Here is a 62,616-nt window from a genome sequence, read left to right on the forward strand (position 1 = left end):
AGAGAGGAGACGTGGAATAATGCTCATGTGCATCTACAAAGAGCAGTGCATCGCACCAGAGGACAGGCCAATCGTCATCGGCGAGCCAATCCCAACTACCAACCGGGGCAATGGGTTTGGTTGTCCACCCGTGACATACGGCTCCGGTTACCCTGCAAAAAGCTCAGTCCCAGGTACGTGGGTCCTTTCAAAATCATTAGACAAATCACTCCAGTTTCATTTAGATTAGCCTTACCTGACCATTACCGTATCTCACCCACCTTTCATGTCTCTTTGCTCAAACCCGCTGGTGGTCCGAGAGGAGAGGAGGTCCTAGATGGGGCTGGTGACCAGAGAGCTCCTCCCCTCATCATCGACGGTCAGGAGGCCTACCGGGTCCATGAAATCCTGGACACTCGACGTCGGGGCAGGTTCCTCCAGTACCTCGTGGACTGGGAGGGATACGGTCCAGAGGAAAGATCCTGGATCAATGCTAATGATGTTCTAGACCCTTCACTCACTACTGACTTCCACAGAGATCACCCGGACAAACCTGCTCCAAGATCTCGAGGAAGACCCCGGCGTCGTTTGCCTCCTCGCGTCAGGAGCCGCTCACAGGGGAGAGGCTCTGTCACGAATGCAGCCTCTGTGGCTCCCTCCGCTCACCACCAGAGGTCACCATCTCCTGAGTACTAATTCCTTGGACTTCATTTCCCATATACCCCGTACCTGTGGCTGATTTGACTCACAGGTGTTTCCCATTGACCTTCTCTATTTAAACTGTGCTCTCAGCTTCCTCCTTGCGAAGTCTTGTCTTGCCATGCAACCATTTCTGAGCGTTTATCCCGTGTGTGATTACCCGTGTATGACCTGGACTGTTTATTGGACTTTGATTCTTTGCCGCCTGCCTTTTCTGATTGTATCTGCCTTGTCATCTGATTACCCTGAGTGTTTGTCGCCAGCCCCGATCTTCAGCCTGAACCCTGACTCTGATTCTGCCTTGTCTGCATTGTACTCGAAGCCTGTGATTGAACTCTGCCTGTTTGACTTGCATACTGTTTTAATAAAGCTGCACATGGATCCTCACGCTACTGCCTCTTCGTTACAATACCGATGAACTTGGAGAAGTTCAGGAATCATCAGCATCAACGTGTCGATATTGATGACAAATCCAATGATCGACAAGCACCTGCAAAAGAAAAAAGTTGGATTACTCTGATCATGGCGAAATAAGAAACCCAAAGAAAGCACCAGTTTAACTATATAGTATACTTGTAGACAATGGAACAAAATCTTGGATAAAATGTAATTGCAGAACTGGGAGAACTTAAGAACAACACATTCAATACCTACCAATACCTACCATTTTGCCCTACCCTACATGTACTTGATGTTGTGTAATGCATACCATTTAGAAACATCTAGTACCTGAAACACACTAAATACAAGATAATTCCAACAGAAAGAAAACTGCAATAAAAAAAAAACATTTAAACAACAGAACATCATATCAACATACATCTATTCAAAATATAAAGAGAACAGTACATATTTCTAAACTTTATGCTCAATGAGTAAACATGCAAGTACTAATATTTACTTGACTTCCTTTCCATAGGTATGCTTTGAACTACAGCAAATTGCACAGAGCTTTACCACTCCGATGAATTATAAAAATAAAGTAAATATTAAAACATGTACTTGGTTCTATAATCACTAATTGTATTACCTCAATGAATTGTGCTGTTGCCTCACAGTCCTTAAACTGAGAGTACCCAAGATCCATCATTGTGCGGAGAGCCACTGACACGGAACGACTCAGTGTCTGTGCAGCCAGGGACACCCTCATCTTGTGGTTTTCAAAGTAGACGTGTTTGTCTGTAATTTTATTGGCAGCATGCAGTCCATCTTTTTTTTGCACATCATTGCGTTGATTGAAGTACCTCCAATTGATCTGTATGGTGGTCGTTGCAATTGGACTGTATGCCTGCAAAGTAAGAATCAGTCACTGCTCAAACAGCAAAATGTTGATCATCACGTCCAGCCATAACTGTGCAAATGGACAGACAACAATATTTAGATATAACGTTTAGCAGCAGAGGCATAACTTGTACAAATAGGTCTACAACGATCATTATTTACCTGCAACATATTACGTGCCAACTTGAGCATGTGACAAGCGTCCATCATTACAAATACTTTCTCGCCAGTCACCGGATGCGAGAAACTGGTTTGAAGCGGCTCTCGTGGGTCTGCCTTCAGGTCACACCCAAGTTGGTTGCACATGCTGACATTGGAGGCATGCCCATCCATTGTTACACATACCACCCTAATGCCCCGTGCATGCAGCTCCTCCAAAGCATGACTAAGAAGGACCCTTTGTGTTTCTGGAGAGAGAGTTGGTCAGGAAGTAAGCAATGGGAGCCTTACAATGTCCTTGTAGGCCAACCACCATGAACACAAGAGCCTCAGTAGCAACATCAGTCTCACTGATTCCATCACCCATGTCTACAAAAACATTGACTGTGTATGATGATTATATTGCACACGTTTTCTGATGGACAAGGCATCCAACATGAGTGAAACACATCCGTATTTAGCCTGGTCTCCCTGGCATCTTCTCTCCAGCATATCCAGCATCATTTTGTTCAGGCCAGGTTTGGAATCCACCGAACGCAGCCACCTGTAAAAAAATTGAGAAGAAGCTTTTCAACGTGTTTGCATCAGTAATTTCCAAAAATTAAATTCAGATAACATTAAGCCTACCTTTGTATTGTATGTGGATGTGGGAGGGGAAAATGTCGAGTCTCTCTGAGGTATGTGTATGCCTTTGGGCCATGAAGATGGAGTGTGAGCGCAAATTCTCAGTAGTCCTTTGTGTACTCGTGGCCTTGCTTTGCCACGAGGTCTAACTGAAGATCTGAAATGTTATGATTTAAAATGAATAAGTCCCCTTCAGATAATAACTAAGGAGTTTAATAAAGAGAGTAAGAAGAATAACATGTACACGAATTTCAAAGTGCTAATTTTTTCTTACCAGAGTAGAATTCAAGCTTCTCTTTGAGCTCTTCATTAATGAGGTTATTTTTCCTCAAATCCCCCAAAAGACTCTTCACTGTAGTTTTGGCATTCTCTCGCTCCAGACTTTCCACTCTTGCCAAGGCTTCACTGAGTCTGGTCTTAAGAGTGGTAGGAGAATCAGGCAAGGCATAGCCATGATCCTAGTAGAAAGAGGAATTAACATGGTTTGAGTAATGTTTCACTTCACTTCACTGCCAGCACTCTGTGTGTGTGTGTGTGTGTGTGTGCCAGCAATGCATGTTCAACGTGTCTTAAATTGTGTGTGTATGGGTTTATTTGTGAGCCTGTTTAATATGAGTGGCAGCAAACAAGTGAGATTTGAATATATCCAGGAAACATTATGATATGATGTTTAAAGTAGAAATATTCACATCATTAGGCTGAGGTTGTGGGCTGGAGGTTGCCGTTTCCTTGGAATCCTGAGAGTCCACGGGCAGACTTTCTTCAGCTCTTCTGGAGGTAGACGTATCCCTGCCCTTTTCCAACTAAAAGCAAGAAGCATAATACATAATGAAATTTTAATAAAGGGTTAAGTATCTTACCCTGCCCCGTGATTGATAATATAGGCTAATATTTACATTTATGAATGCTAACAGCCTCATGAGGATACACCTACTCTTTGGAGGTGAACCGGGAAGCTGAAGACGGAAGGAATAACATTATCTCGGAGTCTGACAATCTGACCTGTCCTATCAAAATCACCCTGCTTAAAATGTTGAGAGCAAAGCACGGATGAATCATTTGGATGGAACCCTTCTCTCCTCAAAGCCACTTCCCACTTCTTCCTCACAACTTTGTCCCTGGGAAACCTTCAAAATGAAAACGAAAGATTTTGGAGAGTCTACACAAAATCATTTCACAATGGAGGTCAAGCTTATTTTCTTCCTTCACATTTCTTAGAACCTTTCTTCAACAAAACTCCAATTTTTAAATAGAGTTAAGCTACTGAAAAGTTACTTGATTCAGTAAATAGTGAAGCTAACAACAAAATACTAAGTTACTAGCTAAGCTACAAGTAGTGACTGCCCAACACTGATAATACAGTCTATGACACTTGTGTAAAATTCACTGGCCAATGTTATTATAGCAATAATAATTGTTTTATTTCTACATAGAATTATGGGAGGGGGTAACTTAATTTGCGCATCGCCGTCATGCGTGTATTATATTGCTTCCTGATATCACGTGCGCAAAAAAAAAAAAAACTATGTATATATAATATATGTATTTATACAACAGGGCAGTTGAATGCTTGTACCTGATAACCGAGAAGCTCTTGTAATTATTACTTTACCCCACCTCAGCAGTAAACATAGCCTAGCTAACGTTAGCTGGCTACGATTTCAGTACAGTAATATCAAAGATCCTTGCTCCTTCTCAATTATCTGGTAATATTCCATTCACAAAATACAACCAATAGTACGGTAATGTTAAAACTTACGTGTGAAAAGTAATCCCTCGGGCCCTATTTGCGATGGTCCGCCGATTAGAACAGGAAAATGCTGCACAGTGCTTTGGCATCTTATCTGCTGCCACGCAACAAAACTAGGAGTGTGACCGGTTCAAGATGGCGGCCGTATTTCTCGGTGCTCAGCGGGCAATAGGGCATCTAGTCTCTATATGATGTCTATGGTTCTAATCACACTGGTGTCCAGGGACCAGCCAAGAGCGATCAAACCGGTGTGATCGTACGTGCGAAAGGGTAAACAGCCTAAAATAAACATGTTTTTCTTTTCCAAAAGAATGCATTTGGGCTACTGCTATAGGCAGCAAAGTCATACCATTAGTAGCAACAGGACTAGCGTAGCCAGGAATCACAATGTAGGTGGGCCCAGAGAAAATCAGGTGGTCAAAATAGTGATGTGTGATCAAAATAGGCCAACACAACCACACCTGCTTGAATACACCACAGTTTAATCAGAGCACAAGCATGTATGTCATCATAAGCAATGTTAAGAACATAACGATAAAAACAGCATTTCCACTGCGCGCGGCCACACTACACACACAGGCGCATCTGACAGATGCCAAACAACACCATCATCAAATCAGCAGGACAGTAGTGGACAGTGTGTAAAAACAATGCTTGGTCATAGTCTGGCTCAGCGGTCACATAAACCATGTTAAATAAACAACATTGACTAGGCAACTACATAGTAAACATAGATTGGCTTACTTTTGATGACTAGCTTATAACAGGGGACGACAGCAGAGTTGAACAAGCAATGATTTTGTTATAGTCCGTCGATTCAGTCAATTCTCTTTCAAATGAGAGCAAGTAAGTTGCTTAGTAAATTGCTCTTTTTCATTTTAGTTTATACTTAGCTAAACTTCAGTGTCCCTCTGTGAAATATGCTCGTCGTTGTGAAGGGGGGGTGGGCTGTTCGCAATCTGACTGGGAAATGCGCTACGCGGGCATTTCGTAATCACCATGACAACCAAACAAGAATCAAGAAACATTGAGATTTATTTTTATAGGTCAAGAATTGTGATAATCGCAACAGAATTCCCTCCGGCTACTTTGTGAGGCCACTGACTGGATGGGCCTGACTGACATGTGGGTGGGCCCAGGCCCATCCAGGCCCACCCGTAACTACGCGAATGAGCAACAGGGTGATATAAGGTGGTTTATTATTGTTGTTTCTCTACTCCTATATTAATAAACGTTGAACTCAAAAGAATGAAGTGCAGTGTTAAGCAATTTATTTATCACACACAACGCGCCTGCTCATAGGCAACTTTTTATCTTTTTTAAAGAGACCCCCACAAAGATGAAATCATAATTCAAACTGAGAAGATGACGCTCACGATCATTTGATGGGAAAGTGTTAAAGGTAAGCCATTAATTTTGCGGCATTGGTTAGGCACTTTTACGTTTTTTCGCTGGTTTCTCATGATTTGGATATCCAGAAAATGCACACTGACCCTAGCCTGGCTAACGTCAGACCTCGTCTCATTGAGACGTGGGTCTGGGAACCACATGTTAATTTTCTCGTATTTGAGGCGTGGTTTACGAATGCCCAGAGCCGTTTATTGGATTCTACAAATGTCTATCAAATGCGCCTGTACGTAGCTCATAGCCAATCGTTTCAATTATACCAGATGTAAGGACTGGGCGAGGGGTGAATCTGAATAACTAAATACATCCTAGCTAAAATCCTAAAGCCTTCAGGCCCAAAAAGCCTGGATGTAAATTAACATACACACACACACACACACACACACACACACATACACACACACAACCACATACGCATCCCCCACAAGTGAAGCCCGCTCAGGACAGAGCGTGGTGTCCAGTTACGAGACATTTTTATGACTGACTGGAATGTCCCAAAGAAGGTGATTCTAAAGAGAAAGAAACTTCTCTTTTTAGACATTTAACCAGATATATTCGATGTGTTTTTATGTGTGTCCATTTGCCCATGTCACATTGGAATGACTATGATTTTGTCGTAGCTTAAAGTGAATTATAAATACCTTCATTATGCATTTTAAATATAACTGTCTATTCCCATAACTTGTACACATAGTTCTGGACACCTCCAGAATGTTTTCGTTGTGATCAATCAGAATACGTACAGTAATATCCAGTAAAATATAGTTTACTATGTTTTCCATATTTGGAGTGAAAAGAGACCAAAACTAACATCACTGGTGTTCTTAGATAACAGCGTTTACGACCCAAAGGAATGTTCACAGACTAATGTTTAACCAAATCCATTTGTGGCAAGTTTGGTCGCGATAAACTCCAATCTTCATTCCCCATTTGTTAATTGACATTACATTTTGCTAAACTTTGTGACACATTAGTATTATAAGAATTGTGAAGATTCTTCTCTTAAACACCCAATTAAACTAGAGATTTAAATGCCTGGTTATAACACAAAGGGTCATAAAATCTCCCTCCAAAGGGACAGCTCCTGATTGGACCCTCTTCCAAAAGAAGGCGGAAACGTCAGGTCTTCAAAAGGACTGAATACCAGTTTATCCTTCTCTTACCCTCTTGTCCTCGTGTCATAATGTATCGTCTCGCCTCCGGGCGAGCTCTTCGCCTTTCTTTTATTTGTTTCTAGTCCAGTTTGTGTTTTTCAGTCTTAGATAAGTCTCCGTGTTTAATTCCAATCGACGTGTGAAAAGAACACCGCGTGACATATCTCTTCAGCAAATCCATCTACAAGGGACCTTTAAACGAGCGCGCTCTCGTTTTGAAGGAGAAACGCGCACGTGACCACGTGACGAGAGACGCACACGCGCTTCTTCACCAGCCATGCAAAGATGTAACATTAACTCCGCGTGATTTCCCCGTAGAGATCTTTATTTCTTTTCTTTGTTAGTCAAAGTTTTGTTTTCCGTAGTCGACTCTGTTCACTTCCACAAAGTGAAACGAACTTAGCCGAACTATTTTCCTTTGGTAATGTTACCCCAAAGACTTTGAACCTCCGTTCAACACGCGCGCCAAGCAGCACCCCGTGAAGCTTCCTAAAGGACTCCGCTCACGCACGCGGCCAGACAGGGCCGCGCAGGAATGCCGCGACACAGAGAGACCCAGAAACTTAAGTATATCTCTTTATAGAACTTCTAAGAAGCATTAAGATGATGTTTTCGTGTTGTTACAGACAGGGGACTGTCAGGGTGAATGTTGCCAATGCTCTCTCTCTCTCTCCCTCTCCCCCTCTCACACGTGTTTCCATTGTCCACACTCTATGCATTTCTCGTTCATCGATGCCTTATCGCGTTTTGTTTGTTTATTATGTTTGTAAATACATATATCCCATGTAACCGTAGTAAATACATAAGTAGTTCTGCCGTATTAAATTCATTATATTCATGTTGATTGTTTACTGGCTCTTTGCTCATTTTCAAGTCCCTTAAGTGAAAGACCTTTAGCTTACAAATTAAAGATACTTTAAAGAGTATTTGTTTATAGGGCAGGAAACCCAATTCTTGTGGCCAGAGAATTGCTTTTCCTGAAATCCTATAAAGTAGGATGATATTGTGGATCCCCACAAATATTATTCGGACAATTGAGCTAATTAATTTAGCCTGTTTCGTAGGACGTGGTCCGTGTAATTAATTACAATCAACTTGTGGTTAATTGCAAGGATACGCATGCATGCAGGTAAAATGACATATCATCCCTTATCAGGAGATTTATTAACATGTAAGACTGATCTAATCCAAACATGTATGAATAATTATTAATTACCAATTATTAATTATGAAGTGCAAATCCCCCACGGATTAGATCCGCCCCTGAGTCTTTACACAGATGACGTATGTAGAGCGACAGAAATTAGACGAGGAAGAAGACGATGAAGGCTGCATCCTTCGAAGGCTGCGGACATCGAAGGATGCAGCCTATTCGTCCTTCGAAGGACGCACCATGTAGCCTTCGCAGGATTTCCTAATTGGGCATCCAGGTGTTCCCTGATTACCCCTCCTGGCGCCAAGCAACGGTGCGAGAGTACAGCTGCCATCCTGATAATTAATTTTTTTATAATTGAGTAAACAGCTATGGAGCCAGAGTTGGCTATTGTCATTTTAGTTTTATATTTTACTGGAGGACATGGTGAGGATGTTTCACCCCCGGCGCCGCCGGGTCATGTATTTTTGGCTTAGCCAAGACCATGGCCAGAGCTGGTGCTGCGTCCCGATGTCAGAGACGTCGTCATCGTCTTGCTGCTCCCTCCCCGTTCTGTTATTGGTCCCCCCGCTGATGCGAAAATCTGGTCCATGGAATCCAGGCTGCCTAGCAGCGTGAATAAAATCACGCTGCGCGCAAGGCAGCATGGGGAAACCCAGGCTACACAGACCCATCTGTGTCATCTTCTCAGTTCTCACGCATGCGTTGTGGCTCTCTCCTGAACTCATGTCAGGAGGCCCACAGTTGAATAAAGTCGTTATTTTTGTTTGTTTTTTCGCACAAATAGTATTCTCTTTGCTTGAAAAACTGAAGGTTGAGCCACTGTAGTCACTTGGACTATTTTAATGATGTCTTTACTAACTTTTCTGGGTGGGCAGATGCAATTAGCAGCCCATGAAGGAGTGAGTCAGCTCTCAGATTTCATCGAAAATATAGTAAACCTTTTAATTTCTTTAAAGAGATTTAACCAGATTTATGGAGGACAAAAGGGTACATCACAACACAGGACTTTATGGAAAAATATCACTTTATTGACAATTTGATTTAGAAAAATATGATTATTATGTAAATAAGCATTTAAAGAAGTTTAACAAACAGTTACTCATTACGCCCCCACTAGGTCAAAAGGCGTTACACAAGTGAAACTCCAAAACGTCACTACACTGCACTCCAGTGGCCAACATGTGGCCAGCGCTCCTACATCCAGTCCCACTATTATCTAATTACACAGATACTGTCCGTCTGTCTGGACAAACCCTAATGGTCTCGAGCAACACAAAGCGTCCCCGTTTTCCCCCCGAGCTTGAAAGGCCAGTGAAGTCACGTTCACCACTGCCGAGCCTCCTTTCTCTCACCTCTCCACTCTTAAATATCCTCCTCTCCAGGTGAGATCAATTATCCCTGCCTTCGGTCCATGCAACGAAAACATGCTGCAGAAAGGTTCAGATGGGCGGGACCAAAGCCAAGCAAAAAAATAAATCTCCAGCGTTCATCACCATATCTTGTGTTCCGAAGATGAACGAAAATCTTACGGGGTTGGAAAAACATGAGGGTGAGACATTACTGACATAATTTTCAGTTTTGGGTGAGGTAACCCTTTAAACCGTTCATTCAACGAACATGTTCAAAAACGCTGATTCATTAAAAGATATATGTAATGAAACATGGTGTTAATTATTTTTTTTAACTTTGAGCTCCATTTTTCAAGGCTCATCTGATCAGCAGTGCGTCGCATGGGTAACGCTGAAGCGGATGCTCCACTTAATAGAGACCATGGCATTGATTCAATGCGTGATTCGCTGATCAGTTGACCAGCGCTATCGCTGACGCAAATCATGGAAAATTAAACGTTAAAAGGGTGATACGACAAATATTTCGCTTTCCTTGGACACGGCAACCAATTTCATGAATATATATGACTTTGCCTCAAAGACAGACGCAGGTAATCGCATGCGCTCAGTCGATCTCTCTCATTACTCTCTGTTTAGGCTTAAATGCAAATCTACGAAGCCTCTGCAAATCTACGAAGCCTTATCATTGTCAAATCACAATCTTGTTATCATTATTAACTTATTTAACATTAAATACACATGCACAAGTTCAAAACAAGAAGAGTAGCCTATAGCCTTATGAAAAAAAGAAAATGCTGCGGTTACTTGCATTCCTCTGTGGTGGCTTGTCAGTAGCGTGGTAATATTGCGGTTATCGCGACAGCCCTACGTCGCACTGCTTGGGCACTTCCTAATGCTACTTTATAGGATACAGGTCCTGTGATTTCCTAAATTACTTCCTGCACCCATTTTGGTCCATACCCAAAGTTCTTACACCGTATCTCCCACTTCAAAATGGCAATATTTTGCATGTTGTTAGTGTTGCTCTTTTTGAACTGGTTGTTTTGAAGGGGGTGGATTGGAATCCACTGCTGCTTCAATGTATAAGTAATGAGTGATTAATAATCAAGGATAAGCATTTATACATAAATCATTTCTGTATTCAATGAGTAATTTAAATATACTTTTAACCATATGTCACTGTCAGCATTTTTACCAGTTTCTTTCTAAGTGCCTTTCTAATGTCTGTGACTAATCTTTATGGCCCTGAATGAGGATCCTGAGAACCGGCTCTTTGTATCTGGGAAAACAGTTAATAAGATAATAGAAGAGGTTAAGTCTGAAGACCCTCATCAGATGACTATGTCTGTTTGCTGCTGACCAAGTTAAGGGTTCAGGGGTCATTCACTATGTGACCTGGTTCGCAGAATTGTACTTCTTTGTGTATTTCATTAATGAATAAAGGGAACATTATCTGTATTTCTTTCTGAGGAGGGAATGTTTTATAAGTATGTTTTGGGTAGTCTGTCCTGATAATGGTGAGCTCAGGACCTCTTTAACCTTGGAGGAGCTGCTATTCCCTTGTGCTTTGTGTGTGCGTTGTATGCTCTGTGCAGGTCTCGTGAGATGCCACAGGAGACCCCACAACAGACCCCGAGACGCCTTTCTGCGAAACTCAAGGGTCACATCTGGATTCAATTTCGGATTCTGATGACAGCTATGTTTATTAATGACTTACGCTCTTATTTATCTATATGTATGGAATTGTTTAGACTTTATGTTCTCTTAGCCAATCAGAAGTAGCCAACATGTATGTACTGATGTCATTTATGCCCTTGGTGAATGGTATAACTGTTGTGATCTTTGTAACTGTAAGGGGGGCGGCCTATGAACTCCTGTGTCTTTAACTGTAAATCCAGGGTGCGTTTTGTCTAGGGTGCATCACAATTTCCTCCCCAACATCATTTCTGCAGGTGACAGTCACGTGGTCGTCTGGGGTGTAATATGATAACTAAACAATGCTCTATGCAACTTGGTCTCCAAAGTTTCCCAGAACTTTTTTCATGAGGTCCTTAAAAGTTTGGACTGCCCGCTCAGCAAGACCATTGGATGATGGATGATACGGGGCGGAAGTGACATGCGTTATTCCATTCCTAGACATAAATTCTTTGCTCGCTTCACTTACAAAACACTGAGCGTTATAAGACACCATTATTTCAGGAATGCCATGGGTACTGAAACTCTTCTGAGGCACTCGAGTAGTCGCTGTTTCTGCTGAATTTACTGGATATGACTCAATCCACTTAGAATGGGCATTCATTTACAAACAGTGTCTGTCTAGGGGGTGTTGTAAACCTTTTCTTCTCAAGTGTAGGAGACTTAGAAGCGAAAAACCAGGAGACGTTGGGATATCTTTCAATGCAGAAGTTACTCTTTATTGAAGACTTTCCTGTTGCGATGCTGTAGTCACCAAGTCTAAAATCTTACCCAAGTCTGACTAAAATCAAATACAGACTTCTTTTTACATTTAGAGGGGGAGGAGTTTACATTGAGGGGGGAGAAACTCTGAAACAAAGCATGTAAATGAGCTGAGACATGAGAACAGAATGGGCAGGATTTCCCGCACCGAGACAGAAACTCAAAGACAAAAGGTGTAACTCAGAGCCTTGAGATGCTAATCCAATCAGCATGATTAGATCAACAAAGGCCCAGCTGAACTTTGAGACGTGACAAGAGGTTAATGTCCGACACCTTGGTTCCCTCAAAAAGGGAAAAAACAGTGTGCCACTTTCTCAGTTAAAACACTATAGTATTGGAAGCTCAATTATGGCATTTAATAAATTTGTAATCCTACAGGGGGTATATAATAGGGGGTACATGGGGCTGTGGTGTCTCTATACATGGTGAAAACTCTGATCTTCCTCCTCTTCTTGAAGATAATTTGCCCTCTTTTCTTGATTTCCTCTCCCCCATTTCAAAACTTTCCTGTCTTCATCAACACCAGTTTCTTGTGTTTTCATACATATTCTTTTCACATGTCCAATTTTACCCCAATTATTACACTTTTCATTCGCAAATCTACAGTCTTTTGGCCCATGATGGTTACCTCCACCACATCGATAACACATTCCTGTAACACTCAACTGACTTTTTTCTCCTGTGTCCATCTTGAAAACAGTGGTGCCCATTCAATTTCCTTTATCTTTATGCAAATCAGCCATATTTTTATTAGCAGCTTCAATAGCCTGAGCTTTCCTTAGCGCTGTCTCAAACGTCAGTCCATCCTTAGCCGGTAATCTCCGTTGTATGCTGTCATCATTAATACCCCACACTAATCTGTCCCTCAGCATAACTGTGAGCGTCTCTCCAAAATTACAATATTGTGCCAGCTTCCTCAGTTCGGCCACATATTCTACTATGCTTTCATCAAAGCGTCTGTTACGTGAATTTAATTTCCACCTTTGAACTATTTCACTGGGCTTCGGATTAAAGTGATTTTTCTGCAAACTCACCATCCTCATAACCTTTTGATCCAGGTGTTGTGCAGAATTTCGACCCCGCCAAATTATTACTGTAATAATTTGGCTGGGGGTCGAAATTCGGCACAACAACGGAACCCATGCATGCCACACATCGTTCTGTTCAGTCAGTACTTCAGGTGGTAGCTATTACCTTTCATCAGCCTGCTAACATAATTTAACACAAGCTAATTTATTCAAATTACATTAGAATGTTTTCCTCGACATCTCGCGATTTCGGGGCACATGAGTTCCCGAACATAATGCATGATGGGATCCGCTTAGCCTCGAATACCGCTTTGGAGCAGTATTCGAGATAGTGTGGGTTTAGTGTGCATTAAGGGCACTGCACTTTGGGATTTTTTAAGACATGGGACTGTCTTGCGCACTTACTTCCTGACGAGGGCACACGCTCTCAAAGGTCCAAGATCGCAAGTGTGGGTATTTGGACAAGTATAAGACCAATAAATACATACACGGTTTTTATTCAGAAAAACCGCAGCTCCCCCGTTTACTTGCATTTGTTTACAGCTCAGTCTTGCCCTGAGCAATATGGCGGACACGTTGACGTATCGCAGCAACGTTCCAAAGCGGCCAATGGGGTGTCTATGTATTTATTATGTCTATGGTTGAGTGTACATATGCCGTGTGCGCGTGTCAGTTAAGTCCATGAGACCGGAGTGTGTCCCATTTGTCATTTTAGGTTTCAGAAGGGGTGCCTGCGAGCGCCACCTTTGCAGTCGATATGCGCCCTCGATGCGCACCTTTGCTGAGCCCGCACTGATACGAGCTCCGCAGCAGACTTCTTCCCAAAAGTCAAAGCGGCATTACGTCCCGAAAGTGCGGATTCGTAGGAAGACCGCGAGTGCTTAGGGTTCCATTTGGGAAAGTGCCAAGGTTTCGGACACATCACTACAAGTGTCTGTCCCCTCAAATAGTGCCCTATTTAAGGGTAGGCTATAGGGGGCGACATAGCCACAGTTTTCTTGCTGTAAATCAGAGTTAGGTGACATCCTCACCTTCCACACTGAGATAACATCACAGTAGTGTTTCTCTTGTTTAAGTTTCATAGAAATTATAACAGAAAAGATAAAAAATAAAAATGGTTAAAGTCTTGAGCTTGAGCTCTGTCTTGGATTTAGAAGATGCTTTTAACCAAGTGACTTACAAATGGGGAATATCACAAGAAATTTGCCATGAATCAATGTTATTCACAATACACAATTTCAAATTAAAGTATAAACTTGCACAGAGCAGATGTAAAATGAAAGAAAGAAAAGTTTACTTTGTTTACTTTTTTTATCTGTTTACTCTGTTTACGTAAACATGCAATTTCACAAATCTACTTTTGGGATTTGTTATATCTTGTTTATATATATATATATATATATATATATATATATATATATATATATATATATATATATATATATAATTAATATGACGCTGAGGAATCCAAATCATAGTTGTGTGGTTTTGATGGTTCATAATATATTATTCAAACATGTGCTGGCTAGTTATCAATGGAAAAATGTAATCAGGCTGAAAGCTGCAGTGCATCCTTTTTTTCTTTTAATGAATGTATGTTGTATTAACCATCACAATAACAACGCGATGGGCATAGCATATCAATTTCCATTTCCTAGCATGAGAGAAACCAGGATGATGCACTCTATTGCAATGCCATATGAGGCTTGGTCTCATATACAGTAAATGCCTGGACAGTCATAATAGTTTCTTAACATAAATATTAGATGAGAGGCATGGGACTAAACAGTTCAACTTTATTGTTGTCTGGAAAGAGATAATGTTCAAAAACAAAACAAACATTACCTTAAACTTTCAGTTTTATTACTCCAGTTAAAAAATTTAATTAAACACTGAATAAAATGGCTTTACACAAGCTTTGGATGTTCAGTTGGTAATTGAATTGTTCATCTTTGCTTTCCATTTCTCTTCTATTTATAACTAAATATTGAGTTCTAAATGTAGACTTATTATATTGACATAATGTGCAACTTGAAATTAGGTTAAAAATGAAATGTTTACATTTAGATGCAATAAATTTCTTACAAACAGGCTAATTACATAACAATGATTGTTTAATGCTTGTTAGATTATATTGTTTATTTCACATATTAGAATGATCATAAAAATACTGAAATGTCACTGAAGCTGTAATCATGTTTTGCATTACTATTTTAAAATGTACATGATAATGTTTATCAGCTAAACAAAGATTAATATTAAGAAACATTAAACTGCATAAACATTTTCGGTTCAACTCTTGTTATAAGGATGTTGGTTGCTGCTTGCATGGTGTTAATATCATGTGTACTTCACTTAGCAATAGGTCATCTGGATTCATATTTCAAACTTCCTTCTGCAGGGTCCTGAAAATAATCAGAAAGAGTCAATAGAGAGTCTTCTCTGCTTATTAAGGAAAATTAAAATTATTTCTTACTGTATTTCTCACTCTGCAAGTTTGAGGTGTTTGTGTGTTGTGGACAAAGTACAAACACAAAATATTATATTGAAAAAGTATTAAATGGTTATGCTAACCTCTTTTTAAGAGCCTTCATGATGTATTTTTGAGTGAACTTAGATTCTGGATTTAAGCATTTCTGCTCTGTTCCATTTTTCAGAGTAACACTGCAAAAACACAAGACAATTTGCTACATGATTACGTCAGTCAACATATTTAAACAGAGGTGTACAATATTGAGAGATTTGGATTTGTAAATATTGATATACTTACACAATCTCCTGGTTTTCACAAGAGGGACTTGGTGGTATAATTTCAACCTTCTCAATCAGTTTTGGAGAAACCATGTTTACACCTTTGTCAGCACAAAAACACCTGCCCTTTGGAGCTCTAGCCTGGCCTGAAAGAGAAAAATCAAGGCATACCATAAACTACCATGCCATACAAAGATAGTTTCACAATATAAATGCAAAATATTAAAAGCTTGGACATTTGTATTTCGTAAATCTGCAAGATTCAGAGATAAGACTCACTTTTCACCTCTACAGCAAGCAGGCACCCTAGAACAACCATAGCTGTAAAAGTTTTCATAGTACTGATCTTTTGTCTTCACCACCCAAATGGCTAATTAATGAAGTTATGGATGATTGACTTCAGCTACTGTTTTTATAGGCTCTTAAAAGGGGTTACCCCCTGGGAATGTTTCAGTTTTTGTTTTTATAGTCCAGCCTGAACTGGTCTGATTTCTCAGAAACACTTTCTCTCATCAAATCTGATAGATTTGACCTTTCCAAGAATGAGGAAGGAATTATATAATTTCTTGTCAATCCTATAATTAATGTAATGAAAAACATTAGGCCATAAGATTTGTTTGCTTAGATGAGAATAATTTATGTGCTCAGATGACAGCTGAATGAATCACAAATGATTCACACGGTCAGACGGGTTTCTGACTAGTACTGTAGTTTACTACAAGTAAAAATGATCCTTAAAAAAAAAAAGAATCAGCATGATGACTGTTAAACACACTTTAAAAACTGTGCACTTTGCAATAATATCAAATTCAGGTTAAATCGACTGAAGCGATCCCCTGATCGAAGCACAGTGGCACGGCGGGTTACACAATACTCGTTCCCTACTCTCATCAATATCAATATCAATAATATAGGACCAACCTCCAAAAAGCCTTTTACACGTCTCCCAGTCCCCTTTTTAGTTCAGGCGGCTGGGAATGTCAATATTGCAGTAAACGAGTCTGTTTTGAAACATGTACACCTGCAAACAAACGCCGTTTTTACGGAAACCAAAATAAAGCATGAAAAGAGCAATTTTCTGTCTGTTCTTCCTCGGGCTCGCGCTGGACCCACTATAAAGTACGCACCCCTGCACATAAGCAGTATCAACTTTCCCTCCGGCTCACGCTGGAAGTGTAATAAATGTAGGTGTGTGCCCACTATGAAGTATGCACCCCTGCACATGAGTATCATAAACACCAAAGAACTGGGGGGCTGGGTCCCTATCACAAAGCGGCCCATCCCCAAACTTCATTCAACCCCTAGCTATGTGGGCCAAGGCCTGGGAAGCCATCCCCGGAATATCAGAATGGGTGTTAAACATAATAAAGCGAGGCTACTCGCTACAGTTTGCTCGCAGATCCCCTCGCTTTCTAGCTGTGGTCGAGACATAGGTGAGAAGCGACGTGGCTCAAGTCCTTCGCACCGAAGTGTCAAAACTGTTAGTGAAAGGGGTTATAGAGCCAGTCCCCTTATCACTAAGCAAGTCGGGTTTTTACAGTCACTATTTCCTCGTTCCAAAGAAAGATGGTGGCCTCAGGCCCGTCTTAGATCTCAGACACCTGAACAAAGGGTTTATGACACGCTCGTTCAGAATGCTGACAACCAAACAAATCCTTGCGCAGATTCGCCCAGGGGGGGTTTTCTCAGCGGATCTGAAAGATGCGTATTTTCACATTCAGATAACACCCCATCACAGGCCATTCTTGATATTCGCCTTTGAGGGCCAGGCTTATCAATACACAGTCCTACCATTCGGTTTATCCATAGCACCCCGTCCGTTTACGATGTGCATGGATGCAGCTCTCTCTCCCCTGAGACAACAGGGAGTGCAAGTGTTGAACTGCCTCGACGATTGGCTGGTTATAGCCCAATCGGAGGCGCAGTTAATAACTCACAGATCCTGTCTCCTCAGCCATCTAGAATGCCTAGGTCTCAGCATCATTGCTTCAAAAAGCGTACTGTTTCCCACCCAGAGTATATATTTTCTTGGAACAGTCATAAATTCTATACAGATGAGAGCGCAGCTGACATTAGAGTGCACGCTCACCATCCAGCGTCTAGCGACAACGTTCAGAGCGGGCGCTTGCGCTCCTCTCAAGAGATTTCAGAGGATGTTAGGCCTCATTGCCTCAGTATCATGAGTACTCCAGCTGGGTCTACTGTATATGTGTCCCCTCCAGCGCTGGTTGAAACCCCGTGTACCGGCTCACGCGTGGCAATCTGGCTACTTGCGCATCAAAGTGAACTACGGCTGTGTCAGAGCCCTGGCTCATTGGAAAGCAGCCGACTGGTATTAGTCCGTTGTGAGTATGGGCGTGATTTCAGAGAAGATAGTGATCTTGACAAATGCTTCCAACAGAGGTTGGGGGGCCCTATATGGGGGCAGGCTCATCTCCGGCCTTTGGTTGAGCCCAGAAAGGCGCCTACACATAAACTGTCTAGAGATGATAGCAGTCACTCTATCACTAAAAGCTTTCCTCCCATACATAAAAGGTCACCACGTCTTGGTCCGGTCGGACAACATGTCAGTAGTTTCCTATATAAATCGCCAAGGCGTGCTCAGGTTGAGCAACCTGCACACCATGGCCAAACACCTCTTGCTATGGGCTCAGCTCAACCTGCGCTCACTGAGAGTGGCGCACAGGCCAGGCAATTTGAACCAGGGTGCGGATATGCTATTCAGAGACAATGTTCCCCCGGGGGAATGGTCTCTTCACCCGCAAACAGTTCAGCTGATATGGAGCATCTTTGGCGAGGCAGAGGTCGACCTCCTCGCCTCAGAAGACAACGCTCATTGCCAAGCATTTTTCTCCAAAGACAGGGACGCGCTGGCCCAGAACTGGCCACGCCGCCCACTGTATGCATTCCCGCCAGTCACGATGCTACCTCAGGTCATCAAACGGCTCAGGGAGAGCAAGTGTGCAGTGCTCTTGATGGCCCAGCTCTGGAGGAACCAGCTATGGTTCTTCGAGTCGACTCAGCTGGTGGAATCAGCCCCATGGCTGAAAAATCTGAGGAGAGACCTCCTTACGCAGGCTAATGGGACGATCTGGCATCCCCGTCCCGACTTGTGGGCCCTCCATGTATGACCCCTCAACGGGTATCTGGGAACCTTCCGGATAGGGTGCTAAATACTATTACTGAAGCAAGAGCGCCTTCAACCAGGCATCTTTATGCTCTAAAATGGTCAGTGTTCTCCGGTTGGTGCACAGCACTGAACCTGGACCCCTACTCATGAGGAGTGACAAGGGTACTTTCCTTTCTACAAGAGCTTGTGGACGCAGGTTGCACCTCCACGCTTAAATCTCAGCTCTTCCCTCGTCAGAAGACGAAAGAGACGCGAATCTACTCTGCCCTGTGATGGCTCTCAGAGTCTATTTGGAGTGTTCTGCCCCCTTCAGGCAGTCAGAACAGCTCTTCGTATGCTTTGGCGGCCACACCAATGGTTTTGCGGTCACGAAGCAGAGACTGTCATGTTGGATAGTTGATTCTATCTAAAGCTCATTCCACAAGAGGCATGGCCTCGTCATGGTCGAGTGGAATACCCATTCAAGATATTTGTGCGGCGGCCGGCTAGGCATCACCGTCCACATTTATAAGGTTAAATAACATGGAAGTTCCCGCTTTACAAGCGGGAGTTCTTTCCATATGAATAAAGTGTTTAAGCACATTTTCCACAACTATAAGGCCCGACGTCTGTTTGGTCTTGGGTGAACATGAACTACAGTTCTATATACCATATAAGAAGGAGCCTGGCCCTTTATAAGGCCCATTCCTATATTTTCCCTATATGAGGTTCATTACTGATCTGGCCTATATAAGGACTCATAGCTTTACTCTTCTATGAGCATCGGGCGCTTGGCCCTAGGCTATAGTATGGGGCGAAGTTGTTAAGCACGCATGGTGTTTTGAAAGGGGTTCCCATAGCATTAGCTAACTTGCGTAATACGAGAGGGAACGTCTCGGTTACTAACATTACCTCGGTTCCCTGAGAGTAGGGAACGAGTATTGTGTAACCCGCCGTGCTACTGTGTTTAGATCAGGGGATCGCTTCAGTCGATTTAACCTGAATTCTATGGCGAAAATAGGGGCTTATATAGCTATAAGCCACGCTCATACTGGCGGGCTCGGACACACTCTGGCGCGAAGTGACCTCATTGGTTCGCACATCCTAGCTGACTCGCCATAGGTTTGTGCAGTTGCCGCAGCACAGCCAATGAGCGCGCTAGACGCTCAGCTATATGTCTACTGTGCAGCTGCACTGCATTTTAAAAAATTTGGCTTCAATATTCTCGAGAAAAGGAGTTTTCCCATAGTGTAAGCTATCTTATGCAATGCTCGTTCCCTACTCTCAGGGAACCAAGGTTACGTTAGTAGCTGAGATGTTTTTAACGTTTTGTTATTCTTTAAAGAAGTGCACTTATTTTGCGTTGACTAACGTACTGAAGCACACATAAAGTACTTGATTAGAATTTGAACTCTATTTTATTGTCAGGAATATGTTAGTTTCTTTGTATTTTGGTTTGGTTCTGTTCTGGTCCTGATCATTTTTTGTTTCTATGGTTACTGATAATGTTAAGCACCTGTGTCTAGTCCTTGTGTATTTAAGCCCTTGATTATCCTTAGTCCCTTGTTGAGTGTTAACGTCATATTATAACGTGTAGTGCTTTGTTTTCCTCAGTGCCGATCATCAAACTGAATTCACCCTAATGGAATTAAAACATCAAGGAACCAAATGGCAAATTATGAAAAACGTATATATATATATATATATATATATATATATATATATATATATATATATATATGTATATATATATATATATATATGTATATATTAGGGCTGGGAATCCCTGGGTACTTCACGATACGATACGATACGCGATTGTTCACAATACCGATAATATCACGATATGGAGATACTGCGATAATCGATATATTATCAGTAATAACTCGCAATATATCATGTTTTAAGAAATACAATTTTTTTTTTTATTAGGAAAATGAATCTCCATTTATTTTTTTGGATGAAACACAATAACAAAAACAACTTGTGTCTTATCAGTTATCAGTCTTATCAGACAAAACAGTCACAGACACTATTTTAGTGTAACATTGCTGCAATCTGTAGTAATACTATGTCTTCGACAAACGGTGACACCATTTGGGTGCAAAATAGCTGTAAGGCTGAGGACGGATTCAGTGTAAACAATACTATATGATTGTCCTTCATAAACATGAACAGTGACACTATTAAGTGCAAGAAACATAAACCTTTGGGCTACTGTTTACAAATAAAAAATAAATATATCAGGGATAAAGTACATCTAAAATTTACCCAACTTAAAGTGCATCCAAAAATAAACATTTTTCAGAACAAAATAGAAAACAGCTTCATGTGATGTGTTTTACCAACCACTGCTTTCTCACAGAGCTCCGGGTGATGCCGCGTGAGTTGGCTGTGCATGATCCTGTTTCCCGTGTAGCAGACTTTTGCAAAGCAGTTCTTGCATATTGCGTAGTCCTTTTCTAGCTTTGCCCCGTGCACAATGCGATAAAATCCAAAGTGAGCCCACACTTTGGATTTAAATGTTGCTGGAGCGTCCTTTAACTTCTTGCTCTCACTTCTACTTTCCTCGCGTGACTCCGCCATTTTCAAGCGTGTGTGTACGTCTTCTTACGCCCACAACAGCCAAACTCGCAACGCGCGCCCCCTATCTACTTCTGGAGAAGGGTCTCATCCAGGGATAATGAATAGGGCGTTTTATAAGATCGATACTTGGCTGGCAAGAGCGCATCGAGAATCGATCGCGGGAGTAAATATTGTGAGATATCGCCATATCGATATTTTGGCGCACACCTAGTATATATATGTAAGTAAAATTAAAGGGGTCATATGATGGTTCTAAAGAAACTTTATTTTGTGTATTTGGGTTTATGCACTGTTTACGCGGTTTTAGGTTAAAAAATTCATTATTTTACACATAACGTACATTATTGTTGCTCCTCTATGCCCCGCCTTTCTGAAACGTGTTCTGAAAAGCTTGTGTGCTCTGATTGGCCAGCGGTCCAGTGCATTGTTATTGGGCCGAATACCTTACGCGTGTGACGGAAATGTCACGCCCCTTACCATATTTGGAACCTCAGCTCCCCAAGCAATAATGACAGGTGACTGTTGGTACTACCTTATCAATTTGAGCAGGAAAATGCAGATGACCAAGCTGATCGATCAACTTTGCCACTTTTACGTATCTTGACGTAACTTTACATAATCTCAACTTTACGTATCAGATTGGTAAGGTTTTATTTCCTTGGGGACATAATTACTGATTATAATTACTTTTACACGTGCCGCGCTATGGGGGGGAGAACATGTAAACATAAAACCATGTCTGCATTTGTGATCGTAGAAACGACAAACAAGCGTTACTCTATACTGCTCAAAACTCGCGTCAGTAGCAAATTCTTAAAATATGAAAACATACTTGCTGTGTCTGTGAGAAGTGCCAGACTGTACAAGATGGAAGTGGCCCACTTTTTTGAAACAGCCTTTAGTGCACAGCCGGCCTTGTACTCTCGCAGGTTCTGGAAACAGTCCTCCGAAAAATGCGCAACACACAGTCTAATTTTGTTTGTACTGTTCTGGAACAGTGTTGTAAATTAAAGCTTATTTAGTATCCACGGCATTGTGGCGCCGGCGGCAACAATAATACAGAGAGAATAAAAGGTATGTCTTCTTTCTTTGCATATACATTTGGGTGGTGTTATGACACTCTACCCCGACACTCTGACTTAGATTTATGGGAGTGTGGCTGGGCCTTAAAGTAACACCAGGTAACTTTTGCTCTCGGGGTCCCCCTACAGTTGGGAAACAGTATTGTCCTCTACTACTGTCGTAAACTCTTTCATCCTTCATGCACGTTCATTTGTTGAACCATGATAGCCCTGAACTCTGTAGGAGGAGGTCACATGCAGGTGTTCTGCTTGCATCGCGTGTGAAATGTCTTCATCCCAGGTACAGTGGCATATATTTCAGCATGTCATATGAATATAATTTCATGGGTTTTATTTTTTTTCTAACGACAAATGATCGCGATGATCACGTTTACAAGCCAGCGTCATTATAGTAGCCTAGTCTATTGGTTACCGTTTCACTGAATCTATATGATACTTCATATGATGCAATCTTTGAGTTGTAGATAATATCCATATATCGTCAATATTATAATATCAAGGTACCATAAATGAATCTGCAAATTTTACAAATCGATTTGCATTATAGCTTGAGGCAAGAAAAATAAACAAATATCACAGACATGTTAGAGATCCTAAAATATGATTTTGTTCATCTTATATATTTACTTGCAAGAATGTAGCCCCTACCAAACTTGTACACGCCGTTTAGACATAGGCTTTCATTTGATTTTTTTCTTTGTACATGTTGAGTAGAGTACACTTTTCAACAGGTCAAACATTTGCTATTTGCATTTCATCGATTGCAAAGTTCAAATCAGAACGAGAATGCTAGGGATAGCTAACCATCAAAAACTAGAATATCGTTTACTAGCTGCCAGATTGATAATTTGCTACTCTACTATTATTACTTGATTCATGAAGATAAACAGAGGATAAGATAGCTTCCGTAACATAGTCAGGCAGACAAAAAAAGCAAAGAGATAGTATGCAAGCAATATACTTACTAGTCCAAAAGCATGACAGCCAAGTCCGCATCGGTCGGGCACCCCTCCTCCTCCTTCAGCTCACGACAGCGAGAAAACGCTGGCCCAATGTTGATCCTCGTTCTGCCTTTAACGCGATCACTTTCTCTTTTTCTCTTTTTGCTTTGCTCCGATAAAACCTTTGCTTTCTTGTTTTTCTGAGCTGCTTCGGCCATGACTATAACATTTGGCTCGCACGTCCGATTTTAAGGAAGTGGCGGTGGTGGTGGAAGTGACGTATATGCCGTAAAGCAGTAGAATTTTGTAGTTCTACGTCTGACGTTATCGACTGAAATGGGATTTCGCTAGAGAGCCTATCCTCTTCGAGTACTATTGAACGAGCCAATGTAATTGGCGTGCGTGATTCGCATCACACACTCCGCCCCCGCGGCGCGGGTATAAATACGGAAGTGGATGCACGCACTAGTTGCCTTTCGCTTCGGAGCCGATCGTTTGATGTCTCTGAGAGTGCTGTTGTCTACAACGAGCGAGTGTGTCGGTGTTCTTCAGGAAGACTCTCCCAGTGCTGGTGTTCTACAGCGCGAGTGCAGCGGTGATCGCGAGCTTTGAGCTCTCAACTGCTGTTTTAACAGCAACAAATTTCTAAATGTTTTTGTGTGTTGATGGCTGGTTAGAGGGCGGAAAAGTGAGTGCTTCACTGTTTCAGTTCTCTGTTCAGTGTTGCCGCGGTCATTCCCCTGTGTGCTCCGGCACTGGTGACGGTCCTATTTTCTGAAAGAGCAACACGGGTGCGTTTGCGTCTTTTTCAAGATGTCATTCCGCCCGTGCGTTTCTGGGTGCGGTCGTTCCCTGTCTCTCTCTGATGGTCACAACTGTTGTGTCACGTGTTTGGGCTTACAGCACGCTGAGACAGCTTTTGTGGACAGCTCATGTTTTCACTGTGGGAACATGACTGTTGCAGTGTTAAGGGTGAGACTCGCCTTCGTTCGCGGAGAGCGAGTCCCCATTACCATGCCCCACCCTCGGGTGCTGTGTGGGATGGGTGACCGGAGGATAGTGTTGGATGTCCCAACCGGTAACCATTCCCTGTGGGCTCCTCACTCCTCCCTTCCACTGCAACCACTGGAGCCTCCTGTGTTGTCTGCTGGTCCATCTGTAATGGGTGGGCCAGCGGTTTCACTCGGGGCTCCCCTGGAGGACAGGACGCCGATTGCAGCATCGGAGGGGAGCTTGTCTCCCTCCGGGAGTTCAATGTTGCCCGAGCCGGATCCAGAATTATCAGCTATGCTGAAACGGGCCGCCATGGCTGCCGGGCTCGAGTGGAACCTCCACCGTGTCCCGTTCAGTCTCGGTTGGAATCTGGAGTTTAGTATCTTGGGGCGGGCCGCGCTGGTTCTCAGATCGTCGCCCCAGTGCCTTTGTTTCCCGAAATGCATGGAGAGCTTATCAGGTGGTGAACAGCATCTTTCTCTGCCAGAAACTGCCTGAATAGCTTTTCCCCCTCATTACCCTTGATGGAGGAACGGTAAAGGGTTGCGAGGTGTCCCTCCATTGGAGTGGTCTGTCGACACAGGTGCACCTGTGTCCGGCGGCTGCTGCCTTTTGGGGGGATCCTCGTCTCCCCCCTAAGGCCTGTGAGTTTTCGTCCGTTCCGATGGGCAGAGCTTACAAAGCCTGTGGGCAAGCCGCTTCCTCTTGCGTGCCATGGCCGTTCCCCGGCCGCCGCTCCTGCTGGCCCTCCGCAGCAGCCTCCACCCAGGCCTCAGCATGGAGCCGGCCGCAGTAGAGACGCCCAGCCCGCTCCAGGCGCTGCCAAGCCAGATGGCAAGCGACAGCGGAAGCTTTCCGTAGCGGGCCGCCCAGGAATGGATGAGATGCTCTTGGAGTGGCACGATCACTCCCTCCCCCCGGGTGAGGGCCGGGTGGAGCCTTTGTTTGTGTGTGTGTCTGTTCCGCCGCTGGCTCCCTAAAAAAAAAAAAAAACGGAGCAAGCGGTACCCACATTTCAAAGAGAGAGCAATTTCATCTGTTCCTGGGTCCCAAGAGGGCCAGTCTGGCGGGTGTGACCCTGTATAGCCTTACACCCCTCAGCTCCCCCTTGGTCGCCAGCAGGCAGCTTGGTGCGTTCGAGGACCCGGTCATCCGCCTTCTCACGCGCCCCCTGCCGCTAGTGGAGACAGGTAAGTGTTGCACAGCCCACTAACACCACTCTCTCTACTTTGCTGCCCCACCTCAGGCTCGGCTACCCCGCTCAAGTCAGTGATAATCATCACATTAGGTGTTGAGCAGACGTGCTCCTGAAAATTCAGTGATATTCATCACACCGAGTGTTGAGCAGTGCTCCTGACTTGTGCGTGCTTATCTTATCCTGCTGGCGAAGGATTTGATATAGCCGCTCCTCCATCCGGTACGAAGGCCAGTTGTAAACTCGTTCTTCGTGCTACTAGGTGGTGGGTCGTGACCATCTTGGCCCAAGATTGGTCTGCAGCTCCGACCTGAAAGACATGTGCTTAAAAACAGATCTCTACCTTCCGCACCGCAGGCCATCCTGTGGGTTGCGTGTAAGGGTGGAGTATCAGTACATTGTCCTTCCCTTCGAGTGCTCCAGAGCCCGTTGGGTCTTCAGGTCAACTGGAAGAGATTAATCTCGCCCACGGGCTGAGTATCTCTTTTTCAGTTTTGGAGATGGACTCGGTCTAACACGTCTCTCCAATGAGAATGTGTTCAGCTGGTGCTTGAAGTGAGAAAGGGTTCCACTGAAAGAACTTTCAGAGGCTCCTGGGGTATATGGTAGTTGCAGCAATTGGCTTCCTCCATATGTGACCGCTTCACCGCTAGCTTCACGATCGAGTCCCGAGGTGACCGTGGCAGAGCAGCTCACCCTGTGTGACTATAGTTCATCCCGGTCTGCTGCCAAACCCTCTTCAACAGAGGGGCCATGTACAAAGGGTGTGTTTTAACGGGGGCCTGGGTGACCCTCGACTACACGGGCATTCGTGCCTCGAGTTGTTAGACATTGCGACCATTGTGCAAGCTTCCCTTGCATGTCACAACTCACCCGTCACCTCCTCCTTGTCAGTCAGAAGCTTCTGAGGACGCTTTGTTCCACTCTTCCCGCTCTACTCAATCGTGCCGCCATCGAGCCTCACGACAGTTATAGCCAGGGCAAGTGGAGACTCCATCCCCTGGGTCCAGCTGGGTCGTGACCATTCCGGGGCCGCTCAGTTGCCCCTCCGGTTTCGTCTTCCTGCCAGTGTTTGTACAAACCGAGCGGACTACCCTTGGACAAACACTGGCTCTCAGCTGCCCCAGGGGCCTGCAGAAATGCGTTTAACCCCAGTGAGCCTTCTAAAGGCGACTGCGACTCATGGTCGCCTTGCGCCTGCTCAAGTCAGTGAATTCGTCACACTTCAAGTTGAGCAGAAATGCTCCTGAAACTCAGTGAAGTTCATCGCACTCAGGTGTTGAGCAGCAATGCTCCTGTAGCTCAGTGAGTTCATCACACTCAGGTGTTGAGCAGAAATGCTCCTGTAGCTCAGTAAATTCATCACACGCAGTGCTGAGCAGAAATGCTCCTGGTGCTCAGTGAAGTTCTTCGCACTCAAGGTGTTGAGCAGGAATGCTCCTGAAGCTCAGTGAACTTATCACACTCAAGTACTGAGCAGAAAATGCTCCTGAAGCCCAGTGATCTTCACATGTTGTGTTGAGCAATGCTCCTGTCTTTTTGCGCCCGTCGCTTGCACCTAAGTGCAAGTCAGGAGAGGAACAGGTCTTCATAGTTTCCCCTTATTGGCCCAACTAGACCTGGTTCCCATCGACAGCCTTCCTGACTTCCCCTGAAAACTCTTTCAGGGACGGGGCACGATGGCACCCGCGTTCTTCCCCGGAGATTCCGGGCGGTCTTACATCTGAACGCGGAGGTTCAGGTGGCTATCACAGGGACATGTGATAGTTACCATCACTTCTGCGAGCACCCCCTAGAAATGGGTAGCGTGCTTACGCCTTTAGAAGTGGAACCTAGTCGTTGAGTGCGTCTTCTCTCCAGAGGAGATCCTGAAAGCTTTCGATCACTTCAGTGCTCTCTTTCCTGCAAAATGGGTTGGAGTAGGCTGTTTTCCTTCACCCTCAAAATGATGTTGCCTCGGTGTTTAAACGACGCTCATCGTGTTGCAGAAGTGTGCAGAAGCACGTTCTGATCGTCAGGTTCCTGAGGAGCAAGGTCTTGTAAATCCTTGCGTCCCTCTTTATCCTCTTGGGCCTTGTCCCTGGTGCGACTGCACTGCAGAGACCGCCCCTGAGCCACTGCAGGCAGTGAGTTAAAAATTCTGTTATATCAGTTCTCCTGCACGCATGGTCTCTACTAGAGGGTAGGGACTTGCTCGCTTTCGGTCAACGTATTGTGCCTGGAGCCTGGGCCGGCTAACTCTCACAAGCTGAGACCCCGGCTCGGATTTTGCCCAAGGTTCCTACCTCTCCCATAATAGGAGCAGGTGGTGAGCCTGCAAGCGCTGCCCTGGAGGAGGCAGATCCAGCCCTGGCTTCTGTGTCCGTTCGCTTGGACGTGTATAGAATGCAAGCCATAGACCTCAGACCAGCTCTACAAATATCTGTTGGAATTCAGCAGAGAAGGAAGGCTGTTTCCATGCAAAGTTGCACTTAGTGATTGCCTTCATTTCGGTAAAAAATCCGAGATGCAACATGTCCACTTAGGTGTTGAGCTCCTCTATGATGAGTGTAAAGTGCTCCGCCTGGGCGTTGACGATATGCTTTGCTAAACAGATTCTAGAGTTGGGGGCTGGACGACACCTAGTTGAACCGCTGCTTCCCGTGGGCTCCCTTCTCATGAAGCCAGTTTCACCGTGAGCCCGGTTCAAGTGTCGGCTTGCTGCGCCATTCCCCTCCTATGGACTGGATACGTGCGCCTTTCTACTCCAGTTGAGTTCCCTTAAAATTGAACCCTGTTGAGTTCCTCCACACCCCTCCGACGTCGGATGTGCGGAACGTCTGGTGTTAGGCCTACCACTCGTAAGCAGTGTGGAACCTGTGTTAGGCTGGGTCCATATGTTGCGGTCCCTACGGCGACCCCATATGTGTATTCTTCCACAGTACGGCTCCCTGCGGCGAGCCCGTGTCTTCCCTCGGCAGAGTCTCTCTGCCGTCACTGTCCGGTGTGTCTCCCCCGTCTTAGGCTGGAGCCACCCCAGTGACATTCCATATGTTAGACTGCCCGGTTTCCGCCCAGTTCATATGTGTATTCTCCACGTTACCTCCCTCTGGGTTGGATGTGGCTTCCGCAGCGTCCCTTCCTTCCAATGTACGGGGAACGCTTTCCCGGTGGTCCTGTAGGAACAGCAGTGACTTCCCTGGCCTAAGCCCTGTCCTTCCCGCCTTAAATTTGCGGGGGCATCAGGAGGCTTTGGTTTAGGCACTGGAAGGTGGCAGCGTTAGTGGCGTGTTCAAAGGGTGATCCCAATTCAGTCGACCGTCGACTACGTCTGACGTTATCGACTGAAAGGGAACGTCCTGGTTGCGTATGCAACCCACCGTTCCCTGAAGGAGGGAACGGAGGACGTAGTCCCCTTGCCACTACCGCTGGACCACCGCTGACCCCGGGTTACTCTCGGCTCCTCAGCGAAAAGCAACTAGTGCGTGCATCCACTTCCGTATTTATACCCGCGCCGCGGGGGCGGAGTGTGTGATGCGAATCACGCACGCCAATTACATTGGCTTGTTCAATAGTACTCGAAGAGGATAGGCTCTCTAGCGAGATCCCATTTCAGTCGACCGTCGACTACGTCCTCCGTTCCCTCCTTCAGGGAACGGTGGGTTGCATACGCAACCAGGACGCTCTCTTTGTTCGCAGGTTACTACCCGAAACCCGAAGTTTAAAAGTACGATTAAAAACGCTACAGACCCCGTCAGGCTATGGCAGACGTGTCATTCAACCTATTTTAAGTCGATGTACCATCACAAGAGACTTGGAAATATATTATGAAGGTTGAAAAGTTACCTAGTGTTACTTTAACTTTTACAAAGAATATATCTTTGGGTTTGAGACTTTGAGCTTTATAACTGTGCAGATCGTATGCATGCACGAAGAGCAACATAACACACTAAAGAAAAAGGAAAACAAGAAATCATATCATAAACAAAATTGTCCTTGACAGCTAAATACATTTTTAGTAGTTTTTTAATTAGTAATGCTCTTGCACCATCTAGCTTTCAGAAAAACTATAACACACAGCCGACTAGGCTTTCTAAATGTGCGATTTACTAACGAAATTAGAGCATGATAAATAAAAAAAGGCACTGTTGTTTCAACCAAAATTCGGGTCAAATATGAACATATCCCATTTTGACCCAAATCTGGGTTGAAACAACCCAGTCTTTTTCAGAGTGAACCTCCGTTGACATCGTGGAGGCATTTAGCATGAGGTCAAGAATCTCTACACGGAGCTACGAGCAAGAAATCAGGATGGCTGCTCAAGTCAATATGCAGCGTACCAGTCAACCACAGGCTGCTGGAAGACAGACACACAGAGAAAATGTACCTACTGATACTGTGAAGGACTACTATCATTTCAACATGGCTATAGCTTTCCTAGACCATGTCATCTTGGAGTTTGAATCCAGATTTAGTCCTCTATCTGTAACCACATCAAGGCCATCTGATTTTGGGTTTGGGGCAAGAGGTAGGTGGCATTTCTGAGCTTTGGGCGTTCCATGTGCTTCTTCAGCTTATCATGGTTTGCAAGTAGTTTCCTTAGGGCCAAGAAGTTTTCAGAGTTGCCAGTAGAATGCTGCTTCTTAGATGTACCTCTAAGTGCAATGCACTGGCGACCACATAGTACACTCTCTGCTACAGACTTGAGTATGTGCCTGTTTTGTTTGATAATGGGTTCCTGATATAGTGTTTAGAAGGCTTGTTGTGGTTCCTGAGTAAATGGTATTTCTGGCCATCATACATCTTATGCACACTCTCTAAGATTTCTTCAACTGATTTAGTGGCCTGAATGAAAAATCCTAGATCATTAAACATCTCCTTCTCCTGACCTTCCATGACATGGTGTGGGTCCTCCTGATCGACCCTGAGCTGTTGCATTTCACCTTGATCTTCCCTGAGCTGTTGCATTTCACCTTGATCTTCCCTGAGCTGTTGCATTTCACCTTGATCTTCCCTGAGCTGTTGCATTTCACCTTGATCTTCCCTGAGCTGTTGCATAACACCTTGATCTTCCCTGAGCTGTTGTGAATCATCTGTAAATATTCAGTGTATGCATTGGTCAGTGATGTAGTGGAGTGCATTCAACTGTTTCATTATCTGAAATACACTTGTATATTATTTGGCAAAACTCCCCCACAAGAAGTTCACCACAAATTCACATGACAGACCTTTTAAGCTAACATATTTTTTAAAAGTGTTTTTGTTTCATGTTGAGAAACTTAAAGTTTTGAAGAAGTCACTCAATTTAAATTAACATTTGTAGGATCATTAACTTATAATTTGTCAGCAAACTAAGCTTGTTTTAAAGGGCAAAAGTGCTTTTATTTTTTGGCCTGTACTGCGTGCTCACACACACACACACACACACACACGCACGCACGCACGCGCACGCACGCACGCACACACATACACACACACACACACACGTGAATGGAGCGCCGACATAGGGGTACACACATCACACATATCCAGGGTAAAAACTTTCTGAATCGGTCACTGTAGCTAGCTAGTTCCACTGGACGGATAATGGTCAGAATTTACTGTGTTCTTCCTTGACCCATACATCCCTTTTTAGGAAAAATCTCTTTTTGAGAAAATCTCTTGTCTTGAGAAAAGTCTTGGTAGTTTTTGCGTAATCCTGACAGACATAGACACACCCGAGTGAAAACATTAGCTACCTTCTGCTCCTGTAGGTTTCACGACTGTGGGGAATATCCTTTGCAAGGGTGTCGCCAGTGAGCTGCCTAACCTCTCGGTCATCCAAGTAGCAAAGTAGCAGAGTATATAAAGACTTTGCCAGTGCTGTAGCTCCTTCAGGCACCACTATCAGGATGTTGCATGAGGATTCTTTGGTGGATTCTGCCTTTGGTAAAGTTCAGTATGGAAGTGTGCTGTCATACCAGCAGCCAGCAGCAACAAGATGGAATATCAATCAAGATACCCCACCACTGCCACCTCTGTCACTAGTTGGTTACAGCCTTGACACATCTGTTTGCTTGTTTGTCCATAGCGAACATGGACAACAACCACACATGAGGTCATTGGCAGTAACATTGGATATGGCAGAGGCTCACAAGATAGAGCATGCCACCAAAGAACAGAGTGCATCACATGCTTGACACTCTGTCCGAAAACCCCGGTTAACAGCGCCACGTTTTCGGGAGGTTTGTCATGTGCGTGGACAGAGTACAGCTGAACACCTGGCTGGAAGAATTTACAAGGGAATTCGCCAGACAGCAGACATGAAGAGAGGCCTTGAAAAGGAATCTGCTGCAATTGTTTAATACTGTCTGCTGTGAGAAGTAAACTACCACACTTGTGGATTCTTAATTCACCCCGAAGCACCTTGGCTGGGTGCCTCTTCTGATGGGATTATTTTTGACCCTAAAGAGTACCATGTTTTTTGACTTTTGGAGATAAAATGTCCCAATGTCAAAAGTACTTAGACTGTCCTTACCTTAAATTTCACAATGGCACACCAGAACTGAAACAACAGCATGCATACTATTGGCAAGTTCAAGGACAAATGCTGATCTCAGGATTGGACTGGTGTGATTTTGTCGTTTATGCACAGGATGACATGATCATCCAGCGCATATACAAAGACATCAAAATGTTTCAAGTCAAGTCACCTTTATTTATATAGTGCTTTTTACAATACAGATTGTTTCAAAGCAGCTTCACAGAGATAACAGGAAAATAATGTTGTAATAATATTTTTAAATATAAAATTAAATGTTTCAGATCATTCGAGAGAAAGCTGACCATTTCTTTCTTTACTTTTACCTGCCAAGATGTCTACAGATGTAAAAAGACAACTAATCGTTTAATATTGTATCACAGTTTTTTGTATTTAAACAACATCACTGTACATATTGTTTAACACTGTATCAAAGTAATTTATATTTACAGTTCTGCAGTGCAAATGTACAAAGTTATTTATATTTACACGTTTACATCCCTGCAGTGCAAATGTACAAAGTTATTTATATTTACATGTTTACATTCCTGCAGTGCAAATGTACAAAAAATATAAATATAAAAGTTATTTATACACATTTATATTATTTATATTTGAACAAAAATAAATCCAAATTCATCAATCCCCAACCAATGTTATCTTCTCTTTAATCCTTTGCTCATGCTTTTACTAAGGGGCCATTCTCGTAATTTACAAGGATGCAAGCAACTGCGTACAGCTGGTTCATGCTCCCTGTGATGGAAAGAGGGTTGACTGGGTCAAACAGTTTGTGTTCTTTCACCCTGCAGATGAAACGCTCGACGTGGACCCTGTCTTCCTGGACTGTGTCTTCCTCACCTCATCAGCCGTCATCTATTTCCTTTTTGAGAGGAAAGCAGGTCTGTAGACTTTGCATGAAACACAGTCATCAACAAGAAAAACTTTGTTGACCATTATTGCCATTCCAGGTTTCAACAGACACAATCCCAGGCTTAAAAAGCTCCTTATCAATGACAGTTCCTGCATACAGGGATGATACAAAGGTGACCAAAGGTGACACGGAGGTGCAAGTGGGACTTCACTTTGAAGCAGGAAAGAGGATGGAGTTTGGCAATGCAGTTCCTTGCAGTTGATCACCAATTGTATGTCTGGGTAGTCCTAGAACTCATTGGGTAGATTAGGCTTGACTTCCTCCATAGACATGCGGACGGAGCCAAGAACGGTTAACAAAAAATTCCCCCAGGTTGTAATAATTCAGCTAACTGTAGACTGATGAATTTTGAATCTGTGGGCCAGATCACGCCGTGTTTGGCCAACTGAGAGGTGGATCATGAAGAGGAAGAACTCATCAATGGGGTGCAGGGACTGACCCTATAAAAATAACAAGGTTTGCAATTATGTACATATAATGTGTAGGCTAGGCTTTCACTGAAAATGTAAAATTAAGTTTTGTTTTTCTTTATTTATTTACCCATGCACTGCCTCTTGTTCCAGCTTCACTCCTCAATGTAGTTGCTCTTGTTCTGGTCACACTAATCATGTTGTGGGATGCAGGTTCATTGAGTTTCCAGAAAAGTCTTTAAATGCCTGTAAGTCATGAATCTAAATGAGATGCAAGACATGTTTATATAGACAAACACACATACGTACATATATACACAAACACAGACATTTTAAAACGTACCTAGTATAGAACCTCATATCATCGTCAGAAGCAACAAATTGCCCCAAACAAAATCTTTGACTTACTCCTCCACCTGTCTCATTAGTCAGTCCACCAGATCTTCGGTCTGATCCAGTGCATTACCAACTGCCGTGGGATTTAGAACTGAACAATAATCGATCAATGGAAACAGGGCAGCACAGTGGCTCAGTGGGTAGTACTATCACCTCACAGCAAGAAGGTCTCTGGTTTGATTCCAGGCTGAGCCAGGAGTTAGCAAGTTCTTTTTCATTTCCTCCAGGTGCAACAGTTTCCACCACAGTTCAAACATTGCAGCAAAGCTAAATTAGCGATACTCAAGTGTCTGTGTGTGAGCCAGGTAATGGATGGGCTTTCTGTTCAGGGTGATGTGAACGTCAAGAAAAACGTTCAGAAATAACGTTTTCATAACATTTCCAAAATTATAGAATGGAATGTTCCTGTAACGTTCACATTAACCAAGAAAAAAAACCCTCTTAATACATAAAAAAAAACAGGATGTTTTCAATGTTTAAAAAAAATTCAGAAATAACGTTTTCATAACCTAATGGGAATGTTAGCAAAACATTCTAAGAACATATTTTTGTTAGCTGGGTTGTCCTCGTCTTGTTCTATTCAGACTGGACTATTGTAATGCTCTCATGGCAGGCCTTCCAGTATGCACTGTCAAACCCCTGCAACTGATCCAGAATGCTACAGTAAGAGTGGTCTTTAACCAGCCGAAGAGCGTGCACGTCACACCTCTCTGCATCAATTGGCACTGCTTGCCAATTGCTGCTTGAATCAAATTCAAGACACTGATGTTTGCCTAGAGCAACCTATACCTTTGCTTTGCACCCCTATACCTAAACTCACTACTTCAAACTTATGTGCCCTCCGGAAGCTTGCATTGCTTGCTAGTTTATGGCGCCTTGTGGTGCCATCCCAGAAAGGCACAAAATCACTTTCACGGACATTCACCTGGACTGTTCCAAGCTGGTGGAATGACCTGCCTATCTCAACCCGAGCTGCCAAGTTTTAATCATTTTCAAGAAACTCCTGAAGACGCATCATTTTCGTCAACACTTGAGCCATCAATACTAACACATACTATTCTATTCTATTAAAATCTATTTCTCTATTTATTTCACGAGTTCACACTTACATCAAATTAAAGCAGAGTAAAGATTATGCGTATTTGGCGTGCTGTCCGGGAGGAGGGCTCAGAGCTCAGAATTTTTGCCCGAACCCAGAGTACTCACCTGAAAGCGAAGAGAGCAATGGACAGCCAAGAGACTAAAGACCCCTCAAAACACAGAGATTTGGCCAGCTGGCGTTTTGAAAATAAGCCTGGTTGCTTGACCAGGAGGGCCCATGTTACCTTAGACAGGAGCAGCTCACAGCTCCGGGCCCTGCTAGCCCACGAGCAGGGAGCAGCCGTAATTTGGAACAACCAGTCAGTAGGGCTCGCGGAGTTTCTTGGCTGGAACAGCTCACAGTGTCTGACGGTCAAGCCCTACCGGCCGAAGAATGAGGAGCAGTGTGATTTAAGCCATCTGACCGGGAGGGCCCATGTTGCCTCTGACGGGAGCAGCTCACAGCACCAGGCGGACGGGCCCTACTGGCTGATGAATGAGGCGCAGCAAGATTTGGAAATGCCCAATCGGTAGGGTTTACGCCGCTTCTTGACGGGAGCAGCTCACGGCATCAGACAGGTGAGCTTTGCCGACCGATGGGCTGGGAGCAGTGAGATCAAAGACGGCCGACCGAGAGGGCCCATATAGCCTCCGACGGGAGCAGCTAACGGCATCGGGGCGGTAAGCCTTACCAGCCAACTACGGATAGACACATTTTTGAAGTCCGGCCAGGAGAATTCTCACTGGGAGACCAATGCTCGCTGGACAGAGAAAGAGGAAACAAAGATGCATAGACTTTGCATAAACATAGACTTGGAGGCCCTTAACGCTGTTGAGATGGGAGATGAATGAGGTGATTTGAAAGGAGAGAAAATCAGGGAACTGCATGTTGTATGCAAAGTGGAATCTTTTGAAACATCTCCATGCTGTCACATTGGATTGGATGGTTCTGGGGGAAACAAGCGATGCGTCGAGTAGGGGTTTTAACGGGTGAGTTACGGGTATATTAATTCTGAATAGTGAGGTACTGGAGAGGAGACATCACTGCTGCGGCAGTGGAGAAAAAGAGCCTTTGCGTGAGCCAAGGTGACATTGAAGCAGAGAATTTTCCAAATAAACGTTTGCGGCAGTGAAGGCAAGGTTAGACAGAAACTGAGCTCCTGTGGGAGCGAAGGTCACAACACTGCTGCAGCAGTGGAGAAAAAACTAGCCAGAGAAACTGAGCTCCTGCAGGAGCGTGAGGGGACATCACTGCTGCGGAACTGAAGGCAAGGATAGCAAGAGAAACTGGACTCCTGTGGGAGCAGAATGGACTGCTGCGACAGTAAAGGTTAACAATTTATTTGCTGAATGTGCTCCACTTAAGTGACACAATTGACTAAATAAACACAGGTAAATTAATGTTTAACACAAATAAATTGTGTTTATTTAGCTTTGATTATCTGAATGTGCCGCATGTGTTTAGTTAGGTTTAATTATCTGAATGGGCTCTTCCCGAACTTTGTTAATAAAACATTATTTAAAAAATGTGCACTTTGGTAGACTAACTGGGTCTTGTCACAGCACTTAGCTACATACTGTTACTTTCTTGCTGATTTGATTGCTTTTATTGTTTTCATTTGTAAATGTAAAAAGCTTTCTACCAGCTAGGTCAATCATAAGCAGCTTATAACTGAGACAGGAACATTATTAAGTCATGTCAATTTAGTCTAAACTAGTCACTTAAAATGTATTTGTGAAACAATGTTTTCAATAGAAATAATCTTGAAAGCTTTATTGAGTTTTGTGATGTTTTAGTGATTCCTGTGGAACTATTGCTTATCATAAATGTAGCATCATATGCATTTTTATTCAGAATCTCAGAATGTAATAACTACTCTGAAAATAGTCAGAAGATGTAATTCATAGACAGAAAGCTTTATTTAACACTTCTTTGAGGACAATGAAAATAAAATTATACATCAAATTTAAAAAAGACTGTACATATGACACATTGTTCAGTGGTCTTATGAAAATATGTTTGTGAAAAAATAAAATAAAACATTAAGGCTTTTTACAATGCAGTGCTCACATCAAAATAATTTAATCAGCTTAGGCATTACTAAATATTTTACGTTTTTTTCTAAATTGAATACAAACTTATTTAGACAGTGTATGAATACATATGAAGGCTATGGAGTCATTTGAAGGATGTTGGTGCTGATGGTGTTGATGTCAGGATGTTCTTCAGTGGCACAGTGACAGATGTACTGTGTGGCACAGACTGCTGGTTCCTGCAAAATTAGAAAAAAGTTAATTTAATATAATTGTATTAATTAATTTAGTTAACTGCTATGTGTCTCCCTCTGCCAGATGAGTTTGTCTTTGTATTGAATATGTAAATGATAAGTAAATAAACAGATATTCTCACCTCTTTTCAAGAGCCTTTATTATGACATTTTTAGTGAATTTTGACTCAGGATTCATGCATTTCTGTCCTGCACCATTCTTCAGAGTGACACTGTGAAACGACAAAAGCAATGAGCTCAATCTTATGCAGGATAGTTTGTACAGTTGATGAACATTTAAATAAAAGAATGCATACAAATTTAGGCTATGCTTACATAATCTCATGTTTGCGACAAGATGGACTTGGAGGGATGATTTCAACCTTCTCGATGTTCTTCACTAAAACCATGTTTGCACCTTTATCTGCACAAAAGCACCTGCCCTTTGAAGACCTGTCCTGCCCTGGAAAAGAATTTAAATTATAGTCTATTAGCAGCAGACCATCACCATAATCAAAGATACAAGATATGCTAAAAGATTTTGATCTATAACTCTCAGAGATCAAACTCACCTTTCACTCCTACAGCAATCAGGCAGGCAAGAAGAACAAAAGCTGCAAAAGTCTTCATTGTCTTGTTCTCGGTGAACTGTGCTTGTCTGGGTCAGTGAGATTATGACCGAAGGCCTTCAGAGCTCATTTAAATACTCTAGGACCAGGGGTTTCCCCTTAGTTTTTGTTCTCGTTTTTTTTTTTTTTCCACTATCCAGCTTCCTCCAGCCTTTCTCTTTTTATTGTATTTTCTCGGAAACACCTCCTGAACCATCTTGGAAAAAAAAGAAAGCTTTGATTTGGGGGCGCTCTGAGCTTTCCATGAATGAGGAAGTAAATATTGCTTAATTTAGACTGAAATATTGATTTTAATTAATGTTGATGTTATTTTTATAATGGTGGGAGAGTACTATTAGACATTAGGCCGAAAAAATGAAAGTTAAGGCATGTCAAACATTGACTGATTTTGATGGCTTTTAATGGTTGTTTTTAAGCACATCACAATCTCTTATATTGTGTGCACAAATTAAGGTAGCAATACAGAGAAAGATAGAAAATGCACAATAAACCTACTTATCAACACAATCTTTTGCAATATACAGTAACTTTTAATGAAGCAAAACACTATAATGGAGCAGACTAATGGCCCATTGTTTGAAAGAATAAAGGTAAAACACACAGTGGTAGGCAAGAAGTAACCAACATTTTCTATAAATCTGACTGAATCCTGGTGATCTGGTTGCTAATACTCCTAGCTTTCTAAAATGAACAAATATTACCCTCGTAGTGATGAAAGTGCAATAAATAAATTAATCAAAAAGTGTGGTTAACACCCACTGGTTTTGCTGGTGTGCTTGTGGATGTTGGATATATTTTACAAAGGCATTAAGTAACCACAAAATAGGATGTGGGACAAAACGCATTTTCTGTGGAAGATGGTCAAACATTTTCACAACCTCTTTTTGAAAAGTCCTCACTGTAAACAATATTTGTCAGACATGATGGTGAAAAGTTGATGATGCTAGCATAAATATTGATGATAAATGTGTTGTTTGTCTGGTACAAGAGTGCTGATTCGTAACCTATTGCGAGGCTCTGAGCCTATTGATGGGATACAGAGGGTTTGCAGCCCAGTCTCTCTGCAGGGCCTGTAACATTCTGTGAGCAATGGGGCCAGTAGACAAAGGGGCATTGAGTCGGCCAAGGAGGCAGCTGGGTCACTTCGGTGACAGTGTCTGACTGTAGAAAGATCCGAAACACCCAATGATGACCCCAGGAAACATCACTGATGACATCAGTCCAGGTGCAACACATGGTAATGTTTGATAAAAGTGTCCAGTATAGGTTATTCTATGCACTCCTGGGTTATTCAAATGACACATGCTTGGTGAGCCAGATATGCTTCAGGATAACTGTACATAAACCAAACCTTCAGCATTTAAGTATAAAAATGTCTGGCTTATGCCATATACAGTTAAAAAATATATAGCAAATAATTTTTTTTTCCTTCAGATTTTTGATTAGTGATTAATCAGAGTTAAAATGTAGAAATACCCAACAGTTTGAGACATAAACAAAATCAGGGCATTACACAACATTTCTCATTTCACTGGAACATCATCAAGTGTTTTCACTACCTTTTTCTTTAGACATTGTGTTGAAGTCATGCTGATAAATGTCACAATCATGCTGATGAAAATGAAGGAGAAACTGAAAGTCTTCTGAAATCTGGAAATGCCACTTACTTATCTTTGTGAAAATAGAGTGTTTATGCATAGAGACATTTTTTTCATTATACGAGTTACTGTTTGCACCATAAATACATTCAATAAACTGTATGCAGTTTCTATTAACCAGACCAAGATTTTAAGTAACCAGATGTGGTCAATATTTTGTGTTGTTGTGGAGTTAGTTCTCCTCAAACTCAATAGATTAACACTTGTATTCCTATTTTACTGTTGGAATTGTGGATAGTATTGTCTGTTCAGAAAACAATTAGAATTTGACAAGACTCTCACACAATCAATTTAATTGTCAACCAAAGTTTGTGTTTTATTTATGATTTATCCGTGCGTTTCGTAATTTTCTTTTAAAATGAATGAACTCGTAATCTTTAATCAAAATAACTTCCCTCCCTCTTGCAGCGACATCTCTTCTCTTCTCTGATGATGTGTTTACTGGTGCGAGGCCGGGATCAACCTGTCACTCACATGAGATCACAGCAATAGCAAACCACAACCATACAGCCAATTTTTAATGGTCAAAATCAAGTCCTGAATCACCTTTTTCTTTGTTCAAGAAGCCGTTTCACTTGGATATATGTAACAATCTGCTTGTTAAGTCTGACGTCACATGTCACCAGTCCATTTCCATAGCCCAAACACTACCAGATACCAAAAGCAAACAATACATGGTGCTAATATTCACTCATGATGTGATGTAATGAAAGATCATAACCTTAATGTTTTTCTCCATACAAAAATCTCAGATAGCCAGACAGATATTCATCTTTTATAAATTGTACACAAACATCTTCGTTATTCTTCTTTGAGCAGAATCATTCAGTCTGAATTCGAATTATTTTGACACCCCTTTAGGCCATTAAAAAATATAGGCATTTTTATCATAGAATTATTATGTAATTCAGCGGTGTCTCTTTGATTGGGATAATGTTATTTGATTTGCCTGTCAATTATTCAACAACTGTTCAACTCATTCACTAGGAAAATGCCGCTCTGAGACGTGTCACATTTAATTCCGTGTGGCTTCATTTCGGACTATTTTTCTTAGCTGAGGAATAATGGACAAAAGGAACTGACAATATTGTGTCAAAAATGTACGTCACTCAATAATAACTCATTGTTTATTGAACTACAGTGTGCTGTTGGTTTAAGTATTGCTTGTGGCTTCATGCCAATAGCTAAATGTGATGTAAACCACAGACCACACAGACCAACCACTTCTTTTTCAATAGAAGTTGTTCACGGTCTCATTACCCCTTTACTTTACATTGCATGTTCTATTTGAAAAGTCTCTGTACCGATGAAAACAGTGATTTATTAAAATTTGGAAAGGCTAACATGCACAAATTACATCAATGTGGGGAAAACTGGTGTAAGACTGGTATAATTTTATTTTAGTAATATATAGAAATATTATAACAATATATAGCAATGCTGGTATGGGTCCTCAATGCCCGCTGTAATGATACACTGAAAAATAACAATGAACACATACTTTGTTGTTTATTTGTACAGTACTGACTGTTCACTCTTTTTCATCACATTCTGTATGATGAAATATGAACTGTCGTCAGAAATAAGCTATCAAAGAACTAATGATGATCTGTTTGCAGGATAGAGCGGATAACGAGTGACCACCATCTTTATACCTTTTTCAAGAGAGACTAATTGCTAATTTTTTTTCCATTAGTAATGAGGATTTGCAAAAAGCAGCTAACAACAGCCAGAGTGGAAGTTCCCATGTTTATGAGAGGAGCTTTTACAGCTTCCTTTGATCACTGTTGGAAGTAGCTTTATGTGTAGATTTGGTTTTAATTCTGAGTAAAATGGGAATGTGGCTTTTTCAGTTGATTTATCAAGTCAAGTCAAAATTATTTGTGATTGCCAAATAAAAATAGCATTTATAATGCTTCTTACATTGTTTCAAATCAGCTTTACAGAAAATCATGATGTTAATGTTTATAATATCTTAATACCTTCATGACTTATAGTCACAATTAGCAGATTAGAGCGAGTCGGAAATAAAGGTTAGTTTTTTTTGCAATTTTACAAGCTATCAAGCAGTTGAGAAAACACATGTATACTGTATGTATTAAAATAAAATTGGGCATGCTTATGTCCAACTTCATATAAAGAAAAAAATGAGGCAGTTGAGATTTGGTATATATACAGTATGTGTATACAGTATGTGTGATATATATATATATATATATATATATATATATATATATATATATATATATATATATATATATCACTTTACATATGTGTATGTGGTCTTGTAAACCCTACATTATAAAATTATACAAAAACCTTGTAAACCCTGTTAAATTATCTAAATTAATTTATTCATGTCAAACTTTTGTTTAATATGACTAAATCTACATTAGATTGCACTAACAAAAGTCTTTCTACCAAAAGCATCGTAAGCCTAAATTGATCGTTGAGACCATTGGAGGCAATTGTTCTACGATCAACTAGGCTCACAATGCTTTTGGGAAACACAGCCCTGATCAGTCATAAACAGCCGCTTATAACTGAGACAAGAACATTAAATGTATCAATTTAGCCTTAACTATTCACGTCAAATGTATTTGTGAAACAATGTTTTCAATAGTAATGTGACGGTCACCAGCTGGAGTGCCCTTGAGAGCAAGATGGCACTCCACACCAGACTATTGTCATTCCCTCACAAACCACATCTCCCATAACTCACTGCCCGACTCCTCATCCATTATCACATTCACCTGTGTCTCATTATCTTGTTTAGCTCATCCCATATAAGCATGGCTTTCTCATTCTTTATCTGCATGTTACAGTGCAATTCTGAGCATTCTCCCTGGTTTCATATCTCTTGGTTTTGGATTTCTTGCCTGTTCCGTGCATTACTCTTTTGCCTGTGTTCCCTGCCTTGTTGTGTGTGTATGGACTGCCTGCCTGTGTTTGACCTTGCCTGTACTTTGGATTATGTCTTTGGATTACCCTGTTCAATAAATACTGCATTTGGATCCTCAACGTTCTTGTCACGGAGCATTCGTGACATGTAATCTTGAAAGTTTTATTGAATTTTGTAATGTTTTAGTGATTCTTGTGGAACTATTACTTATCATAAATAGCATCATATGCATTTTTATTCAGAATCTCAGAATGCAATAACTACTCTGAAAATAGTCAGAAGATGTAATTCATAGATAGAAAGCTTTATTTAACACTTCTTTGAGGATAATGTGATTAAAATCATACATCAAATTAAAAAAGACTGTACATATGACACATTGTTCAGTGGTCTTATGAAAATATGTTTGTGAAAAAATAAAATAAAACATTAAGGCTTTTTACAATGCAGTGCTCACATCAAAATAATTTAATCAGCTTAGGCATTACTAAATATTTTACGTTTTTTTTTCTAAATTGAATACCAACTTATTTAGACAGTGTATGAATACATATGAAGGCTATGGAGTCATTTGAAGGATGTTGGTGCTGATGGTGTTGATGTCAGGATGTTCTTCAGTGGCACAGTGACAGATGTACTGTGTGGCACAGACTGCTGGTTCCTGCAAAATCAGAAAAAAGTTAATTTAATATAATTGTATTAATTAATTTAGTTAACTGCTATGTGTCTCCCTCTGCCAGATGAATTTGTCTTTGTATTGAATATGTAAATGATACGTAAATAAACTTAAAGCAGATATTCTCACCTCTTTTCAAGAGCCTTTATTATGACATTTTTAGTGAATTTTGACTCAGGATTCATGCATTTCTGTCCTGCACCATTCTTCAGAGTGACACTGTGAAACGACAAAAGCAATGAGCTCAATCTTATGCAGGATAGTTTGTACCGTTGATGAACATTTAAATAAAAGAATGCATACAAATTTAGGCTATGCTTACATAATCTCATGTTTGCGACAAGATGGACTTGGAGGGATGATTTCAACCTTCTCGATGTTCTTCACTAAAACCATGTTTGCACCTTTATCTGCACAAAAGCACCTGCCCTTTGAAGACCTGTCCTGCCCTGGAAAAGAATTTAAATTATAGTCTATTAGCAGCAGACCATCACCATAATCAAAGATACAAGATATGCTAAAAGATTTTGATCTATAACTCTCAGAGATCAAACTCACCTTTCACTACTACAGCAATCAGGCAGGCAAGAACAACAAAAGCTGCAAAAGTCTTCATTGTCTTGTTCTCGGTGAACTGTGCTTGTCTGGGTCAGTGAGATTATGACCGAAGGCCTTCAGAGCTCATTTAAATACTCTAGGACCAGGGGTTTCCACTCAGTTTTTGTTCTCGTTTTTTCCCCCACTACTCCAGCTTCCTCTCCTTTTCAGTTGTGATTTCTCAGAAGTGGCTCCTAAATCACCAGAAGCTGTGATAAATATTGCATAAGTAGACTGAAATATTCATGTTAATTATGTTTTGGTTGGAGTAATATTAGACGTTATACCAAAACACTGAAAGTTCGGGTATGTCAAACATGATAACTGATTGATTTTGATGGCTTTTATTAGCTGTTTTTAAGCACATCACAATCTCTTGTATATTTAGTGCACAAATTAAGGTATATCAATACAGTGAAAGATAGAAAATACACCAAACTATCAACACAATATCTTGAAATATAACTTTTAATGAATCAAAACTGTCATTACAGAGGGACAGAAAACAGGAATGCAGGTAAGTAAGTTGCTGCCAGGTAATATGGCAGACTTAAAGGGATAGTTCACCCAAAAATGAAAATTAGCCCATTACTCACCCTCAAGTCATAGGTGTATATGACATTCTTATTTCAGATGAATACAATCTGAGTATTAAAAAACCTGAACACCGTCCCAAATTTCAGCCAATCTCATCTGGTCACCCTAATCATAAACGAACTCCACACACCTCCGGGGGGTTAATAAAGGCCTTTTGAAGCAACGCGATGCGTTTGTGTAAGAAAAATATCCATATTTAAAAAGTAAAATAACTAGTAAAACATGTAAATCATGGGCTAATTTTCAGTTTTGGGTGAACTATCCCTTTAACTGAATAGAGCTCTTTATATTTCAGATGCTCGATACACTTTTAAGAAAAATGGTTCTAAACAGTACCAAATTAGGGTTCTTCGGCTTGTAACAATATCAGAACCCTTTTTGGTGCTAAATAGAACCCTTTTATAAGGTTCCATAAAGAACCATGCTTTGAAAGTGCTATATAGAACCTTAATGGTGTTATAAATAACCATTTCAACAATATTTATTTTCATTACTATTAGTATATTATCTTCATATTATTCATATAAATATTATTCATATAATTTTTTATGAATTATTTATTAATATATTGGGTATTTTTAGCCCTCTATCTGCCTGGTCTTATATCTTGTTGCCTCAATTTGGGTTTTACATTTTTAAAAAACAGCATGTTTTTCACTGCTAAAAATTATTTTGTGGTAAAGTAAATACGACAGAAAAAAACAATGTAATTAACATGAAAAAGTTAGTTCAGGCAAGAATAAAAAAAACTAAGTAAATTCTATATAAGTACTCAATTCAAGTGTGTAAAAATGAAAGCGTAAATATCAACGTTATAAAATTAAGTAAAATTACTCAACTTTTCAGAGACTGTTGTTCACATCATGCACTGGGCCTTGAATAGTTAATGTGCTTGATTTTTCACTGTTTTTGTTTCTTAGGATTAGTAACTTGCCATTTTGTCACATTTGGGGTTCATTTTCTACTCAAAATGACACATTTAAACACACAAATGAATTGTATAAGTGAAATGTATTGCAAAGGAAACTTCAACTTAATAGATATTACTCAACCTTTTACAAGACAAGTTAAATTACTTATTTTCTTTGTTGCTTTCACTTAACTTAGTTAAGTAGAGTTTACTTAATTCCATATGTGAAATTTACTTTAAAAATATACGTGTGAAAATTACTTTCAAGCTGCAGTCCGTAGTTTTTCCTCTTTGTCGCCATCTCTGTTCGAAATCTGCAATTGCAGTTATTCGCAGAATTATCAACTTTACGTGGGTTGTGCCTCGGCACGGCACAGCGCGGATGAATCCAATGTTTTGAGGAGACTGTGCGGCGGTCGTCACCGCGCCGGTGTGGACACTGTCATTCAGAATCACAGATTCTACTTTTTGAAAGTATGACCAACATAAGAATTTTCACCGGAAAATGTCATCTGAACAAATAACATCCACTTTTGTTCTGACCAACTAAGGGGAAAAAAACATTGCAGTAAATCGCACTGATTAACGATTGCTTATCATATCACGTCAAACCGTGCAAATTATACTTTGTTCTCAAATTGTTAATGTTAACAACATCAGCATTGCGTGACTACATTTAGTGCCCTTCAGATATTTATCCTTGTTTTGAGCCAGGTTGCTGTCTCTTTTTTTCTGTAGCCACTCTGAAGTCTGAAGTCTTTTGCATTTTACAACGGGTGAATCTCCAGTTGTCACTGGTGATTGTTGTTTGAACCTTTCTGGATCCGCCATCAAATTGATAAGTTTAATCATATCAAGTGCTGTGAGAAAAGGCTATAAATCTCCACCTTCAACATCCTCACACTCAATATAGCCTAGCCGAGACATCTTCTTTATGTGTACTACAGATGTGACGTAATGACGCAAAGACATGCTCAAATTTCCCGCGGAAATCCACCAGTACCACTGGTAAACATTATTACAAGCTTACCGTTTTAACCGAGCTACGGCAAGCAGATCGTTTTGAACACTAGCCGGTTATGTAGTTGCTCAAAAATTTATTTTGGATAATTTTTAACCCAAAAAAGCTGGATTAGACTGCAGCTTTAAAAAATATGCGTGCAAAAACTTGGCAAATAAAAAATTGATTAAATTTTACAAAATTAATTTTTTTCAGTGTTGTTCATGTTCTTTATTTTTTATTGACATGGCAGATTGTAGCAAAATGACAGTGCTCTAATAATAGTTGTTAGCTGAATACATTAATAAATAAGAATTGACATTGAACACAATGTAGTGTAGATGTAATGAAGACCAAGTTCCAGTGAAATATCTTTACAATCCCCTATGATGTCTTTACGTCCTTTATTGTGTGTGTATTCTGAGTGGCAGTTTCTCTCTGCAGATAATGAGGTTATGACAGCATCTGAAATACAAAATTGAGTTTAGATTTACATTGTTTCTCTTCCATTTATTATGTAAAAACAATTATGTTCATGAAGGCCAAGATTAGCAAAAATTTACAGAATGAGCCCTTTACCATGTTAAAAGGAAAAAGTGATATAAAGTCATGGTATAACTTTAATGTTTTTTTTGGGACTGGGTATGTTTAGGCATAAATCATCTGTTACTTACTTTGTGGAGAAGAGAAGATAAGTACATTTAACTGAACAGAGCTGCTCACACTACATGTTCTGTTAAACTAAAAGAGAAAAAGACATGATTGTTACAATTTTTAAAGTTATAATTTATAGACATTTTAAGAAAGAAATCATTTACCTGTTGAGAGTATGTTGACAGCCTGTGTAGTAACTGTAGTTGTATAACTGAGCTTCAGAAAATCAGTCATAAGGAGGCTTTGACAGTTACAGATTTGAAAAACATAAAGGCGAGAATAAAGAACCCTAAACTCTAACACAAAGAACCATTTCAGCATATAAAGGGTTCTTCAGAATGATACTGTACTAAATAGAACTGTTACTATATGTGTAAAGAACATAAAAAGGGCCATATTTTTTTTAGAGTGTGTATATAGTATATGGGTGAGTAGTCCTTAAAGGGATAGTTCATCCAAAAATGAAAATTAGCCCATGATTTACTCACCCTGAATCCATTCTAAGTGTATATGACATTCTTCATTCAGACGAATACAATCGGAGTTATATTAAAAATGTCCTGGCTCTTCCGATCCTCATAATGGGAGTAAATAGTTAAATGATTTTGGAAGTCTATCAGAGCGTATCCACTATCCATCCATGATAAAAGTGCTCAAAATGGCTCTAGGGGTTTAATAAAGGCCCTCTGAGGTGAAGTGATGCATTTGTGTTAGAAAAATGCCCATATTTAAAACTTTATCGATTAAAATAACTAGCTTCCGGCAGACGGCCGTACTTGTCGACTTAAACCAAAAGAGTAATACTTGACGATGTATGACGTATGAAGTAGCGTAAGCTTTGACGCCTCTCGCATATCAAACAGGGCTGGGCAACCGCGTTCATCATTACGTTAGTTTTAAATATGGATATTTTTCTTACTCTATATATCACTTCTCTTCAGAAGGCCTTTAATTGTTTTTCATTAAATGTGAGCTTCTCATTAAGAATCTATTTCAGATGCAGGGGAAGTGAAAACTGATGATTGATTCTGTTACTCTGAAAACAGAAGTTTAGTTCATTTCCTAGTTTGCTGTGATGTCACTAATTTTCATCATCACTGTATTGTTCATTTGATGATCCAAAATTTTAATAGTTTATTATCATTATTTCAAACATTTTAATAATTTGTGCAAATGGTTTTGAACACATTTTTAGGCAAATTTGAATGTTTACATTTGTTTGTACAAATTACATTATAGATGAATGTATTAAGGGTGGTTTAGTGCTTGTGCAGGAATGTATTACATTTGGTCTCTAAGTGTATGTTTGGCTGAAAGAATTCACATCAGCTATCAAAATTGTAGTAAAACAAACTTTTCCTTGTTAGCAAGAACAATCATGACCCTAAATGACAAGAGACCAGCACATATCCAAAGCTTTGAGCAAAGGCATTTCAAAGAAATGGGAAATCGAAACTGCTGTGCTTGTGAAAGTGAAACTGGGAACTGTGCCCGTGCTATAAACCCCTGATCCTCTACTGGCTATATAAGCAGCTAATCGTCTTCAGTAATAAGAGCCTTAGACAATCATCAAAACCTTAAACACAATGAAGACTGCTGCAGCTATTGTTTTTCTGGTCGGTCTGCTTGCTCCAGAAGTACACGGTGAGTGTTGCTTATTAAGACCGAATGTACTATTGATGCTGCAAGAGTATCTCTTCTAAATATTAGTTTGTTATTATGTTCTGCAGCTTAAACATCCTAAAAAAAAACTCTCTTCCAGGGCAGAACAAGATTCACAAAGGCAGGTGCTTCTGTGCTAACAAAGGAGTGGATGTGGTTTTAAGGAAGAACATTGAGAAGTTTGAAATCATGCCTCCAAGTCCGTCTTGTGGAAAACAAGAGATTATGTAAGAACAAAAACATTGATTTTACATGGATATTTACACATTAATGATCATACTGCTATCTTAACATTCTTGAACGCATTCAGCTCATCTTTCCTTTTTTAATTTCCAGTGTCACTTTGAAGAGTGCAGAGCGGAAATGCTTAAATCCAGATTCTAAATTCACCCAGAATTTAATCAGGAGGGTTCTTGAAAAGATGTAAGTGTAAATTTATTTGTAGTTTTGCTGTGTTCAACTAAAAATAGCACAATATTGCTACTATTGCTACATATTGCTACTAATTAAATTAATAAATTATATAAAAATGAATATAAACATTTCTAAAATAATATATGACAAACTGTTTCTGATCTTTTCAGGGCCCAGCGGTCAGAGACGCTCTTTTGAATCTGGATTAGCTGCTGTTTTATGCCACTGAAGAACATCCTGATGATACCCGTGAAATGCTGTATAACCTCTAGTTGACAGTTATTGCATTTGAGAACATAGAGAACATCTGTATAAACATTGTGAAGTATAAAGTAGTGTAAATATTTGCTTGTTAATTTATGCAACTGACTGTGTAGTAATTTACTAAAATGTTTTAATTCTTATCCAAGTTATTATTTTTTTATGTTCATGTTATGTTTATGTTCATCTTTTGTGCAGTGCTGTCATACAATCCACTTGTTTAATTATCTTATTTTCCCTCTGTTTTCACTGTTGCCAAATAAATTATACAAATCCTTAAATGATTGGGCTCTGTTAATTCAAAAACTGATTAACACACTGTGCAGGTCAATATAGGGTAAAATTATTTAGCACATTTGGCATACAGGACAATGATGCATTTTCCAATATATTATCAAGGCATAAAAGCATTCGCTAATTTAGTTTTAAAGCACAAATTTGGAGATATAAAGGAGATTATACTGCCCCATTAGGGTACGATGAACCTGGGTGGGCCAAGAAGCCTCCTGAGTGGAAGCCTCTGTCATTACTGTCCGTATTTATAGAATATGCAAGACGAAAATGATCATAAGTAACAAAAGTTTAAAGTAGGCTATAAGCTTTTAAAAACTCATAGTGTACAACTATAGTCTCCGGGCTCATGGTGTCCCAGGTACCAATATTTTAACAAATCATAAAAGATGAATATCTATCTGGCCATATGAGATTTCAGTATGGAAATAAACATTAGGATCCTGATCTTTCGGTAGTATTACATCACAGTATGAGTGAATATTAGTACCATTTACTGTTTGCTTTTGGCATCTGATAGAGTGTTTGGACCATGGTGACGTGACGTCAGACTAGCAAGCAGAAAGTAACGTATATACAAGTGAGACAGCTTCTTGAACAAAGAAAAAAAAAAAGGTTGTGCATTGTTTTTGTCCATGAGGAATTGGTTGGATGGTTTTGGTTTGCTATTGCTTTGACCTCATGAGACAGGTTGATCCCGTCCTCGTGCATCACCAGAGAAGAGAAGAGATTTCGCTGTAAGAGGAAGGGAAGTTAATTTGATTAAAGATTATGAGTGCACATGAATTTAAAAAAAATATTGATGTGCAGGGATAAATCATTATTAAAAAAAGAAATAGTCAACTTCAATTGTCAATTTTAAGACAACACGTGTGTGAATGTCAAAATCTGATTTTCTGTTTTCTGAAGAGTCAATACACTCCACAATTTCAACAGAGGAATATAGTGTGGCAAGGGGGGCGTGGTCTAGCGGGGCCTGTGACAGGAGAGAGGATTGGGAGACAGGTGCGGCGTAAGTGGGTCAAGTGCAAATAACGTACACCTGTGTCTTGTTTCAGTGATTGGTGTGGAGAGACAATAAAAGCCAAGTGGAAACAGTATGTGGGAGAGAGACCGGCGGAGATCTGTGTGTGTTGTCGCGTGACAAGCTGCAGACGGTGGGAGAGAGACCGGCAGAGAGCTCGGGGAACACATTGAGTGATTGCCAAACACTAGTGGACTGAGTTTTGAGTATACAGCGCTGTGTGCGCGACTTTTGTTTTGTTTATTTTACGTTGTTCCAATAAAGACCCACAGTCTCGGCAAGCCAACCCTGTCCTCTTCCTTCCCAGAACCCTTGAGACTGCTACACTGGTGCCGAAACCCGGGAAGGGAGATGGAAGCCGCCGCCAGCCAACCGACTTCGTCGACATCACCATCCCCACTTGCGGAGGTTATAACGTCCCTCGCGCCCCTCCACCACGAACATCATCAGGCCCTCGTGGGTATGAGGAGCGACCTGGAACGTCGGTTCGAGCTCCTCGTCCAGGGCCAGCAAGAGGACCGCGAGAGGTTCCGGAGCTGGAGCCACCTGGCCATGACTAAGATGGGGTCCCAGGATGATCCAGAGGTCTTCCTGGACCTTTTTGAAAAAGCAGCAGAGGCAGGTGGGTGGCCAAAGGAGCATTGGCCGGTGCGCCTCATCCCGCTGCTGTCTGGAGAGGCGCAGGCGGCTGCCCAACAGCTGCCGGTCCAGAACCTCTTGATTTTCGACGATCTCAAAAGGGCCATCCTCCAGCGGGTTGGTTGGAGCCCAGAGCAACATCGCCAGAGGTTTCGGTCGCTGGATCTTGGCGACAATGGCCGGCCCTTCGTGATGGCCCAACAGCTCCGGGACTCCTGCCGCAAGTGGCTGCTGGCCGAGGGAAGCGACTTTGAGAAGATCATCGATCGTGTGGTACTGGAGCAGTTCATCGCTCGGCTCCCGAAGAAGACGGCCGAGTGGGTCCAGTGCCACCGACCAACGTCGCTGGACTCGGCCATCCATCTGGCGGAGGATCAGCTGGTGGCGTGCTCCAGGGTCGGCGATACCCTCCCTAATGTGTCTCTCTCCTCTTCTTTTTCAGTTTCGTCCCCCTCTTCCCCCCCACAGCGAACTGTCCCACTCCCTAGGAGTCGTCCGCCGGGTCCGTTCAGAGGGCCACCCCGGGGCAGAATTGGGGTGGCGGTGGACCAGTCAGGGGACGCCCGCGGGCCGCCCCGGGGCGTCACCTCCGCCGGAGCGGAATCGTCTCCTCCGGGTTACATGCTCTCTCCGCGCCAATCCCTTGGCCCACTTCCCGCCACCAGGGTGGCGGGGAGGCCTGGGCCGGCCTGCTGGCGTTGTGGGGACCCGGATCATTTCATTGATAGATGTCCCATGATGGATATAGGGACAATGATCCGGGTCCCAGATGTCCAGCAGGCTGCCCACGATCAGGCTGGCCGGTACCAAATACCTGTGAGTATTGTAGGGGGGTACCTATCAGGCTCTGGTGGATTCAGGCTGTAACCAAACCTCGATCCACCAAAGCCTGATTCAACCCGAGGCATTGGATATGGGCCATATGGTTCGGGTAAGGTGTGTGCACGGGGATGTGGTGAATTATCCCTTAATGTCAGCTGTGATTCAATTCAGGGGACAAAAGCATAGGGTGGAGGTCGCAGTTAACCCGCACCTCAGGCATCCACTGATTTTGGGAACGAATTGGCCAGCTTTTAGCGAGTTAATTAGGGGCTTATGTGTGGATGCCTCTTGTGGAACGGAAACGCAGGGTAGTGAGCCGTCGGTGCGGTTGGGAGAGACGGAACCGGGACCCTCGGGACTAGTTTCAGGGGAACCGAGCGTAATCGAGAGACAGTTTCTCTCGGATCGCGATGATTTTCCCCTGGAGCAGTCTCAAGATGAGTCTCTTAAACACGCATTTGAACAGGTCCGTACCATTGACGGTCAGCCTCTCCAAACCGACCGTCCACTCACCTATCCTTATTTTGCGATTATGAAAGATAGGTTGTTTCGAGTGATACAAGACACTCAGTCAAAGCAGATTACAACCCAATTATTGGTACCAAAAAGCCGTCGGGAAATGCTTTTCCAGGCGGCTCATTCTAATCCCATGGCAGGACATTTGGGACAGATATCGACACTGAATCGTCTCATGGCTCGTTTCTTTTGGCCGGGCATTCACGAGAACGTACGCAGGTGGTGCGCGTCTTGTCGTGAATGTCAGCTGGTGAATCCGCCGGCCTCCCCAAAGGCGCCATTGCGCCCACTTCCCTTAATGCAGGTCCCCTTCGAAAGAATTGCGATGGACCTCATCGGGCCATTAGAACGTTCCGCACGAGGACATCGGTTTGCATTAGTGATAGTGGACTATGCAACCCGATATCCCGAGGCAGTGGCTCTCCGCACCATCTCAGCTAAGAGTGTTGCGGATGCACTGTTTCGTTTAATCTCCCGAGTGGGGATACCGAAAGAGATCCTCACTGACCAGGGCACGGCGTTCATGTCACGTACTTTACGCGAACTTTACGAGTTGTTGGGCGTTAAGTCGATTCGTACCAGCGTCTATCACCCACAAACAGACGGACTGGTCGAACGATTTAATCGCACGTTAAAGACCATGATTCGTAAATTCGTTCACGAAGACGCCAAAAATTGGGATAGGTGGTTGGAACCACTGTTGTTTGCTGTGCGCGAGGTCCCGCAAGCCTCCACAGGGTTTTCCCCCTTCGAGCTCCTTTACGGACGACAGCCCCGCGGGGTGCTGGACGTCCTAAAGGAGACTTGGGAGGAAGGACATTCGGAGAGTTGTAACGAAATCCAGTATGTCCTGGACCTGAGAACAAAACTCCACACTTTGGGGCGGCTCTCAATGGAGAATTTGTTACAGGCTCAGGGCAGACAGACCCAGTTGTACAACAGGGGAACCCGACTTAGAGAATTTTCACCGGGAGATAAAGTCCTTGTATTACTTCCTACGTCAAGTTCTAAATTACTTGCAAAGTGGCAAGGACCCTTTGAGGTCACACAGCGAGTGGGCGATCTCAATTATGAGGTACTTTCGAACGGATAGGTGTGGGGCACGTCAAATTTATCACCTCAACCTCCTTAAAAAATGGAATGAGGCGGAGTCAGTGATGCTGGCGACGGTGATTAGTGCGGAAGAGGATCTTGGACCAGAGGCGAATGTTAAACAGCAATCCCTCGCCCTGGCCCCGGGGGGAGATCATCTTTCACCGTCCCAGCTTGCTGACGTAGTTAGGTTGCAGACAGACTTTGCCGACGTGTTCTCGCCCCTACCCGATCGAACTAATCTTATTCAGCACCACGTTGAGACCGAGCCGGGCGTGGTCGTTCGAAGCCGGCCGTATAGGTTACCTGATCACAAAAAGAAAGTGGTTTAGTCTGAATTAGAGGCGATGCTTGAAATGGGGGTAATAGAAGAATCCCACAGTAACTGGGCGAGCCCGATAGTTTTAGTGCCTAAAACCGACGGCTCTGTTCGATTCTGTGTGGATTACCGCAAGGTTTACGCTGTGTCGAAGTTCGACGCCTATCCAATGCCGCGGATTGACGAACTGCTTGATCGGCTGGGCACTGCTCGCTTTTATTCGACACTGGACTTAACGAAAGGATACTGGCAGATCCCCTTATCACCTTTATCTAAAGAAAAAACAGCCTTTACCACGCCGTTCGGGTTACACCAATTTGTTACACTTCCGTTCGGGTTGTTCGGGGCTCCAGCCACGTTTCAGCGTCTCATGGACCGAATTCTCCAGCCCCATGCTGGAGATGCCGCTGCCTACTTGGATGACATCGTCATATACAGTAATGACTGGCAGCGGCATATGGAGCATGTGCGAGCTGTCCTGAGAGCGCTGAGACTGGCTGGACTCACGGCCAACCCGAAGAAATGTGCAGTTGGGCGAGTAGAGGTCAGATATCTGGGCTTCCACTTGGGTCACGGGCAGGTGCGGCCGCAAATTGACAAGACCGCAGCGATTGCAACTTGCCCGAGGCCCAAGACCAAAAAGGAGGTGAGACAGTTCCTGGGGCTGGCGGGATATTATAGGAGGTTTGTGCATAAGTATTCGGACCTCGCCAGCCCGCTGACTGATCTCACTAAAAAGGAAGCACCAGACCCGGTCCAGTGGACGGAGCAGTGTCAGCAGGCCTTCACCCAGGTAAAAGCTGCTCTGTGTGGCGGCCCACTATTACATTCTCCCAATTTCTCTCTCTCTTTCTTGTTGCAGACAGACGCGTCGGACAGGGGGCTGGGAGCAGTCCTGTCCCAGGAGATAGAGGGTGAGGAGCGGCCGGTGCTGTACATTAGTCGTAAGCTCTCAAAGAGAGAGACTAAGTACAGCACCATTGAGAAAGAATGTCTTGCCATCAGATGGGCCGTCCTCACCCTCCGCTATTATCTCCTGGGGCGGGAATTCACTCTCTGTTCGGACCACGCGCCCCTCCAATGGCTCCACCGCATGAAGGATACCAACGCGCGGATCACCCGCTGGGATCTGGCCTTACAGCCTTTTAAGTTCCAGGTGGTCCACAGGCCGGGTGCACAGATGGCTGTGGCTGACTTCCTCTCCAGGAGGGGGGGAGGCTGCAGGCCGGATGGCTCCCCGGCCTGAGTCGGGCGGTGGGGGTATTTGGCAAGGGGGGCGTGGTCTAGCGGGGCCTGTGACAGGAGAGAGGATTGGGAGACAGGTGCGGCGTAAGTGGGTCAAGTGCAAATAACGTACACCTGTGTCTTGTTTCAGTGATTGGTGTGGAGAGACAATAAAAGCCAAGTGGAAACAGTATGTGGGAGAGAGACCGGCGGAGATCTGTGTGTGTGGTCGCGTGACAAGCTGCAGACGGTGGGAGAGAGACCGGCAGAGAGCTCGGGGAACACATTGAGTGATTGCCAAACACTAGTGGACTGAGTTTTGAGTATACAGCGCTGTGTGCGCGACTTTTGTTTTGTTTATTTTACGTTGTTCCAATAAAGACCCACAGTCTCCGCAAGCCGACCCTGTCCTCTTCCTTCCCAGAACCCTTGAGACTGCTACATACAGGTTCTAATCTTGAGTTTAAGTAGAACTAAGTTCATAACAAAACAAAATTTGGACCACATCTTGTAACTTATAATCATGGTTTAATTGCATACAGTTCATTGAATGTGTCTATGGTTCAAACAGTAACTCATACAATGATAAAAAATGTCTCTATTAAAAACGTAACACTGTATATTATATTGTGCATGCACAATCACTCTATTTTCACAAAGATAAGTAGCAGTTAAAGTGGCATTTCCAGATTTCACACTTTCAGTTTCTCCTTCATTTTTATCAGTATGACTTCACCACAATGTCTGTTTAAGATCCTATATAAACAAAAGTGGTGGAAACATTTGATAAAACATTTCAACATTCAACATTTGATAAAACATTTGATAAGTGGTGAAAACATTTGAAAACACAGTTCCAGTGAAATGATAAGTTTTGTCTAGTGCCCTTATTTTGTTCAAACTATTTGGTATTTATTCATTTGAACTTATCTGGCTCATCAAGTAGGACACATGTGAAGAACACAACCCAGGAGTGCCTAGAATAAATAATAACCTACACTGGACAAACATGGTGTTGTAAGCGAGACACATAGCCAGCCTTCCTGCACTTTACCTGTTTGTACCCAACACAATGGAAGAAACCAGCTCAACCTAGAGATTATAGAATCTTGCGAAGGTCTTAGCCCACCTTAGGCCCAGCCCACAGCACTGCAATCATCTGCCATAGAGGCACCGCGTGCCAATGCCCAGGAGGAAGCAACCCTCATAGTGGTATGAGCCCTCAATATCCCCTCAATAGAAGGGGGCACGGCATGCCTTGGGATAGGTACCTCTTGATGGAGGTGAGTCCAGTCAGGAACACTGTCTTTAGAGAAAGGAAAATAAAAACACATAAAAACACTAGCCTATATTACAAATTGTATGTTAATTATTTACATCAATATAGTGCTTGGCTATTTAAGCTTCACAGTCAAGGCAAGGGACCTCTCTTCTCCTTGCACGATTTCCACAACTTACTCCAGCAGCTGAAAGGGAGCTCTCTTCAGTCCAGAGAGGACCACAGAGAGATCCCAGGAGGAAATGAGGTACGGTCTGGGAGTATTTAACCTTCTTGCGCCTCTCAGGAATCTGATGACTAGGTTGTGCTTTTCTAGTGATCTCCCTTAACTGCAATGTGATGTGCCACGATGGCAACACACACCTTCAAGGTGAAGGGGACAGCCTCTGCTCCTACCTCTTTTGCAGGAAGGAAAGCACAGAGCTAACCTGGCATCAGAGCCGGTCCGAGCCTTTTGGGGGCCCTAAGCAGAATTTGATTTGGGGGCCCCATCCCACTACACGGAGTCACCTGAGCTTGACGATTATTGACACAAATGTCACGCAATAATGATACATTATAAATGAATACAGTGAGGTTATGTATTAATACAAAATAAATACTTAATAAAAAATAGATGCCTACTTAAATAAAAGTTTTAACTTTTACTTTACTCTTTAACTAACTCTTTGAAACTTCTTAAAACAAACTGTCTCAAAACATATAAAATAAATTATTTGCTAAAATAATGACAAAACTGAGAAATCAGAAACATAATAAGAGCAAGGGTTCAACAATGACAATTCTTGTTGAAAACTGTAAAAATATTATTATTTCTCAATACAGTGTAACTGTCCTCAAAATCTTTTTTATTATTATTATTGTAAAAGACTTTGTTGGATTGTACATGACAGAATCCAACAAAGTCTGTTACTATAGTACTGGTAATGATGTACTGGCGCTCGTTGTCTGTGTGTATGCAATCTATTTTTCCCCGCGGGGCTTGCCGTAGATAGGAATGGCTCGTGCGCACTTGGTACTGGAGTGTCGCGGGTTTTTGGAGTTAGTGATCTGATGTGTGGTATAATAAAGCGGAGAAGAGTTCAAACTGCTATGTTTATTATTTATTCAAACTGCTACCCTTACACCTAGAAGGTTAAGTTCCCCTGCGGCTATTTTCTCTTTAACTTAAACCGATACGTGACTATGGGCAGTTGCGCACAAATTGTCTAAGCACTCGCGAGGTGTCTAGATTATGCGCATGACTTAAACGCTGGCAGACACAGCAGCAGTTGTTAGCAGGTATATTGATCATGAAATCAGAATTTTCTTGTCTTGAATTATTCATTCATTCATTCATATTCATATATTCATTCATTTATGTCACTTGCTTAAGTCATCTAAAAAAAATATATATATATATTTAAACTCGATTGGGAGCCGCTTAGTTCAATTATGCCTCGGGCCGGCCCTGCCTGGCATCTCCAGGGGTCCTTCCTGACCTTGCACAGTGTCTGTGCAAGCAGGCTCACTGGGAGAAACACATATTTGCATAGGCCCCTAGGCCAGCTGCATGCCAGCCCCGACCAGGATCCAAAGTCTGCTTGCCCATTGCACACCAGCCCATCCTGGAGGCATCTGTTGTAACAACAACGTGCCTGGACACTTATTCTAAGAGTACTCCTGCCTGTAGAAAGGCAAGGTCTGACCAAGGACTGATAGTTCGGCTACAGATCGGTGTGATGGTCACACAGTGTGTGCCACGCCCCCACACCCATGTCAGGACTCTGCTGTGTAGCCAGTGTTGTAGTGATCTCACATGCATCAATCCGAGCTGAGTGAATGCAACTGCGGATGCCATATGCCCCAGGAGCCTCTGAAATGGGTTCAGTGGAATTGATGTGTTCCCCTGAACATATTCAGGCAGTTCAGCACTGACTGTGCACACTCATTAGTGAGACGTGCAATCATATTGACCGAGTCCAACTCTATACTGAGAAAAGAGATGCTATGCACAGGGGAGAGCTTGCTCTTCTCTATGTTGACCCGAAGCCCCAGATGGCTGAGGTCCCTGAGCACCAGGTCCATGTGTTCGCAAAACAGATCTAGAGAGCTAGAATGAGCCAGTCGTCAAGATAGTTGAGACTGCCCACTTCCCTTAGCGGGGCGTGAGGGCAGCCTCTGCGACTTTGGTAAAGATGGGGGGAGACAGGGACAGCCCAAAGGGGAGGACCTTGTACTTGTACCTTGAAGGCAAACCGATGAAACGGTTTGTGTCAAGGCAGAATCGAGACGTGGAAGTAAGAAATTATTTTATTTATAATTGTTATGCTTAAATGAAAATATTCTGACAATGATACTTGATAACCACAGGCTACTCACTCCCACTGTATAAAAAATGCCTAAACACAGGTTAAACACTCAAAAGCACCTTCACAAAGAAACTGACATAATTTCATGACAAAATGATTTTATATTCCCCTACCCATCTAATAAATCGAATGCAATATAATTGACTATAACATATTCAATATAAATAGGGGATTTAAAGTCTTCTAATTTCGTTCATGGCATAATGTTTCTCCTGCTTTCCTCATCAGTCTTGTTGGGAATGTTGAGGGTGTTTCATCCGATTTAAAAAGTGATTTGTGGCTTGTAACAGAGAGGTGTCTGTCGAATTGAAACGCTTCCCACTGGCTGTCGCAATGCTGTTTAATAATAGTGTCCGGGACCAGGAGTAAACGCAACTCCATGCTGGGTCGTGCTGAAACAACTAGCGAAACAAATGAAAACAGGGCTATTTGTTGTCACTGTACTGACCGAGAAACCGCTTCAGATGATTCAGTGACAGAGCTGTCAGAACGAATATGAATAGTTTCGGACCGTTATGCAAGCACATAATCAAACCAAAAGAATGATTAATTCATGAATGACTGTTATTGCTGGTTCAGTTGACAGAAATACGGGACACACATAATAACTGCTGAAATATTCGCACGTGATACGTTTCTCAGGTCAATCGGAGCGTGTATCAAACTAAATTAGCCGCACTGCCAGGAAAAGAGGAGGAGGGAGGTTGGTGCCGTTGGGCCGGATGAAGATGATTGGTGGGCTGGATTTGGCCCGAGGGCCGCCAATTGAATACTCCTGCTCTATTGCATCCTTCGCCAGAAGGAGGCGAGGTCAGTCGTGCACAGTTCCTGCATCAACCCAGGCTCAGAACTACCCTTGTGCGGCTCTTTTAGTGCTTTGGCCTGCTGGACTTGCAGGGTGCACATCATATGTAAGGCAAAGGCAACCTGTCCAGCGGCACTGTAAGCCTTAACAGCCAAGCCTGCCGTCGTCTTACATGCCTTGGACGGGAGCTGCGGACGGTTCCTCCAGGTGGAGGATAATGACCTCTGACCCAATGCATGATGTAAAGTCCCTGACAAAAGTCTTGTCGCTTGTGTACAAATTGACCACAAGATTTCGAATCAAGATTTTTTTTACAAGAAATGGCTCATTTTAATCCCAACAGCTTTTGTAATAATGTTTCAGTGCAAAACGAAACTGTCAAAAAGTATTCTAATATTCACAGCTTGGTAAAGCCCATGGAGTCAATTTTTGCAAAGACATAAGTGTTGTCGCCTTGTCATTTGAGCTTCACCTGTGACTAATAATGGATCAATTAGGTCTCAGGTGTGTATAAAAACAATCTCAGTACACTAGACCTTCACATCAATTCCAACTAGACCTCTGGAAACATGCCTAAGGGTGTATTCACACCTGCCTTGTTTGGTTCGATTGAATCGAACTCTAGTTCGTTTACCCCCTTGGTGCGGACCTTTTGGGCAGGTGTGAATACAGCAATCGAACTCGGGTGCGGACCAAACAACCGAACCGAGACCCAGCTGAAGAGGTGGTCTCGGTACGGTTCCAAACGAACTCTGGTACCGTTCGTTTACGGTGTGAACATGAACCGACCCAATTGCAAGAAAGCACTGCGCCTTTGAGTTAACAGGCTTCCGTAGTCGGAGTTGCGTTATGGGAAAGTGATCTGTTGTAGCCTACTACATTCCATTCCGGCGCGCTGTCTGGCCACACGATACTGTTGCGCGTCTTTCTGCGCGTCGTGTGTGCATCATTGGAATGGAATGAATGAATGAATGAATGAATGAGTGACAGGGCTCTCAAGTGTCACCCATTGAGCGTGACAGTCACTCATTTCGGTCTTTTGTCACGCTCTCCCGCCACACATTGTATTTCTCACGCTGAAAAACTATTTGTAATATATTTAATATGCCGCAGCGCCCAAAACTCTGGCCACGCCGCTCTCACTGTGGAACCGGCAGGAATCAAGCACATTTCCTCTGGTGTTGTTAGCCAATCAGAAAATAGCACTATTGTATCTGGGTAAGATTTAACGCAACAACCAATGACACCGCGTCGGCACGACACACGTGTGGTTTTGTTTACAAATTTTAGTTCACTTGCAAAAAGAGCAGTGTGAAAGCGAACCGTACCAAATAAAAAAAAAAAAATTTATTTGGTCCGGACCAAAGCAAGTGAACTATCGGACTTTCCTGGTGTGAATACACCCTAAGATTCACACTGAGACTAAAGTTTTGATTATCAAAAGGCTGAAGAACAGATCCACTGCTGATGTGGCAGACACCTTCAATGTGTCTTAGGGTGTTTTAACACCTGAATGTCCGCAACAAGGTCCGAACTAAAGTTCACATTTTGATACATTTTATACTTTCAGAAAGTTTTGGTTTGGTTTCACACTGCAATTATGCGAGCGCACTAAAGAACTTTACGTGACATACTTGCGTCCTGTCGTCATCATCTATGTGGGCTGTGTAGGATTACAAATTTATTTAAATGTTTTAATTTAGGTTCAACAGTATTTTAACTGAGAAAGTGCACACACTGTTTTCCATTTTTGAGGCAATCAAGGTTTTGGACATTAACCTCTTGTCACATCTCAAAGGTCAGCTGGGCCTTTTGTTGATCTAATCAGGCTGATTGGATTAGCATCTCAAGGCTCTGAGTTACACTGTTACCTGATGAAATCAGGTAACCAGCTGAATCATGTACTTTCCTTTACATGTTTTGTTCAAGAGTCCCCTCCTCTATGGAATTAATCCATCCCCCTTGAAAGGGTATATGAACTAAATGTATAGGCCTTAGTTAGACTTGATTGAGATGACTATAGCGACGCAATAAAGAACTTATACCTCAACAATCTCCTGGTCTGCAACTCTATCTTTTCTACACTTGAGAAGAAAAAGTTCACAACAGATGGTGCCGTGACCCGGATGGAGCTGAAACACCTGAATCCAGAACTGAATCTCAACAAAAGATTTCAACAAAGACTGAATTCCAGACTGAATCTTGAAACTTCAAGCTCAAAAAAGAATCTCAACAAAGAATGAACTTTGACTGAATTCCATACTGAATTTTGAAACTTCAAGCTCAACAAAGATTTCAACAAAGAATTATCTTTCTGACTGAGTTCCAGACGGAATCTTTTCATTCAAACAACGATTCGGTGAGTTTCACTCTATTCAAAGAACCAGACCAGTACGAATTTTGTGCCTGTGTGTTGTCAGAGAAAGAGTTATCAGACAGCTGTAGTGTTTGATTACCTAAAGTTATCCTTTAAAAGTTGTCTTTTAAAGATGAAAATATATCCTCTGTTCAGGCAGGGACGTTTTTAACATCACATGTTAAAAAGATATCCTCTGTGTCAGGAAGGGAAGATTAGTATTATTTTGCTAATTATTTGTTTTGTTGTTTGTTACCTTGTGGTGTTACCCTCTAAAAAATGTATTTTAGAGAAGAGAGTTTGATCCTCTGTTCAGGCAGGGAAGATTAGTATAATTTGCTAATTATTTGTTTTTGTTTTTTTATTATTTTGTGTTGTTACCCTCTAAAAAATTATTTTAGAGAAGAAAAGTTTGACCCTCTGTTTCAGGCAGGGAAGATTAGCGTAACATGCTAATAGTTTGTGATGTGTTGGTAACAAGGAAGTTTAACAATAGTTGATTTGTGTTAACAAGTGTACCCTCTGTGATCAGAGAAGTTTAGTGTTTGTTTGTGTGGTAACAAAGAAAATCCACAAAATGATTAAGAAAAGTGCTAGACTAATCTCCACAACTAAAAATGGTGGTCTTGCAACTCCTTTGTGGTCAGATAGCGAA

General features: G+C 42.3%; 4 protein-coding genes and 2 long non-coding RNA genes across 6 annotated transcripts in view; 1 reads left to right on the forward strand and 5 right to left on the reverse strand.

Moving 5' to 3' along the window:
• LOC143739171 (uncharacterized) overlaps nt 1-3,115 on the reverse strand; it is an 8,427-nt gene extending 5,312 nt beyond the window's left edge. The window contains exon 1 of the long non-coding RNA XR_013204141.1: nt 3,017-3,115. This is a non-coding gene — a long non-coding RNA (uncharacterized LOC143739171). The remainder of the gene's footprint in view (nt 1-3,016) is intronic.
• Nucleotides 3,116-3,433: 318 nt separating this feature from the next.
• Nucleotides 3,434-4,595, reverse strand: LOC143739172 (uncharacterized). The gene is made up of 3 exons (XR_013204142.1): nt 4,502-4,595; nt 3,677-3,869; nt 3,434-3,545 (listed from the first exon to the last, which is right to left on the reverse strand). It is a non-coding gene; the product is annotated as an uncharacterized LOC143739172 (long non-coding RNA).
• Nucleotides 4,596-15,326: 10,731 nt separating this feature from the next.
• Nucleotides 15,327-16,212, reverse strand: cxcl11.4 (chemokine (C-X-C motif) ligand 11, duplicate 4). The gene is made up of 4 exons (XM_077231398.1): nt 16,074-16,212; nt 15,814-15,940; nt 15,618-15,707; nt 15,327-15,448 (listed from the first exon to the last, which is right to left on the reverse strand). The coding sequence occupies exons 1-4, from the start codon at nt 16,129-16,131 to the stop codon at nt 15,427-15,429; spliced, it is 297 nt and encodes a 98-aa protein (XP_077087513.1). The 5' UTR covers nt 16,132-16,212; the 3' UTR covers nt 15,327-15,426.
• Nucleotides 16,213-37,130: 20,918 nt separating this feature from the next.
• On the reverse strand, nt 37,131-37,977 carry LOC143739174 (C-X-C motif chemokine 11-6-like). Its single transcript, XM_077231399.1, has 4 exons — nt 37,856-37,977; nt 37,620-37,746; nt 37,427-37,516; nt 37,131-37,289 (listed from the first exon to the last, which is right to left on the reverse strand). The coding sequence occupies exons 1-4, from the start codon at nt 37,911-37,913 to the stop codon at nt 37,196-37,198; spliced, it is 369 nt and encodes a 122-aa protein (XP_077087514.1). The 5' UTR covers nt 37,914-37,977; the 3' UTR covers nt 37,131-37,195.
• A 4,850-nt stretch (nt 37,978-42,827) lies between these two features.
• LOC143738945 (C-X-C motif chemokine 11-6-like) lies at nt 42,828-43,789 on the reverse strand. The gene is made up of 4 exons (XM_077231012.1): nt 43,707-43,789; nt 43,471-43,597; nt 43,278-43,367; nt 42,828-43,133 (listed from the first exon to the last, which is right to left on the reverse strand). The coding sequence occupies exons 1-4, from the start codon at nt 43,762-43,764 to the stop codon at nt 43,040-43,042; spliced, it is 369 nt and encodes a 122-aa protein (XP_077087127.1). The 5' UTR covers nt 43,765-43,789; the 3' UTR covers nt 42,828-43,039.
• Nucleotides 43,790-48,452: 4,663 nt separating this feature from the next.
• On the forward strand, nt 48,453-49,524 carry LOC143738946 (C-X-C motif chemokine 11-6-like). Its single transcript, XM_077231013.1, has 4 exons — nt 48,453-48,550; nt 48,669-48,795; nt 48,905-48,991; nt 49,153-49,524. The coding sequence occupies exons 1-4, from the start codon at nt 48,493-48,495 to the stop codon at nt 49,178-49,180; spliced, it is 300 nt and encodes a 99-aa protein (XP_077087128.1). The 5' UTR covers nt 48,453-48,492; the 3' UTR covers nt 49,181-49,524.
• The last annotated feature ends 13,092 nt before the right edge of the window (nt 49,525-62,616 follow it).

The sequence above is a fragment of the Siphateles boraxobius genome, unplaced genomic scaffold (assembly GCF_051911475.1).
Source record: "Siphateles boraxobius isolate OS27281-9 unplaced genomic scaffold, OSU_SipBor_1 16, whole genome shotgun sequence".
In the NCBI taxonomy this organism is placed as follows: Eukaryota; Metazoa; Chordata; class Actinopteri; order Cypriniformes; family Leuciscidae; genus Siphateles; species Siphateles boraxobius.

Coding starts and splice junctions, on each gene's coding strand:
- cxcl11.4 (XM_077231398.1), bottom strand. CDS start 16,131: ATGAAAACTTTTACAGCTATGGTTGTTCTAGGGTGCCTGCTTGCTGTA. Junction 15,941..16,073: donor GCTTGCTGTAGAGGTGAAAA/GTGAGTCTTATC, acceptor TTTCTCTTTCAG/GCCAGGCTAGAGCTCCAAAG. Junction 15,449..15,617: donor ATGAAGGCTCTTAAAAAGAG/GTTAGCATAACC, acceptor GATTATTTTCAG/GACCCTGCAGAAGGAAGTTT.
- LOC143739174 (XM_077231399.1), bottom strand. CDS start 37,913: ATGAAGACTTTTGCAGCTTTTGTTCTTCTTGCCTGCCTGATTGCTGTA. Junction 37,747..37,855: donor GATTGCTGTAGGAGTGAAAG/GTGAGTTTGATC, acceptor ATTCTTTTCCAG/GGCAGGACAGGTCTTCAAAG. Junction 37,290..37,426: donor ATAAAGGCTCTTGAAAAGAG/GTGAGAATATCT, acceptor CTAATTTTGCAG/GAACCAGCAGTCTGTGCCAC.
- LOC143738945 (XM_077231012.1), bottom strand. CDS start 43,764: ATGAAGACTTTTGCAGCTTTTGTTGTTCTTGCCTGCCTGATTGCTGTA. Junction 43,598..43,706: donor GATTGCTGTAGTAGTGAAAG/GTGAGTTTGATC, acceptor ATTCTTTTCCAG/GGCAGGACAGGTCTTCAAAG. Junction 43,368..43,470: donor TGTCGCAAACATGAGATTAT/GTAAGCATAGCC, acceptor GTCGTTTCACAG/TGTCACTCTGAAGAATGGTG.
- LOC143738946 (XM_077231013.1), top strand. CDS start 48,493: ATGAAGACTGCTGCAGCTATTGTTTTTCTGGTCGGTCTGCTTGCTCCA. Junction 48,796..48,904: donor TGTGGAAAACAAGAGATTAT/GTAAGAACAAAA, acceptor TTTAATTTCCAG/TGTCACTTTGAAGAGTGCAG. Junction 48,992..49,152: donor AGGAGGGTTCTTGAAAAGAT/GTAAGTGTAAAT, acceptor TGATCTTTTCAG/GGCCCAGCGGTCAGAGACGC.